Raw genomic sequence first — 72,089 nt, forward strand, 5'->3', positions numbered from 1 at the left:
CTGCTATTCCCATGGTGACTCATAGCATTTCATAGTATCTTAGAAGCAGATAAATCTAAACTAGTGAAATTGGATTTATTTCTTTTTTATCTGTATATACTGGAAGCTACATTCATCAGAATGTGTCAATAGTGTTGGGTGATACTGAAAGCAAGCACTGTATACATTGTTAACTATGGGCCCGGTTCTCATATTATTTGCTGTATACTTCATTGGAGCCACTTCTGATTTTTTCACTTGTCAGTGGCATCCTAACTAGTACAATACTCCCCCACAATCCATCTGTATCATCTGTAAAACTGTGAGTCTTTCCCAGAGGTCACGGAAGTCACAGATTCTATAACTTTTTCAGAATCCTGCAACTACGGCTGCTGGTACTGCTGATCCCAGTAGCTAGGGCAACTCCAGGGCCAACCACACTGGCGGCTGCTTGGGTGAACCTAGGCAGCTATGGTCTGGGAGCAGAAATGGCAAGGCCTAAGGCCACCCCCTTTCTAAGAAGCGGTGGTAACAGGTCCCCAGGGTGCTCCATGCTGGGAGGAGCAAATATGTCTGCAGAGACTCTGGGCTGTTCACTGTCCCCTGGAGCAGTGGTGGCAGTGGGGCCATGGGTTGCCCCCTCCTTCTACCTGGGAGCAGAGATGGGGCCCTGGCCTGCCCCCTCTGGAGAACAGCCTACCAGGAACAGCAGCAACTGATGGAGCACACAAACATACCTCCTCAGTACATAAAGGGCCTCAGTACATAAAGTTTAGTTAGGGTTATTTTTAACAAGCCATTGTCTCTTTTTTTTATAGCCCATGATCTGTCTATGACTTTTACTAAAAATACACATGACTAAATTGTAGCCTTAATCATCTATAATTCTGTTGGTTTAAATGGTAATATCTTTTCTTAAGTTCCATAATTTATTTTAACTTACATTTTTCATAATTTCTTCTTTTTATTATGTCTCTTTACCTATTTCACCTACCTGTCTGTATATATATTGTACCACATTTTGCCTCTCCATTGCATTCTACCTCTACAATATCTTTATCTTTTTTCTTTTTTTCAAGTACTTCATTAGCTTTCTACTCCTGTTAGTGCCACACATTTGAGAAACTCCTTGGCCCTGGTGATAAGAATAGACCAATATGCTTCTAAACTGTACAAGTGCAGAGGCAACTCTGCAAGTCTTGGGCCCAGTGGCAGTAGAATTTTCACAATATGCTTAGTCAAGGTCCTGTTGCTTTCTTTTTTGCTGGAGCAATACTTTATATTTGGTCAGAATATGAAGATCAGAAAAGTTTTCCGTCCTAAAATATTGTACAGTTTCCCCCAGAATCTTTTGTATTCAAATATGAATTACATTAAGGGTTAAGAAAAAGCCAATGTTTAGTAATCTGTATAATGCCTGGTCTGATGAACCACACTGATCTCCTTGACCAGGGCTAGAAGACATCTTGTTATGTATGGATTTACAGCTACTACCACAGGTGTCTCGTGCTTTACAAGGGAGATGGTCTATCACTCCAGGCTGTGTGTGTGTGAATGTATATGTTACATTCATTTCACATGACAAGGTTTCTTAGAAAGTTGATTTAGAGGTTTGACTCCTACTGATGTGTGTGTGTAAGCCTCACACATTCTGGGGTGTTAGTCCACTATATCTTGGTATTCTCCTTGGCTCCAACTCTGGAGCTGCTTCATCAGTTGATAAGTCTGTGTATAAATCCCAAGTGAGGTAGATGCCAATTACAACATAAGTTTTTAGCCATGAAATGGATGGTATGAGTTTACCCTGGAGGAATGTAATTTTTATTTGTGTATACTATGTATCCAACTTTGGGATTGGATGTTAGGATATGAATATTGGCCCCTTCTGTCCAAGATCATCCCTTGACTCAAATACACAGGTCCTCTTGCGAAATGCTATTTGTCCTTACAGTTCTTGCAAGCCAGGTATGTTCAGAATTGGAGTATGGCCCTGATCCAACAAGGAACGTAAACACATGTCTAACTTTAAGCACACGACTAGCATATTAGGTCCACTGAAGCCAAAGGAACTTTTCATGTGGTTAAGGTTTTGTCAGTATATGTGTATTTCTGCTACCATCAAAGTTTGAGATATTCTCTGTCCTGCTGACTTCCTCACAGCTAGAGAGCTCCTAAAATATGCAGGAAATGGGGCTATCTCTTACAGAAACCCCCTTTATGTTCTGTAGAAGGGCAACTTCCTAGAATGCCCTCAAGGACTTCCAGCCCCATCAATTCCCATTAAAATCCATTCAGTTTCATGATTTCCAGTGACTGAAATGGTGGCAACCATCAATATATGTAAAATGTACGTATAAATATTCTAATGTACATAAAATAAAATAGTGGGAACATTTATTTAAATTATGAAAAATGCAGCAGACCAAATTTCCTATATTTGTTTTCTTTGAGGACTTATTTGCAAGTCCAAACTCTGACAGACCCTGAGACTGTTTACTTCTGCACACTAGAAAAGTAGATTTCTCCATGATTTTGATGATAATTTACTCCTCTTTCTATCCCCAAGCTTTTATCACTCAGATTCAGACAAACTGCTGAGAACATCATAAATTCTTAGTGAGAGACTCATATTTCAAAAACATGGTTGTTTATACATAAAAAGTGGGTAAATCTTAAGCACCAAGCACCACATAATTCAGTTGTGCAATAAATGACAATGCTATGGTTTAGAATAGATGGAGATCAAGTGTAAAACAGTCCTTCAGATAGATTTTTGCATCTGGTTAGCTCTTTCTTCCCCTTTTCTGTCTTCTATGCCCTTCTTTATGCTTCCTGGTTGTTTGATTTCATCCTATACCTCATGGCTCCATCTCATACCACATGGGTCTTCTATCCCTTTTCTGTCATTGTGCTTATTGATGTTTACAAAATCATAAAAGATAAATATGGAAAAGACATTAGACCCTTCTTCCTTCCATTACAGTATGTTTCCCTTTTGTACATTTTCTACTACTTTGTCCAGTTTAGTTTTAAATGTCACAAATGGTGGGTATTTCACAGCTTCCTCCACAATAATTATTCCACAGTATAATAGGTTATGCTGTCAGGAAGTGTCTTTGATGATTCTTTGCTTCAGCTAGTGGCTTCTAATGATTACCCTCATAAATAATCCCCCAGCATCTTGCCTGTGTGCGGCCTTCAAATATTTGTAGATTGTTACCACATCCCTGTTGTCACTCTGTCCTGGTGTGGTTCTTTTGGAGGCTCACTGCTACTATCTCTTGGCAGCCCCTTTGTTTGCCCCTGATCAGGGAAGTTCTCTGAGTCTAGAAGCATGCCCCAGTAACTTAACTGTGCTCAAGGAGTCAGCCTGGAACAAGGGTGCTGTCCCTTTATTGTCCCAAGACTTTCTACCTCAACCTCCTTGTCTGCACTCTTTCCTTTATAGCCTGTATTGTTTCCTCCAATGGGCACAGCTGAGTGTCTGTCTGCATGTCTGGCAGCTGAGGCTGAGCATGATTGGTCTGCTTGCCTGAAGACAGGAGAGGCTCTCCCACCCTCCTATTTAAGCTTAGTGTGGGGTACCTGGATTCCATTACAGTCCCCCTTTAGGTCATTGCTTTCCAGAACAACAGCATACATAGTGAGCTCTTTAACATGTTCCTTACATGAAGTATTCTAGACCCCAAACCACTTTCCCATTCTCTAACCTCTCTGCACTTTATCAGTATTCTTCTGGTATTGTGGTGCATAGGAGCCATAATATATTACAGAGAGTATAAGAAAGTTTAATATTTCCTTAGTCTGCTGCTCTGACACATCTTTCCATATGCAGCCCAAAACTGCATGTATGTGTATGTATTTTGTGCGACATTACAAAGTCATGGCCAGTTCATTTTGTGCTAGCACTCCCTCAATATAAATACTTCCCAGATATATGGAGTTTAATGCTGTCTCCGTAAAGTCAATGGTAAAATTTGCATTGACTTAGAGAGACCAAGATTTTATTTTTAGTATAGATTATACACAGCAATTTATTCCATTCCTCCACTCAAAGGTGTATTAAGTAAAATTTTTTCAAATCGTTTCTAATTTTATTGTTTGCCCAAGTCCTTAATCTCTCAAGATCCCTTTCTTGCTCTCTTTTGACTTAGTGATCCTTCCAATTTAGTATAATCTACACTTTCTGTTAATACACAATTTACTCCATTCCAAGATCATTAAGTTCAGTGTTGCTTTTATTTACTCAATTAAACACTACAGAACAGAGTCACTTTTCAAACATGTTGTTCTGAAATGAAGTAGCAAATGCAACCAAAATTCAAAAGTCAGATTTCCACTGCATTTTCTTCAGCCATTAGTTTTGTTTTTCTATTAATTATACATTTTTTGTCTAGAAAGATTTACTCTTTATGAAGCTATGCAGCTTATTGCTCTTGGTTCCATTACACTCCATATGGTTGATTTTTAACCCATCTTTCATATTTGTTTCATTTTTCCTAAGGATACACGTTAGACTTGTAAGTGCAAGAGTTATTTTTCTTTCATAATTTGAGCATTTGATACTCCATTTACTTTTCTACCCTTCTTGGGTCCCTTTTCTTTTGTCTTTGTCAAAAGATGAATCAGCTGATTTGCACGTGTACTACGTTTCTAAGGATTCCCTTTTTTTTAATTAAAATTCATTTTACAGAATGCTCCTTTCTTATAATTCAAGCTGCTTCTCTATAGTTTGTTTTTTGAAGATGTGGAGATGGATTTGTAAAAGGAATTCAGTATCTTGGATGCTTTAAAGTCATTTCATTATTGATTTCATTCTTCTCATTTACTACCCAACATACTGTTATTTTAGTGCTTCTTTTTCCTTTGATATATTTATAAAAACATGTCTTATTCCCTATTCAGTGTACTTTTGCTGTCCTTATGATTTCTTAATGACTCTTGTGTGGTCTTGTTGTTTCCCTTCCATTTTCCATGTGAGCAGTCCTTTGACTGTAACTCCATCTGCATTGACACAGGCTGTGTCTTTGCTGAATCATTACGTATGGCTTGCAGGGGAAAGGGGAAGAACCTGTCCTCTTCTATCACTGCATAACCTACTAGACCAGGCATGTCCAAAGTCCAGCCCGCGGGCCAATTGCGGCCCGTGTTCCAGTTTAATACGGCCCCCGCTTCCTCCCCCTCTCCTGGCTCCCCGGCGCTCTTTTGAACTGGCGCGCCCAGCGCACCGCTTCCGGCCACGCCGCCGCCGCCGCCGCCACCGCCGCCGCCGCCCATGGCCTCCGCGGTCCTAGAGCCTGCCCTGTAGGGCACGTCTGCAGCCCTGCTCCCCCGCTCGGCTGCGGGTTCGCCCTGCCCCCGGGCTGCCGTGAGGCCGGCATGCCCTGCGCTCTCCGCCCGCCTCCGACCCCGCGGGCCCTCCGCCTTGGGGCTGAGAGTGCGGGGACGGCCCTCATGCATGTTCACTTCTTCAAATCTGGCCCTCTTTGAAAAAAGTTTGGACACCCCTGTACTAGACTATCCCATGTTTACTCATGGCCTGATAGTATAAGTGAGTGGGAATTGCTTCTAAAAGCATTAGTAATTATGGGCTGTGATTTTACATATCAAGTTTGATCTATAGATATTTCTGCATTGTGTCCTCCATGTGCTTTATGGATCTCTGAGCCTCCCTCATGATTCTCTTTTTTTAAACCTACTATTTACTAGTGTTGTGGGAATCTCAGCATTTTAATTTGGAAGGGCTCATATACAATAGGGAGTTGCACACCAGAGGTTTTCCTCTGAGTTTTAGAATTTAAATAAGTCTTGAAACTTCAAGCAAATGGAGTAAAATTATCAGATTTGGCTGGTTTCATGCAGAAGTCAATATGCATAGCTCTGAGTCTTCACTTGCCTTATTGAAATGAGTAAATTTCCTGTTTCCTTAGCTATAATCTATTTTTTAATTTACACAGATGTTAGCATGGGAAACTTAATGGATCTTCCAGCATGGGAAGCTGGAGCCAGATAAATTTCATAGTTAACATTTTTATATTCTGAAAATAGATTATTAGAAGTGGAAGTGCAGACACAAATTGTACCAAACTGTATGTCACTGCAGTCAGAATAGATTCTGAGACAAACTCTGGCTCTAGAAAATGGTATCTTAGTCTCATGCAGCCAGACTTCTAAAATTGTTTGGTTCTGTTGAACTTTGTATCTTTGAATTTTATAGTCAGAGGAAATAGAAGAGGCAATGTGCAAGGGTAAACAGTTTGTTCAAACATACATTTTTCAGAAACCATTTACTCAGTCAACTCCAGTAAATTTTACTCAGCTCATTGAAGCAGTAAATACATTTCACCTCTTCAGCAGGCCTGACCTTTGCTGTAACATGTGAATGTTGTTCCTTGGTTTAGACTATGAGCCCCTTTTCCAGTTCACTGATCTCGTACTGTAGCAACGTGTCTGAGGCAGATCTCTGGATCTTTGCAATGATGTGAATACGGCAGTGTCAATTTTGACACTGAAGTTCTGCCACCATCATGTCTTCAACATCAGCAATCAAAACAGGGTAAGTAGACGGAAAACAAGTTAAATGAACTTCTAGGTCTCATTTTAAATACTTTCTGTGCAATGTACAGCATAAAGCCAGAGGGCCAGCATATTTGCTCTTTAAGTACTCTGATACCGAATAGAAAAATTAATACATCTTTTGTTTCAATCTGTGATAATCAATGTTCCCAATGTCTATTGACTTTGATACAGAATGGGTGAATTTCTTGTTTTCTTAGCTGTGACCTATCTTTAATTAAACTTTAATGTTACTTTTTATATTTATTAATAATTGAAATACAATATTAAAATCATAGTTAGTAATCCTTATTCAGTGCTAAAATGATTGTTATGTTAACCATTACCATAGTGACCTTTAATAGCTGAAAAATATGTTTACTATATGCAGTATAACCATATGTAAGCAATTCACCTCTTTTCCATCTTCAATACATGAAAAAATAATTGGCTTTCCCCCCTCTATTTGTACATTCATGAACAATAACGGTATTGATCTCCAGTTCAACTAGGAAATATTTGTTAATTATGATTTGGTTTAAGGGCCCTTAATTTTTCTTAAACCCTTCAGCACTTTCAACAGATCATAGACTACCAAGAAATCCTTGCCAGTCAGAAATTATTCTTGACTTTGTGTCAAGCTGATGCCGTTGTCTTCAGTACAATTCCAACTTCTGTAGTCGATTATAAGATGTAAACAGAATTGTGAATCAGATTTTGAGTGCTTCAGAAATAATCATAGTTCGTTCAACTATAAATGAACACAAAATTATAAAAATAAGTTACAGAATTTTCAGTTAACCCAGGATATTCCAAGCCTTAAAATTCCAACCCATACTCTTATTTTTTTCCAGGAGAGCGATGAATTACATTTAAAAATGATACCAATAAGCATCTTTAAACTTATATTGTAGTTCTGACACTTTTATTTTCTAGTTTACTAGATTATTCCACAGAAGAAATCTTATTTTATAGAGGCCTCGTCTGAAGGCCTTGGAAATCAATTCAAGTTCTCGCATGAACAATGTAAATTGGGAAGAGGTGGTAAAAGTAGAGTCCACTTTATAACTTTAATTTCAGTATTACAACACTCATTTGAGAGGCAGGAGACCCAGGTTTAATTCCTGCCTCTGGCTGACAGGGAGAAAGGATTTGAACAGAATTCCCCCAGCTCTCAGGAGAGCACTGTAACCATTGTGATATCAGACAGTCAAATGTCAGGTTCTATGATGGGGCATACCCACTCTGCACTGGTCAGGAGGGGATTAACTCAGCCCTGAGGGTGAAAGAGGTCATACAGCCCCTTTAGCTTACTGGTCATGCTCAGGCTGCTCTAATATAAAAGAGAACAGCTCAGCTTATTTGGGGCTGGTGGCTGGAGGGAGAGGACGTGCCAAGCCTCCTAGCCCCAGTGCTTACCTAGAGGCCAGGATGCTACTGCACAAACTGAGGCTGGGATGTCTCTTGAGACCTCACTGGGTTCGGGAGAAAGGAGTAGTACTCAAAGCACAGAGGGGTGTGGTGAAACTGAGGCCTACCAGTGAGGCAGGAAGCAGCCCCAGAGCGGCAATGGCAACTGGGGTGAATCAGCCGCTGGAAGGGTGTGCATGGTGTGGTCTGGAGTCCCCATGGACATAGGGGCGTGAGCAGGCCACCAGGGTCAGCGTGTTGCGGTCTGGATTCCCCACTGATTCCGTGGTGTGAGCAAGCCACTAACGGGCCCCGGGCTGGGGTCCAGTTGTATGGGAGGGCCTAGACCCCTTTGCTGGGGGCAGGGCCGGACTGAGGCATGGTCTACCTGGGCAGCTGCCTGGGGCGCAAACCTATGGGGGGCTCCTGATGGCAGCTGCAAGGGACGCTGTGCACCCGGCTCCTGCAGCACCAGCCCCGTGGCACCAACATCAGCGCCCTTTCCCCCATGGCCGTGGGGCCCTGTATGGCCTGGCGCGTGTGCCAGCAGCATTGGCTGAGCCGGGCTGGGCAGTGCAAATGGTGTGTGCCCCGGGGGCGGGCCCTGGGCTACGCACCAGCAGCTGTGGCCGGCCTGTGCATGTGCCGTGCGCCCCGGGGCCAGGCCCGCACATGTGCCGTGTGCCGGGGGCGGTGCGCATGCCCCGGCCCGGGGTGCCAAAAGGGCTTGGGCTGGCCCTGATTGGGGAGATATGTACTTCGTGCTTACCGACTAACTCTTTAAGGGTATGTCTACACTAGCTCGTTAATTTGAGCTAGGTAGGCAAATAAAGCAACTGGAGTTGCAAATAAAGCCCGGGATTTAAATATCCTGGGCTTTATTTGCATGTTCCCGTCCGGCCACCATTTTTAAATCCCCTTAGTTCGAATGAACTGCCCGCGGCTACACACAGCAGTTTAAAGTTAATCCGAACTAAGAATTTAGTTTGGATTAACTTTAAACTGCCATGTGTAGCTGCGGCCAGTCAGTTCGAACTAAGGGGATTTAAAAATGGCGGCCGGGCAGGAACATGCAAATAAAGCCCAGGATATTTAAATCCCGGGCTTCATTTGCAACTCCGCTTGCCTGATTTGCCTACCGAGCTTGAATTAATGAGCTAGTGTAGACATACCCTAGCAGACTACTAACTTTGGGTTACGCCGGAACTAGTGAACTGGGTTGTCCTAACCTCAGAGGGCAAACTATAGACTTCGACTTGTGGGACACGGGGAGGAACGTTGGACTGAACGGCCAGAAAAGGGGGGGTAAACATTGGATCTCATCCCTTGGGTTGCTTCGGGAGAGGCTATTGGACGGGGCCCTCCTATAAAAAAAAGGTGGGTCGACAAGCTAAATCCCAGGATTACTGGCTGGAGGCACCCTGGTGATGTGGCCGCCCCATGACAGGCTCCCTCAGTTTCTGCTGCTGAAACTGTTCCACTGTGTATAATTAAAGTGTCACTTGAATAAAGGGAGAGAGAGTGAGAAGGCCAATAGACTGTTGGGAGTCAAGCAACCCTGGAGTCCAGTCCTCTTGCTCCAGTAACTCTTTAATTATGGAGCCTAAAAATGGGATTTAGATGGGTAATTACCTTGGAAAGTTAATAAAATCAACAAACAAAGGTCAGTTTGCTCCCATTGACTTCTATGGGAGCAAGACTGCGTCCAGAACATAATACAAATGATAGCCTATAACGTTCAGAAAAGTATAATCTTGACCAAAGGTGTGATGCTTTGAATGTACCAACATTAAAGATTAATAAATGAGCAATAAGTATTTGGATTAGTGAACTGGGGAACGTACCTTGGTTAAACTGTACAAATATAAAGGCACCAAAGACATAACAATTATACAATAATACCAAAAGTACTGTTTCAACTGTCTAAGCCCTGTGGCAGCAGCAGCAGCAGATTCATATGGCTATGAAGTATCTCTGGTGGCGTGTAGAAGGGACTTTTGTCTTGTTTGGCCCTTTACACATCTCCAGCCTCCAGTAATAGTCAGTATGGGAGGATTTAGGTTTCTTAGGTTTCCATCTATGCTCATTTGTGGTTGGTCTTGTGGTCTACTTCCTTTTATGTCAGTTTGATAAACCTTATGTAAAAGTTTACCTTCTTTTGTTTGTTGGACATGATCCCACCATTGTGATGCTCTTGTTCTCAACTGGTGCAAGGCTACAATGTGCCAGACCTTCTAAGAATCTCGTTTATGACAAAAACAACCATTGGATGTTAAGGATATACCTTAACTTGTGAGACTGAAAACTGTTTAGATTCCTCTCCTCAGCTGTTTATAATAACCACATTTCTGCTCCACATAAGAGTTATCACTACTTTAGTGAATGCTCGTGTAATGCCAACATGCAGAACTGAACCTGGGACTTCTGGGCTATGTCTACACTCGCAGCTTCTTGCGCAAGTACGGCAGTTCTTGCACAAGAATCCGCAGAGCGTCCACACTGCCCGCTTGCTCTTGCGCAAAGAAATTTACAGTACGACGTGGTAAGAGAGGGCTTCTTGCAAAAGTGCTACGATCTTTTTTAACAGGTGTGTAGCACCCCCTCTCGACCTGGTTACCTTCTTTAAAGCCAATCTCCTTATAGGTTTTGATGGATAGGTCTGGGTTCTTCTGGATCCCGCCACCCACTCAACTTTATTTTTTCTGATGGATTTATTTGGTGGTGCCTCCACCCCTCTCACTCCTTCCTGGCAGGGTCACCAGGGCAGCTTGGGAGGAAAATTCTAGCCCAGGGTAATCCCCACGTATTTGCCAGATAGTTGGAGACTCCCAGAAAATAGCACAAACACATACACTATAATAAACACAATTATATTAAACAGGAGACAAATAGAACATGGTAAAACACTATTTTTAGGGTCACCGGTGCCCAGCAACCATAAGATCACTGTCCCGTTGGTACGCGTACTTTGTTGGGGCCCTTGATGACTGTTGACCACAAAATACTTCTCTGCAGTGGTTTAGCAGTGGGGCTGACTATGTCCAGCACAGCCCAAAGGACTCACAAATGGGAGAAGGCAGCAAATCCCTCCACAGGTTTAATATGCTTCAGGTAATAAAATCCCCAAACAAATTCCCTGACTGACTAACTAAAAATTGGTGCTCTCGCACACTCCATGAATGAGCCTCAGGTTGAGAGATGACTCAGTCACTGCAAAGGGGCTGCTCTCTTCTCGCAGGGATCCTCTTCAGGCAGGAACCAGGCTGCCTTGGTCCCAGAATTTCCCTTCACCGTGAAGGGGTACAGGGCTCAAGGTGCAGGCCACACAACTGCACCAAAATTCAAACTATAACCTCCTAGCCCAGCATTCAGACCCACACAGCAGGCAGCAGCCCTAAACTCGCTGCTAGAGCAGAGCTGACCATGCGGTGACTGGTCTCACCCAGAGAGCTGGAGAGCCAACTCAGCCTGGCTGGGGAAGACTCCCAGGAAACTCCACAAACTGGGAATCAACAGTGGAGACATAAAACCCAGCTGACGGATCCTGCCTTCAGGTCCCTAGAGGCTAGTTCTCAGGGAATACCCTGCATGCAGGCCTGGGGCTTACTAGCTCTCACACAGCCAGCCCTCCCCTTGCCCTGGCTGGCTCCAGACTCCGCTCAACCATGGTCTCTCCTTCCCCCTGGAAGGGGCATCTCACTCCCTATGGGTTGCCGGGCAGACTCTGGCCCTGGTAGGGAGGGGGAGCCAAGGCAAACTCAGAGTGCCTCTCCCTGAGCTGCCAGCAGACAAGGCCCTGGGAATCTAAGTAATCTCCTTGGGGGTTACAGGTGTAAGCCTCTTGTGCAGGAGCTCTTGCGCAAGAGGGCAGTGTGGATGCTCAGCATGGATTTCTTGCGCAAGAAACCACTAAGGCTAAAATGGCCATCAGATGCCATGGATGCTCTTGCGCAAAAGCACAGCTTGCACATGGCAGTGTGGACATTTTCTTGCGCAAGACTTCTTGCACCAGAACCCTTGCACAAGATGTTCTTGCGCAAGAAGCCGCCAGTGTAGACATAGTCCTGGAATTTAGTGGATGAGCCTCTACTGCCTGAACTAAAAGCCAGCTGGCTGTCAGCTTAGGCTGTAGAGCAAGCTCATTCTCTCTCTATGTAAGTGGTCTAAGTGCCACTACTGTCCATGTGCAGCATTGGCAGGTTCATTTCCGTTATATCATAGGCATGCATAGCTTTGGTTTCATCAACACTGAACTCAAGTTTCATAAATTCTGCAGTTTTTCACAGCTCTTCCAGCATTAGCTATAGTTGGTCAGTAGTATCTCTAGGTAAGGCAATGCTTTACAGATGGACCTGTACAGAGACCACAGTGGTTGTCTCCCCTTTTTTGGGATGAGACAGCATTTCTCTCTGTAGTATGACTGTAAATACTCTTCTTGGGACTGACACCAGTGCAATTTCTCTTATAATTTGAGAGAAAGCTAATCAGTATGGGTACATCTACACAGCAGGGCTAAAGCTGAAGTAAGCTACGCAACTTCAGCTACATCAATTGCATAGCTGAAGTCAAAATAGCTTAATTCGACTTTTGCTGCAGTTTATACAGCAGGAAGTCAAAGGAAGAACACTCTTCCTTTGACTTCTCTTACTCCTTGTGAAATAAGGATTACCATGAGTCAGAGTAAGAAGTCCTCCAGCTCACCATTATTTTGAAATAACTGCTTGCAGTGTAGACATGCATTATGTTATTTTGGAAATAAAGTCCGTTATTTTGAAGTAACACTGCTGTGTAGATGTACCCTATCTTTTTTGAAAAAAAATTGTATAATGCATCCCCTTTATACATATTCTGGGATTTGATCAGTTTCTTGAACTTTTAAATCTATTAAGCCAGTGAATTTAATCCAAGCCTTCACTTTTTAGCATTTCTGATGAGTTATTATCAAGATAAGGTGTTTTATCATTTCATAACTGTTTGACCCCCCAAACATCTCATCCTCTAATATCACTGATCTTTTTTTCTGCTAATTTCATTTTTGGACTCAGTTGCAGTTTACATCTTGGTGGGAATCTGTTGATTATTTCATAAAATCCAAGCAGCAGTGAGTAAGTAATGGAGTTACATGATAATATTGAGAATACAATAGAATTTTAAATGTCCCCTAGAGTTAACAAAACCAGCATAAAATTGGTCTCATTAGAGCATCCCTAATTTGGTGTGAAGACTGATAGCAAGTGTTCTCAGATCCTTCAGGGGAAGGGAGGGAGGAAGTATTTGTGGTGCATTTTAATGAATGTTATACAGCATAGCCAGAAGCAGGGCAGTGTATCAGTTCAATTTACTTGGGTTGATAATATCTTTGGTTACACTGAAAGGGAATTTTATGCTTTCTCATCCCAATCTGAACTCATGCTTCCTCTAATTTTTTTCCATCCATGGGCAGAATAAATTTTGTTATATGCACCAAGGCATGTGCAGATGTGCACCACATGTACTGTGTGTGCTCTGGGCGGTTGGCTAATCATCTGTGTGGAACCTGAAACTCTCCTGGGCAGCCATTCAAGCACTCAACTTACAGGGATCACTGATGTCAACCTTGTTTGTTGTAAAGATTTTATTAATATGTTCTGAAGTAAAGTAATAAAGTATCATGCAATGTACATCTTTACCCAGGTACAACTGGATTCAATCCATTTGAAAGATTCTAGTTTCATTTACCCTAGCAAAAGTATAGAATAATTTATTAAAGTCTGGGATGAGAGCAGGCTTAGGCACAATGTGTTTGACTTGCTATAATTTGTTATAATTCTTTTTTTTAAATGGGATTGTGTACCATAGAGAAATCAAGTGAACACAAAGTGAGCAGACAATGGCAGGTCTAAATATCATTCTTTCTTCTGTTATTAAACAGTAAAGTTGTTTGTTCAAAAAATCCCTTTTGAGTTTAATCTGGAACAAGCTTTTAAAATGATTCCTACAGACAAGCCTCTCAGAATGTTTACTGCCTCTTAAAAATTAATATGACAGTATCACTAAATGAGATTCTCTAAAGCCCATAGGTCCTTAGAAGCTGTCTGATAAAGAATATTAAGCATTTTAAGTTGTTTAATTCAACTCTGTTTGGCATGATTGCCCGTGTTTTTGTAAGATAAGAACCCGATCTAAATGGCATAAAACAGCATTTGAAGACATAACAGCAATGGAGGTTTATTGCTGATTTTCAGTACTGAAGAAACCAGTGTGTTATCGTTGGAGAAGCCATTAATAAAATGCCATGTGTGGATAACTGCTGCTATTCTTTATTCACCTTGAAATCTGATGAAATTGGAAAAAAATATGAATGTGTACTTCTAAGAGTGAATATCAATTCATGTTTTATTAAATCTGAAGTCACCGGTTACCTTAGATAATACCATACAGACACATGAAAAAGTACTGGAAAAATTAGCTTTGATATATTTGAAGCATCTGGCATCTGATACATTAAAATGTTACTGTTTACAGGGAAGTCTGTGTCTGTGAAAATACTGATATAAAAAGTAATGGAGGTTTCATAGGTTGCAAGTCTAGATATACAGACATTGCTGTGGGAATACAAGATGTGCCAGAAGTGAAATACATACTGACTGTATAAAACATTTGAAGGTTCTTGGAGGTTACCCGATTAAAAAAAAAATCTATTCATGTTCAATTTATTAGTGTAAGCCAGGTTTTGTAGTGCATGACTCATTCAAACTACAGCTGTACATTGAATTATTACAGGCAGTCCCCGACTTACGCGGATCCGACTTATGTCGGATCCGCACTTACGAACGGGGCTTTCTCGCCCCGGAGGTCGAGGTAGCGGATTACTACCTGCGAGCTCCGGGGTGAGAAAGCCCCGTTCGTAAGCTGCTCCGGTGCCCCTAGTCTGTTGGAGACCGTCTCCAGCAGACCAGGGGCACTGGGCGGGTTCCCGCGCCTCTGAGGCTTTGCCAGAGCAAAGCCTCAGAAGCGCGGGAACCCGCCGCTGCTGCCGCTTCAGTCGCGGTGCCTGTGGTCTGCTGGGGACGGTCCCCAGCAGACCACAGGCACCCGGACTGAAGCCGCAGCCGCGGCGGGGTCCCGCGCCTCTGAGGCTTTGCCAAAGCAAAGTCTCAGAAGCGCGGGGAACCGCTGCTGCTGCCGCTTCAGTCCCCTGCCACTGCGGCTCTGCTCCCGTATCCCTGGTCTGCTGGGGGGGTCAGTTTCAGCAGTGGTTGAATCAGGACGCCTGGGGCGGAGCAGATGGGGTGCTGCTGGGTTGGTCCAGTAGTGCCGAGGAGCGGTGCTACTGGAGCAACCCAGCAGCACCCCAGCTGCTCTGCCCCAGGCGTCCCCAAGTCAGCCGCTGCTGAAACTGACCAGCGCTGACTACAGGAAGCCCGAGGCAGAGTTGCTCTGCCCCAGGCTTCCTGGAATCAGCTGCTGATCAGTTTCAGCAGCAGCTGACTTGGGGAAGCTTGGGGTTCTTAAATTGAATCTGTATGTAAGTCAGAACTGGCGGTCAGTTTCAGCAGCGGCTGAATCTGGACGACGCCAGTTCCAACTTACATACAGATTCAACTTAAGAACAAACCTACAGTCCCTATCTTGTACGTAACCCGGGGACTGCCTGTATATGCAATGTAACTTTTGGAATTAAATCAGATGATAAGAATCCATAGCTTTATTCTTCCACCTACCAAGAATCAATATTCTTTTTGACCTCTGCCCTCTGATCCTTCTAGCCATTGTCAATTTACATTTCTTATGCATTGTATTTTTTCAGTTTCTTCAGATAGGGAATTGTGAGGGAATTGTTGATTGTCCAAATAGTGTTTTGTTGTTAAATCTTGACAGAGCTGATGTTAGCGCTCCAAGAGGGCTACTTCTATTTTTCTTTTCAGTTTAATTACGCACTCAACAGACTAAATTAATCGTATAAATCATTATTTTCAGTATCCTAGAAGTAGGCAGCTCTGTTCAGTGATCAGTTCCAGGCAGCACAGGTATGATGCTCTTGGATCCATCAATCAGATTTTTCTTAATTTTTTCAATACACTGATGACAGGTAGCCTATGTTAAAAAAAAGTGATTGGGTATGCAGCTAGTTTAGCTAAGCCAGGGACTTAGCTCACAAAAATCAAAGGATAATTAATATTAATCGGCAAGGAAGCTGAGTTAATTTCTCACTTTCAGTAGTGGTTCTTCATTGGTGGGATAGTGCAGGGGAGAGAAAGCAGCAGCTGCTGTAGCATACCTGATGCGTCAGTCCAACATTTTGATGAGTACTAAGGATGTTAAAATGTGGTTAAGTGACTAGTCTACTAGTCAATGGAATTTCAATAGGCACATCTGCATTCCTCTTTTGACATGTACAAGAGTCCCCAGCTGATCCTGGGTTCTGGGAAAACGCAGAAGCGGCATTTTAAAGGGGCAGCCACCGCACAGCTGATCCATGGATCAGCTGTGCAGTGCCTGTGCCTTTGAAATGCTGCCTTGAGGTTTCAAAGTGGCAGATGTGCAGCGCTGCCACTTTGAAGTACTTCTTCCCCTCCTCTTTGCTGCCTCTATTTCATGCAGGCAGAAAAGGGAAGGGGTATCGACTAGTCGACTACTCAAAAGACTATCTGATAAGCAAATACTTATCGGATAGTCGACTAGTTTTTTACATCCCTAATGAGTACTAAATTCAAGTTACAATAATTTCATAAAAGCTTTATAAAAAATCTATTCTGCTGTGGGATGAAAGTCTTCTTTTATTATATTTGAATGACTCTGTTTCTACTCTTAATATATTTATATAATTTACCTAAAACTTATAATTCAAAGACTTTATTTATTTGGTAAAGTAAATGGTGAAAATGGAATTACTCAGATTGCTGTATTGATAGAAAAGTCTTGGTCAAAGTTGCCAGGAAATGAATTGGGCATGAAAACTGGATACAAACGTTTAGTTTTATCCTCAATTTACATGCACTCTGCAGGTGGAAGAAGCATGAGCTATGGGTCAGGATTTAGGGGAAGGTGCTTGTCATCAGTTCTTTCTGCTTACATAGCAGCTGGACTCTGGTTATACTGTGTGTTGCTATTGGTTTGATGATGAGCAGTTTGAAAAGACTGAGTTATTTCTCTGTCTTGCTTATTTGCATTGATTATGGTTTGAAAGTGTGAGGGAACCATTAATGGCAATGGATGCAGTAATAGCGCTAATATTACCAGCAATTTCATATTTTCCATTGTCGATCTAAGTGATATTACAAACTATTTTGCTTAGTGGAAGAACCAGTATTTGGATATTTATTTTCTTTCATATGCATTTTCAATTTGTTGCATACTGTTGTATTCATCTTTTATTTTGGTGCTCTCTGAAAGTGAGGAAACAGCAGGTATACTATAATTTACTGGACAAGTTTTCTCTCTCAGTTCTGCCTGCAGCCTCAGGATTGCTTCGGCCCTAGTTTAGAAATATCACTGATGTTTTCCAGTTTGGGCTTTTGATAAGAAGAATTTATTTTATGCTGAATAATTCAAAGTTATTATTATGTAGACAGAATTTTTCTTGGCTCTCATATGGGGTCAACAAACTCATTTCTTCAACTATCTACCCAGAATTTGAATTTTAAAGCTAAAAACTTAAATATACTTAAGATCTACATCTCCCACCGCACTCAGGAAATTCCAATATACTGGGCTTGATTCTAGTTGCATGGGCGGGGAGGGAGGAGGGCAGAGGGAGGAACTGAGGGAAGAACTGATAGGCTATGTCTACAGTACCAGGTTATTTCAAAATAACTATTTTAAAATAAGCTTATTCCTCTTTATAAGCAGGAGTTATTATTTCAAAATACAGGTTGAACCTCAAAATCCAGGACTCTCTGGTCTGGCAGGTCCTGGGATATTGCTGAACCAGAGAGCCCTGACTGGTAGGGTTGCCAGATAGTTTCACAAAAAATACCAAACAAAAAAAGGGTGAACAAAGTTGTCGAGAAAAAAAAAAGTACCAAAAAAAAAAAAAAAAGTCACAGCTCCTTTAAATCTCCACACTCCACTTGCCCCTTCCAGACATTTTACATGTATTTTTTTGTATCAGACAAAAGCTGCAAATACCGGTCTGTCCGAGCCAATACCAGACATCTGGCAACCCTACCGACTAGCCAGGTTCAGAAGCACAGCCCAGGCTGGGCTGGCAGCTGAGAGGTGAGCACAGCGCTGGCCAGGGCTGATGGCAAGGAGTGCAATCCCAGCTGAGGCTGAAGGCAATGGGGCCAGAGGCCAGGAGCAGTGTGGTGGGTGTGGGGGGAGCGGTGCAGCCCTGATCATTGCTGGTGGTGGGGAGTGCAGCCCCAGTGGGGGTTGGAGGCAGCAGCCAGGAGTACAGCCCCAGCTGGGAGCAGAGCCTGACTTCCCCTTGATTGTCAAACTCCATGGTTTGGGACCACTCAGGTCCCAAGGTGCCAGACAAGGGAAGTACGACCTGTAACAAGCCCATTATTTTGAAATAACAGGCTTGGTAGTGTGGACGCTCACCTTGTTATTTCAAAATAAGGGGAGTTATTTTGAAATAACTCCCCAGTGTTGACATGCCCATACAGTCCAACTCTCTAATACTCAGGACAAGAATATTGAAGAGTTCATCTCTTCATAGCAACTCTGACTTATGCCACTGCTAGAGTCCTCTAACAGATAATGCAGCAGTTGATAATTGTCATAGCAAAGCCACATGTCTCCAAACCTTCTACTCTCAGAATCCTTTACTCCACGCCTTTTACTGAAGGGAAAATAAAAATCCATGTCCCTTAAAGAAGGGGATTTGAGATTGTCAACAATAGCTTTAGAAGTCAACCGAGATGGAATGCCCCCTTTGACTCATCCATCATACACAGAAGATTAATTTCAGTCAGTTATCTAATTGGTATCAATTTATGTTCCATGTTGTATGCAGCGATTGTTGAGGATGGGGGCAGTGTGTCAAAATAAAAGTCATGTCATGTCAGCTTTTGTTATTTTGCTATGGGTCTGATAGCAAATCTGGTACTGGATTTTAAATTTCAGTACCAGGTCTATTAAAAGGGTGAGGCCTGTGGACTTCACAGACATTTATTCTGCAAGTATCCTGAAACAAAGGGCAGTTCCAGTGTCTATCTTTAATAATGCGTCATCTGCAGTCATTCATAGGGAGGAAAGGGACACAAAAATGTATGGTATGCACCAACAGTCTGAGCTCCATTTAAGAAATTCGGTGTCATAAGGATGGATATGGAAAGACTGTTATTCAAATTTAGTTTCATACCTGTACCCCTTTCATGAAGACTCAGAAAAGACTTGATAATTTTTCAATTGTTGTATCTAGGTAGGTGTAGATAACTGCCCCAATTTGTATTTGTGTTCTTTTGTTTATTTTGTTTTGTTTTGTTTCTAGGTGGCTCCTGTAGTGTTGTGTCTAGAAACTATAATTTCCATGATGGACCGGGGAGGAGGAAAAAGTGAGAGGAATAAACCTTACCTTTGTTGTTATCAAGTCTTTTCTGAGTCTTCATGAAAGGGGTACAGGTATGAAACTAATATATTTTCCTGCAGATAATATCTAAAGCTGACCTGCAGAGAGATCTGTTTGCAAGTAAAGTTATCAATATTGCCAGTTCTGAAAATATGACTTACAGTGGCTGCTGTTTACCAAAGATGTTTTGATTCATCTGAAAAACTGTGCCTAAGGGAATATTTCACCCATGTCAAACTGTCTCAAAATTAAACAGTAATCTGTATCTTTGAAATGTAATAGAAGGTTGTGCAATAACATAACATTGCCCGTAGTGGTTTAATAAATCAGTCCTGTTTACATCAATTGGTATTCTATGTGCTCTCTGTTTTGTACTCCACATATATTGCTTCAAAGATATATATTGTTGCCTCTTTTGATCCCAGCAGGGTGTTTTCATTAGAACGTGAAAATGATGTGCAATTAGGTATCTTTAATGAAACCCTGTTTTATTTTCAAAAAATGTACAGAGTCCTATTTCTCTGAATATAAGAAGAATCAAACAGGAGATAGTTTCTTTGTTCAGAACTGCAAGTCCCTGTCAGCCAACACTTAGCCTTAGAAGCATACTCTCTAAGCTTTTTTCAGGGCCACTGTACTAGTCAGGGCCACTGTACTAGTTCCTCAACTGCTGTGTCTGATATTTCCTTGTTGCCTTCTTTTCCCACAGCTTCTTTGATCTTTCTGGTCTTTCACTAGACACACAACAATAGCCAGAGATTTCCCTCTACCCACCTGAGCCTTTGTTTTGGGCATGTGTGTGTAGGGGCTGCTATTGTTTCAACTACCTGCTTCCATAAAGAAGTGTAATGGCTTCATACAACAAGGGCAGTGGTGACACACCCCAATTTCATATAGGTTAACTCTACCCATGCCATATGCAGTAGAGTTCCAGGTGTATTTTTTATACAGCTGTTTGTAAAGGTGTATCTTTAAAGACAGCCTTAGTTACTGCCAAAATAAATGGTTTTGCAACTTTATTCCTTGTAGCAAGAATGATACCTAATGGCTTCTTCAGATAAGGTAGACTATCTCCTTTATCACTGTTCTATAATCTGAATCTGACTTGCAGAACCCAACTTGTGTGTTTTTTTTTCTCTGCATCATAACTGGTAACAGATGCTGCAGTTAGGTTTCAATTAATAATTGTACTGATGATACATGAGCAGGAATAGACCCTAGCTGAGGGGTGGGCAATAATACAAAGGCAGTTCACCAGGCTAAGCCCCTAGTGGGCTGCTGCAACTATATTTACACACAGCTCTGCAGGTACGGACAATCACAACTCTCATTGGCTGGGAATGGTAATTCACAGACAACCGGAGCTGTGATCCCCAGTACCTTTGGAGGTTCAGGTAAATACGGTGGTGTGGGGGCCTGCCAGGGGCTAACCCTGTCAGACCAGATCTGGCCTGTGGGCTGGTATTTGTTCTCCCCTGCTCTAGGTCTATCTCCCATAGCTGCATCGATTTGTAATTCTAACAGAAGTTAAAATTATAAAAATAAACAGATGTGTCCAGAAATGAAAGTGAATAGGGTCATTGTAACTTTTCCAATGATAACTGCACTTTAAATGTGGCAGTCAAAATAAACTTGAGCCCTTTAAGCCTAAATCTCTAATATATTTTTGAGATAAGAAGCCGAAGGAAGAATAAAAATAGCGAGTTACATCGTTTTTTTGTTTTTGTTTTCCCACTTGCTTTGTTTCTGATTGGTTTGTTCTCGTTTACTTTAATAAATCAAACAACATAAGATAATTATTGCTAAATAACTGCAATTTTCTGCCTTCCTGATTTGGATAGCTTTCACTGCAGCTCCATCTGCATTTTGTATATAATCCACTAACAAAAGTGATCTCCCCTGAGCACACACTATGCAAGAAAGTGGAGACAAAGCTCATTAAAATCTTTACAAAAAAGATCAGAAGCAGGGCTAGTTGAAAAAACCACTGGGAGATTAGAAAGAAACAAACAATACATGTAGATTAAAAACATTTTAAAGAAACAACAAACATTTTAGAATGTGTCATTTTATTGAATTGGAATCTTGAAAAATAGAAGAAAATTGGAGGGATTTATGGATATGCCACCATGATACTGTGGGAAGTGTTGGGCTCAAGCCAGACATTAGATCTGAACATCCCTTACTTTTGGACAGCTGGTTTTGAAATCTGACCATGGGACCAGCTGTGAATTAAACAGCTGACCTGTCTGTCTGATGGGTTGAACCCAAGCTTTGGATTTTAATATTACAGAGTTTTGGAGGAATTTGAAAGCTGGATTTGGTAGCTCAAGTCTGTAACTCTGTCACTAACTGCTTTTCCTGTTCTGTGCTGCTCTAAAAAATAAAACCAGAAAAAAATTTAGAACAGACAAACCTTGTTGATTTCAGTAATTCCTGACACTGTTTTGCCCAGTTTAGAATACAGTTTCACTGCTTAATGAACAAAAGCAGAAATAAACATGATGAAAAGAGAGAAAATAAACACACGAAATCATTATGCGATTTCCTAAATAGCTTCCTCTCTGTTCGTGCTTTGTGCTTCCTACAATATTCATGGCAAATTATCTGTTTGTGGTAAAAGGCACATTTTGGCTATTTATTACATGGATACACACACACACATGCATACTTCCTCACCTTTTATCTGCACAGATTGATAAAGATAATCTTTAATTTATTTCCTATAGTTGTCCTACTGCATGCCTTTGCCATTGACATTAATTTTCTGACCAATTTACATGCAGCATAACTTGATTGTTTTGTATCATTGAGTTTAGCCCTATCTCTGTAAACTTTTGAGACAGGGACTGTTGGCATAGATATTGCTCAGAATACTTGGAATCCCCTCCTCCACTTGTCTGTTATTTAAAGGCTCTTCTTCCTTGCCTTGTCTGCTTAGATATCTCCCTGCTCATTATTGCACATCTTAGAGATGGAGCCATATGTATAAAGCACAATCCTTCCCTGCAAGGTACTGAAATATTTAAAGAATGATCTTGGACATAGGAAAACCTCAGACCAGGCCTGTTGATGAGTGGGGGTGGGGGGAGTAGGGGAGGGCAAAAAGCGTCAATTGCCCCGGGGCCAAGTGATTCAAAGGTGGCTGGGACTCCAGCTACTACTGCAGTCACAGCTGGAACCCCAGTCCCTTTATATCACTATTGGAGCCCCATGCTGTGGGACGCAGGTGATGCTGTCTGTATGGCTATGTCTAGACTGCAAGCCTCTTTCGAAAGAGGCTCTTTCGAAAGATACTTTCAAAAGAGCCTCTTTTGAAAGAGAGCGTCTAGACTGCACGTTGAACTTTCGAAAAAGCGGCTTGCTTTTTCGAAAGAAAGCATCCAGTGAGTCTGGATGCTCTCTTTCGAAGAAGCCCTATTTACATTGAAGAACGCCTTCTTTCGAAAGAGGAACTTTTGAAAGAAGGCGTTCTTCCTCGAGAAATGAGGTTTACCGCCATCGAAAGAAAAGCCGCGTTCTTTCGATTTAATTTCGAAAGAACGCGGCTTGAGTCTGGACGCAGGGGAAGTTTTTTCGGAAAAAGGCTACTTTTCCCCCAAAAACCCCTGAGTCTGGACACAGCCTATGACACTGGGAAGGGGAAGGTGTGATCTGGGTGGCACTGAAGGCTGACTGCCCTGGCCCCACCCCTTATGCCCAAGGCCCTGCTCCTTTCAGGAGTGCAGATCTGCCCCTTCCATGCCCAGAGGCCCAGTGAGTCTGTTGGCTTGCCTGCCTCAGAGAAACATATTATTTGAGTCTCCTCACCTTACAGTTTCTGAAACTTTTGTTCTGTTGATTTTTACATGGCAATTTTTTGGTACATCCTCTTCTAGAAAATTCTCCCATGGAAGCCACAGTTGTATATGCGAGCCTGATGCCCATCCTAATACTGGCTCAGCTACCATCACTGAAAATGGATTGGATTTTTTCAGGCGAGAAATTTTACAAAAATGTCCTCACTGTTCTAACATTAGTTCACTTGTAATAGTGTTAAGGAGGTTTACTGAAAAATTGATAACTCCTTTCATTTTACCATAAAATTATAAAATAAATCATATGGAATATAAGTATTGTAAAGTACTTACATTTCAGGGTATAGTATATTGACCAGTATAAAAAAGTCATGGTCTGTATGAAACGTTACTGCTTTTTTTGTATCTTGCTTTAAAACCTTAATGCTAATAAACTTCTGCCTACCAACTATATTTTAAGTGTAAGCAGAGTCTGAACCACTGCAGCCAGCAAAAGGGGAGGGCAGCCCTGCATGTGGTTATGTTCACTCAAAGGATCCGACCAGGTGCCGTTCGCACCTTGACCTTCTGCTCACAAACAGGGAGGAACTAATAGGAGAAGTAGAGGTGAGTGACAACCTGGGAAGCAGTGATCATGAGATGGTAGATTTCAGAATCCTGACCAAACGAAGAAAAGAGAGTAGTAAAATACACACCGTGGACTTCAAAAAAGCAAATTTTGACTCCCTCAGCGACTGGATGGGCAGAATCCCCTGGGATGCTAACATGAAGGGGAAAGGGGTCCAAGACAACTGGCAGTATTTTAAAGAAGCCTTATTGAAGGCACAAAAAGAAACCATCCTGACACCTAGCAAGAGAGGCAAACATGGTAGGAGACCGGAATGGCTTACAGGGGAAATCCTTGGTGAACTGAAGCACAAAAAGGAAGCTTACAAAAAGTGGAAACTTAGACAAATGACCAGGGAAGGGTTTAAATGTATAGCTCGAGAATGCCGGGGGGTTATCAGGAAGGCGAAAACGCAAATGGAATTGCAACTGGCTAAGGATGTGAAGGATAACAAGAAAGGTTTCTACAGGCATGTTAACAAGAAGAAGGTGATCAGAGAGGGTGTGTGTCCCCTACTGGATGAAGGAGGTAACCTAGTGACAGATGATGTGGGGAAAGCTGAAGTACTCAATGCTTTCTTTGCCTCTGTATTCACGGACAAGGTGGGCTCCCAGACTAATGCGCTAAGTGACGCAAGATGGGATGAAAATGGACAGCCCTTGGTGGGTAAAGAACAGATCCAGCGATGTCATTATTCCCCTTTATTCGGCTCTGGTGAGGCCACATCTGGAGTATTGTATCCAGTTCTGGGCCTCCCACTACAAAAAGGATGTGGACGCATTGGAGAGGGTCCAGAGGAGGGCAACCAAAATGATTAGGGGGCTGGAGCATGTGACTTATGAGGAGAGGCTGAGGGACTTGGGTCTGTTTAGTCTGCAGAAGCAAAGAGTGAGGGGGGATTTAATAGCAGCCTTCAACTTCCTGAAGGGAGGTTCAATGAGGATGGAGAGAGGCTGTTCTCAGTAGTGACAGATGGTAGAACAAGGAGCAACGGTCTCAAGCTGTGGTGGGAGAGGTCCAGGTTGGATATTAGGAAAAATTATTTCACTAGGAGGGTAGTGAAGCACTGGAATGGGTTACCTAGGGAAGTAGTGGAGTCTCCATCCCTAGAGGTGTTTAAATCTCAGCTTGACAAAGCCCTGGCCGGGTTTATTTAGTTGGGATTGGTCCTGCCTAGAGCAGGGGGCTGGACTTGATGGCCTTCTGAGGTCTCTTCCAGCTGTATGGTTCTATGATTCTATGATTCTATGATTTAGCCCTGCAAGATAACTAACTGTTGATATGCAAATGTAGGTCATTCTGGAATGGGGAAGGAATCCGGCGTGTGAGCAATTCAGCCAGACCTAATGAATGGTCAATTGTTGGAATGGAATATGATGTATTGTAACTAATTTGGCTGTTGTGGAGTCACAAACCATGCTACCCCTAAATGTAGGAACTGTAAAATATGACACCAATGCTTGCAGGAGAGACACCATTATTGTAAAAGGTCTCCGATGAACAAACCTCCCCCTTCCAGATTTGAGTGGACTGAGTTGGGGGGAAGGGACTTGAGCCAGCCAGCTACATGTCCTCCAGGTGTGAGCTGTAAGACTGGTTCAGCCTGTTTCCTTTCCCCTCTGTTCTAAAGATAGACCTAAAGCAGATTCCATAAGGAGTCTTTACTTCAGTAGAAGCTGGAATCTTTTGGCCAGCCTAGGTGGTGGCTAAGAGCTGAAATCACGAAGGGTACGTCTACATTTGCTCCCTAGTTTGGACTAGGGTTGCAAATGCAGACGAGCGAAGTAGCTAATGAAGCCAGGATTTAAATATCCCGTGCTCCATTAGCATGATCTCACCGGCGCGCTAGTTCGAATCACAGCTGATTCAAAGCCCTTGGTTTGAACTAACGTTACTCCTCAAAAAATGGTTTTGGTTTGAGCTAACGCATTCCAGCGCGCGCTTCCTGGTTCGAATCAGCTGTGATTCGAACTAGTGTGCCGGCAAGATCATGCTAATGGAGCGCAGGATATTTAAATCCTGGCTTCATTAGCTACTTCGCTCGTCTGCATTTGCATCCCTAGTTCGAACTAGGAGCAAATGTAGATGGACTCTAAGAGCCCTAGTTTGGCCTGGAGCTAGACCCATAGCAACTGGCGGGTGGCTGGTAGGAGAAGCGGCAGGCAGCCAGCAGGGCAGCTGGCAGGAGCTTGTTGAAGGAACCCCACTAGACATTGAACCCAGCCCTTCTGGTTGCCGACTGGTACCAGCAGAAGGGTTACATAAGTATTGTGTCACCTAACCAGGTCTAATCCTCACAATGGATTAAAATGCTGACAGGACTTGATGGCCCAGGTACACTAGAGCTCTCAATGTTGCTATCACTGGCATAGCTGAACAAGGGTTAGCAAAAATGAGAGTTTTATATAATTTTTTTAGGGTGGTATGCAATGCTTTAGTGTGAATAGTTTTTTAAATGGTCTCAGGTACCACACACAAAGTCCTATGCTTACGTTAGCCTTTTGCATCAAGCAATGCTGCCCTACATGCCTTGCAATGAAAATCTCGAGTTGAGGTCTATATCATACGCTTGGATACTGATACCTCGAGTCATTACAATTAGGAATTATCCTGTCTTCAGCACACTGAAAAATTTTCTGTTTGAAGGAAACTGACTTATTACCCATGCCTTTGTCATCTGCTCTAGAGAGTGTCTGGCAGTGTTGTAAATATGAAAAAATAAAATTAGAAAAGTGGTGTTTTGCATCTGTGATCCATTCAACTTACAAATGAAGAACATTTTTTTCCAACTTTCTGATGGCATGAATAATTGGGCTCATGTCAAAATCTCCTGTCATAGTCAAACATCTTTCAAGATGCTGTACTTATAGATTGACAATATAGATGTTCATGATCCCAAAATGTTCTCATTAATGCTTGGATTCTATTCAGCTTATTAAAGTATGCAAAGCCACTTTTTCAGAAGAGTGTATTTTGCAAAAATGTAAAATTGGAGTGTGAAAGTACGGTTTTGTTTAATTCAAAGGTCAAATGGAAAAAAATCATTTCGGGTAGAACCAAAATTATTTTTTTTGCATTTTTTGGCAATTCATAAAAGTAAAATCATTTTGGGATAAACAAAACATTTAATTTTAGTCTGAATTTTTTAATTAAAATTTTTAAAATTGAAGCAGCATCTAAAATGAAATCATTTCAAGTTTGAATGCAAAATATCAAAATATCAAACCAAACTTTTAAAAATATCTTTTGGCTTTATTCATTAAAACATAATTTGTGATTTTGACAAATTCACAAATTGTTTTGGTTAACCCACTTGTGCATTTTTGGGAAGCTATTCAGAGACTTGACATGACTGACATCAGCACTGGCACCTCCCTTTCCCTGGCCATTGTGTGAAAGCAGCAGCAGTACTTTCCTCTGTCCCTTCTCTCTCCCACCCCCACTTTTATTCTGGGTATGCGTCTGGGATGTGAGACACCTAGGTTTGAATCCCTGCTCTGGAAGAGCTCTGAAATCGAATATTTATTGATGAATAAGACATTCTGACATTTCAAATTTGATTGGACCAACTGATTTTTTTAAAAAACTTTTTTGAAACTATTGCCAAACAAACAAACAAAAATCAGTTATTTTCCCACCTATGCTTTTGGATGCATTCATGGAGTTTCCAGAATATGTTCATTTGAGTAAACAGATTCATTGTCATGTAAGGACAAAAGCAAGGAGAGTTCGCTATCTGTGTCATCTTCCGTCCTCATTTGTCTTCAGAGAGCTCTTCAGGGAATCAATGATTGTTACTGCTACAGGCTGATTCAGTTCCAGTGCTTTTTAAGGTCAGAATAAATCCTTCTATACCCAATATGCTCTCAAAAATCATGTTGTACCGGTAAAAATAGCAGTACTAGAGTTTTCTCTTTCATTAGTGATCCTAGCCACAAATCGTGTCTTGAATCTACAAAAGATCCTCCTCAACCACCTGTCATGGAGGTAATGTTACCATTATTTTCTCTTTGAAATAGTGACAAGATTGAATATACATTACTGCTCTGCATCTTTTGAACATATAGCGTCAACCACAGAATGAGTAGAATGACAGATACCAGATAGTTTACATTCATGTCCTGCAAGAACACACTTTGGGAAGAATCAGATACTGTAGCCAGACAGGAACCCCCTTGTAACATCCATTTTTGCTTGCCTGGAGCATACAGGGCACACAGAGCAGAAGGCCCAGGCTGTGTGACCGTGAATGGCTGTAAACAGAGATACGCCAATTGCTGACCAAGAGGCTGCCAAGGAGTGCCCTTGACTCAAACCCATATTGATACGAACACACATCCATCCGCGGGGGGAGGAATCTCTCGCCCAGTAAAAAAATGTCTAGTGCTCACAATTTAGTTATCTCTCTTGCAAGTGTAAATTAACTTGAAACTTGCTTGTAAGAACTGGCGCCACAAAACGGACCAGTAGAATTCGGCATCTTAGATAAGAAAGAGAATACGGGCCCCCAGGGGTATAAAGATAGGTCCAGCAGCGCATTTTCTCTGAGTGTCAATCTACCATCTATCTGCTGGTCGGGTTTGGTGTTTGATCTCCCGAGGTTCCAAGGGGACGCCCACCTCGTATTCGTCTTTCCTAGGAATTGAGAGACCGGCCCTGGCCTGACACGCTGGAGTCGAGAGGCACAGAAAGGGGTAAAAATTGTACCTGGATGTGGTCCTTTGTTTAAGTATATATATACATAGACTTAGAGCTCTTTAAAGATTAAGCTGTCACTTGGTACCATTATTTCTATTTTCTATCTTTATTTTCTTTGTAACCATTTTTTAAAATCTGTATTTGTTAGCATTTAAGAAATAGAGCAATAGCCATTGTAACCATATGCTTTTATAAGTCTTTTAATAAACCTGTAACTGTTTAAGCTTTAACCTGACTCCTTCAGTTGCTGTAACAGAACCAAGCACAATTTAAAAGAACTTCAGCCGGTCATAAAAGGGACAGACATAGGGAGAGCTTGGGCGTTTGGATCTGTGTCACTCCCAGGTGACAAGATCCGTTGGGGCACCTTTCCAGCCTTTCCCAGGCTGCCCGCTGCGAAGGAACCCCTGTGTTCTAGCAGTTAAAATCTAAGGTGTAATAAGCTCTTTCTATATAACGGGGCGTCTGTTGGCCTGCTGGCCACCCTCTGCGACGGGACCCCGGTCCTAGCAGTAAAGACACGGACGTTAAACCTTTTCTCGGAAGCATACACACACACACTGCCCTGACCGTCGGCTGACAGAATTGGCGTAGTCGGCAGGATTGTGCTATTGGTTCAAATACAGCAGCATGAAGCCAGTCACGATTGACATGGATTTTAACTGTATAGAAAAGGAGTTTGCCCGAGAGGGATGGGGCAACCCTAAGTGGGATAAAGAGATGTTAAGGAAAGGCGCTTGCATCTGGCTGTTAAAGGGTGTGTGGCAAGCAGCCTGCTCTAGCTACTGGAACTTAGAAACAGAGCTGATAAAGGTGCAGAGAGAGAGATACAAACTCTGGGAGCAATGCCAGAACCTGGATACCCAGGTGTGAACCCTAAATAAGGACATGGAGCACCTTCAGGAACGGCTCCTCCTGAGGCTAGAGAGGGGAAGGAGAAAGTAATTAATGGAGAAAAATGAGCTTTTGGAGCTGGCTTTAAAACTTTGCTGGCTCAAACCCCCGCTCTCCCGCCTTCCACTGTAACCAAGATAATACAGTACCGCATTCCAGCCAAAGCTATGGCTCCGGTCTGTGAACTAATTAAAGATCTGGAAAAACGGGGAATCTTAATTTGTACCTACTCCCCGTATAATTTGCTCAGGAAGCATGCTCGCTGGAAATGAGTCCCCCCCCCCATGAGGAAGCTCTGAGAGACAGCTGATAATGAGATACGCACTTATCAGTCTATGGGTCCGATTCACCTGAATGCCCCATTTCATTTGTACCTTACTGTGGGAAACACAGAGATGTCCTATGCCTTATGGCAAGAAGGAGAAACTGTACCCCGCCGCCCCATACAGTTTGGCTCGAAGTTATGGCAGAGGTCACAGTTAAATTACACGCTTTATGAAAAGTGCTTTTGACAGCCTACACAGCACTAAGGGAAACAGAGGAGCTAACCCAAGCTCAAGCCATAACACTTCACACTCCTCTCCCAATCATTAAGCCCATATTGGAAGGAAAGGAGTTGCCACCGGGAATAGCCCAAAGGAAAATGACTGTCCAAAGAATGAGCTCTATATACTGTCACTTTATTTTGTAGGTTTCAAATGAACTAGTTTTATTTTGTTTTGGATTATGTCCTCTTGCTTAAAATTGCAAACAGACAATGCACAAATTGGTTAGTGCTTCTGTTAGGCATTCAACTTTTAAGGTTAAATTTGCTCTCTAAGAAAACCAAGTTATTGTTTTAAGAAATTCAAACTCTGAAACTTCATTGTGTCTATGTTCAAGGCTGAGTTGATAACACTTTTAGCTTGCTCTCAGATCCAAGGTTGTAAGTGGGTGCAGACTGCCTGTCTGTTCTGAAGAGGTTTGAAACCAACTGTCCCTCATAAGTAAGCCTGTAACATTGTACATATGATTCTTTTCAGGAAAATAAAAGCTTTTTGCTTGCAGGAACAGTAACTGGCCAACCAACACCTTGTGCTAAGGAAAAGCACTATAGCTTTACACATTAAGCCTGATCTGTGGTACAAGAGGGAAACTGAGGCATGCCACTGTTGGGGAAGGCTAGCAACTCTAGAGGTAATTCGAGGGAGTGGAAGGTCACGAGTACCGATGAAGTGCCCTTGTTCTCGTAAAGTTATAGCTCACTCGCCCATGGAAGTGGTAAGGAACTAGCTGTAACCGATTCCCCTAGCAGATCTTAGGCAGTATTTTAAGTTATAATAGACCACCCCGACGGGGGTAGAAATGTTTTCTTGTCTTTCAGATCATCAGAAAGCGCTGGTGCCAGCTGAAGAAAAACAACAAACAACAACGACAAAAAAACCATGGTTCTGTGTCATGACACAATAAGTTTGTGTTCTATCCAAGTTTGTCTTGTGTGTCTTAATTGTAACACGAATTAAAAATATTGTTGTGTGTAAGATATTGTTTTAATGAAAGGATACTCTGAGTAAAGCAGAAGCATGAATTTAAACCAACAAAATTAATAATTGGGCCCAATCAATTGGCAACTGTAAACTTAGTCAATTGGCAACTTTAAACTTTAGTGAAAGGATGATAGTTTAGTAATTGTTTAGGCTAGGAGAATGTTAACAATGTCTCCACAGGTGAATAAAGAAGAAACTGGAAAGAAGCAAGGAGTGCATCACGTGAACAAAAAAACTGGGAGTGAGGTACCAGCCCTCTCCCCCACCAGATTAGTTTTGCTTTAATAGCTCTAGAGCGCCAGAGATAATAAAAAATCTATAAGAAACAACACAGGCAAGTGGGACATCAGCATATTTAAGTAAAGATGCCCACAACAATGAGGAAACTAGTAACCTCACCATTGCAATAACAGCTACTTGCCCTGCTACTCACTGGTGCCTGATGCCTTAAAAGGCCTCAAGAATTATAGAATTGCATGAGTTATCAGTTAAACATCTGTGAACCATGCTTGGTCCTATAAGAAGAAACAGTGACTCTAGTCAACGTAACCTCCTTCAAGTCACATATATAGAACAAATACACGCTAATGGCAATGAGAATACACGGCCTTGGGCCGCCCCTCATTCACACAGAATCATTTTGTTTATTGTAACAACATGAACACTACGAGGACAAAGAATACACAGTCCTCTGAGTTAAAGTTTGTGTAGAATTTTGTGGGAAAGAAGCTAAACACTGACATCAGGCCACTGAAGTTGGACCTACTGACTCCCACTGGGGCTTACCACTTAAAGCCCAGACAAGGTAACCCCTGAGGCATGGCTGTCATTTGTTAAACAATGGCCATTGCTAACTTGCTTTTATTTAGATATTATTAACCAAGACCTTGAGGACAAAATAAAAGCCTCCTAATTGTGAATTGTGCCCTGAACAGACCCCTGTCCCAGAACCAGGACAACTGTCACTAGTCCTTACCTTAGTGATGTTCCACACTGGTATAGACCAGCTGTGTGCTAGACTGGCTAATCAAATTGGCAAGTGCCTAATTAGGCAACGACGGGGCTTAACAGATACAATCGCAGATTAGTTTGAGCCTGGAAACTCTGTCAGCAACACTTATGCCATAGCCCAGAAATTGTATAGAATACAGGCTGGTAGATGCAGTAATATCCAGTGCCTGTAAAGGCCTACACACCAGCCAAGCCAACCAAGTGATCCTAGATAGTTTGAAGGATCTGTCCAGCTCTGTGTCCACTTCACTAGATCTAACCAGATATTTGGACCAGAGACTGATTAGATTGTTAATTAATGGAATTAAATTAAATTAGGAAGCCAGTATTGAAGAATAGAATAGCTTTGACCACCCAGCCCTTATGGTGGTGAGTCCCCATCTCCCCCGTGCCTACCCATGGGAGTGGGGAAGTAAAGAATCCATGAGGACCCAAAGGCCCATAGATGGCAAATAAAAAAACAGATTAGATACTGTGGTGCAAAGATTAAACAATCGGCAGACCCCTACGGGCAGTCCGATCAGTAAGAGATTTCTTCCCTACAGGGAGAACCTCTCCTAGCCACACTGTGCCACTCAAAGATTCTAAATATGCACCTGAAGACACTGTAGTAATCAAACACCCCAGTTTAAGAATGCAAACCTACGTACTGCACTCCTACAAGGGAAAAGGAGTCTGGACCACTGCAGATGCTGGGCTAACACCAATAACCACTACTGAGGCTTGGATTGTATCCAAGACCGGCGAACTTTTTTGTTTTATTACAGGAAACTGAGGCAATGGCCCTGAACAGTGCTCCAGTGGGATGTATCCCTCCCAGCGCTGGTGTGGATCCAGGAAACCATCATGAACTTTTTGTATATATACGGCTTGCTGTTGCAGTGCTTGCAATCGCTGTTGTTATAGACTGAACTATAGAAAAAGAAACCTAAGCTGAAGCAAGACATGGTACTCCAACTCGCCATGGTCTTCTTCCTCATCCCAACTGCTACTGCTGTACCAGAACACCTTACTTAACTCCTCTACTGGACTGAGAATCGAGTTTGTCCCTCTCAGCCCAAAACAACTGATGGAACAAGAGTGACATCTTCCAATGGAGACCGGTATGGTTCGATAACAGCGACCACCGCAATCCTCAAAATAACTTTGGGGGGAGGCAAAGGAAGTGGCAATGGATGGTATAGGGTAAGACATGCTGTAACTAAGAATGTAAACATCTCATGGCTAAATTGTTTAGCCCAAGAGCTAGAATTTTCCCTAACTCCATTTTTTTTACACTCTGTTATAACCACTGCTCTAACCACTGTAATTTTTGTAATCATTTTCTGCATAGCTCTATGTATTGTGCAATGCCTAGTTAAAGCAGCTACCTTTTTTGTGCACATTCGATATACAGCACTAGGAAAGGACCCTAGCCAATTCCTAGATCCTGAACCTTCTATTCCGGCCATCGGGCACTTCTAGATTCCCCCAAGGTGGGCAAGAGGTGCTGGTATCACCGCCATCTTGTATCCTGGGATGTGGTGTGTCGTATCAGGGGGTGGAATGTAGCCAGACAGGAACCCCCTTGTAACATCCATTTTTGCTTGCCTGGAGCATACAGGGCACACAGAGCAGAAGGCCCAGGCTGTGTGACCGTGAATGGCTGTAAACAGAGATACGCCAATTGCTGACCAAGAGGCTGCCAAGGAGTGCCCTTGACTCAAACCCATATTGATACGAACACACATCCATCCGCGGGGGGAGGAATCTCTCGCCCAGTAAAAAAATGTCTAGTGCTCACAATTTAGTTATCTCTCTTGCAAGTGTAAATTAACTTGAAACTTGCTTGTAAGAACTGGCGCCACAAAACGGACCAGTAGAATTCGGCATCTTAGATAAGAAAGAGAATACGGGCCCCCAGGGGTATAAAGATAGGTCCAGCAGCGCATTTTCTCTGAGTGTCAATCTACCATCTATCTGCTGGTCGGGTTTGGTGTTTGATCTCCCGAGGTTCCAAGGGGACGCCCACCTCGTATTCGTCTTTCCTAGGAATTGAGAGACCGGCCCTGGCCTGACACGCTGGAGTCGAGAGGCACAGAAAGGGGTAAAAATTGTACCTGGATGTGGTCCTTTGTTTAAGTATATATATACATAGACTTAGAGCTCTTTAAAGATTAAGCTGTCACTTGGTACCATTATTTCTATTTTCTATCTTTATTTTCTTTGTAACCATTTTTTAAAATCTGTATTTGTTAGCATTTAAGAAATAGAGCAATAGCCATTGTAACCATATGCTTTTATAAGTCTTTTAATAAACCTGTAACTGTTTAAGCTTTAACCTGACTCCTTCAGTTGCTGTAACAGAACCAAGCACAATTTAAAAGAACTTCAGCCGGTCATAAAAGGGACAGACATAGGGAGAGCTTGGGCGTTTGGATCTGTGTCACTCCCAGGTGACAAGATCCGTTGGGGCACCTTTCCAGCCTTTCCCAGGCTGCCCGCTGCGAAGGAACCCCTGTGTTCTAGCAGTTAAAATCTAAGGTGTAATAAGCTCTTTCTATATAACGGGGCGTCTGTTGGCCTGCTGGCCACCCTCTGCGACGGGACCCCGGTCCTAGCAGTAAAGACACGGACGTTAAACCTTTTCTCGGAAGCATACACACACACACTGCCCTGACCGTCGGCTGACAGATACTCTTTACCACTGCTCATTATAAGCCCACACTGCATGTGACAGCTACAGGCCTGCCAACACAGAGCCAGCAGTCACTGACCCTGACACTGACCCTGACCCAGTGGCCCCAATATGAGCCGGGCAGTCAGATCCAGCCAGAACCTCCACCGCCCAGTCCCCCAGCTCCCAAGAGCCAGCCAGGGGCCGGAGAAGGTGGGTGCCTTCCTGTACTAGTGCGGCGATCATGGTCCTCATTGAGGTTTGGGGGGAGGCCTCCAACGTCCATGATCTCCGCACTAGAAGGAGGAATGTGTCCGTCTATAGCTGCATAGCTGCCACCATGGCCACAAAAGGCCACATGTGCACCCAAGAACAGGTGCGCATGAAAATTAAAGAATTGCGGCAGGGATATGCCAGGGCCACATGGGGCAGCTCCCCAACAGGGGCACACACCTGTCCCTATTTTGAGGCCCTGGACCGCATCTTGGAGGGTGGGACAGTCCATGGCAGCCCAGGGGGCAGCGAGCCGGGAGCAGAGGGCCCTGACCAGGGCATAGAGGAGGAGCCTTCACGGTGCTTGCCAAGTCCCAGCAGCCGACTCACCAGGGTCATCCAGGGAGGCCACAACATGTGAGTGCCATCACTGTCCCCTTACGGGGGAGAGAAGGCAGAGAGGGAGACCAGGGACTGCAAGCGTGGGCCTTGCTTACCACGGATGACGCAGCAATCTGTGAACATGCGAGCATGTGCCGTGCCACCCCTGGGAAGGTGGCTCCAGCAGGCTGCAACACAGGGGCCTTTGCCTGTTAGCCACACGTGTGTGTGAAGAGATATGACATGCTCCTGACCCCAGGGTGGGACACAGCAGGATGTCTTCCCTTCACAAGCCCCCTCTACACAGAGGCAGGGGACATCTCCCCCCCACCTCAGCAACACTATAGACAGCACAGTGGCATAGGTGCGGTCTTGGAGCAGCTCCCACTCCAGGGGATAGCTGGACAATCTGACCATTGCCTCTGTGCTAGCACATCGGCTCTTATGGTGCAGGGAACTGTCATCCTCACCTTGCACAGGGGGGCTGGGCTTCACCCACTGTGTCCCCAGGGAGAACTGACCACTTCTCTTGTTTCTCCACAGCCGCACCAGCTGCACGTGCAGGGGGCACCACCCCACCCGGGACATGCTCCCGCACATGAAGGCTCTGCAGAAGGACCAGCTGAACACTGGAGGGGTACCGATAGCAGCACCTGGGAGCACTGCAAGCCCCTGCACCGCACCCTAGACCGCTGGGTGGAACTAGATTTGGAGCTCCGGCGGCAGCAGCTTGCATAGGGTCACGCCATCTGTGCCCATCTGCAGACTCTGGTGCAGAGCGTGCTGCCTCCTGCTGCTCCAGCACCTGCTGCCTCCCCAGCTACCGCTCTTCCTCCCACTACTTCTCCCCTCCTACTTCTCCCTCCTCAACCTCCTCCTCAATCTCCACACCCCCCACCTCACCCTCCACACCCTCCTCCCCATCCCCCCAGGGACGCTGAGGCCCCCAGATCCACAGTGCTGGGAGAAAGTTGGCCCGGTAAGTTCCCCACCCCTGAGCTTCCCCTCCCCCTTCTTCCCCTAGCTTCCCCCTTCCAGCTCCCTCCTCCCAGGTTTCTCCCTCCCCTCTCCTGCCTCCTTTCCCCAGTCTCCCCAAAGTTTCATCTGCCCCCCAGTTTTGTTAAATAAAGACTGCTTAAGAAAAAAACATGTTTTTTATTTTACATTAGGAAGTACAGTGGGGGGAAGAGAGGTTAGTGGAAGGTCATGAGGGTGGAATGAGGCACAAGCCTCCAGTGGGGCAGACCAGGGAGGTTCTTAGTGCTCCGCAGGGTGGAAGCTCTCCAGCAAGGCCTCCCGTATCCTGACAGCCCCCCAATGGGCCTCCCGGCTGGCAGCCATGTGGGGCTACATGTACAGGCCAGCCAAGGCCTCCCCCTTTTGCTCACACAAGTTGTGCAGCACACAGCACACTGCCATCACGTGCAGAATATTCCGCTCGGAGAGGTTGAGGCGGGTGGGGATGCATCTAAAATGGGCCTTCAGCCGGCTGAATGCACCCTCCACCACGATGTGGGCCCTGCTGAGCCTAGCGTTAAAGGCTTGTCGGGAGGGGTTGAAGTGTCCCATGTAGGGCTTCATGAACCAGGCTTGTAGGGGTAGGCCGCATCCCCCACCAGGCAGACAGGCATGTCCACATCCCTGACCCTGATGTGGCAGTTGGGGAAGAAGGTCCCGGCGTGCAGCCTCTGGCACATGGAGGAGTTGCGGTACACCCGTGCGTCATGTGCTTTGCCGGACCAGCCCACATGAATGTCCACGAACTGCTCCCAGTGGTCAGACACAGCCTGCAGGATGACTGAGAAGTATCCCTTCTGGTTTATGTAGAGGGAGGCCTGGTGTTCTGGGGCACGGATGGGGATGTGCATCCCGTCGATTGCCCCCCACAGTTGGGGAAGCCCAGGGTGCCAAACTCCTCGATGACCTCATCCACATCAGTGAGGCAGATAACTCTGTGGAACAGCACTCTATTGATGGCCTTGACCACCTGCAGAGGGACACAGAAAACTACCGAGAGTCACTGGGGTTCCCCACCACTGCCTCGCGCCCCCACTCCCTAGGAGCAATCCCCTCTCCCTGCAATCCTGGCCACCGCGTTCTGGGACAGAACAAACCCTCCCATGAAGGGGACTTGCACCCCTTCCGCCCCTTTTCCCTGGTGCAGCCCATCCACTCCTTGCTCCCCTGGCACAATGGCGGGAGACTGCCATACCTGGATGAGCACTGCTCTGACTGTGGATTTCTCCATGCCGAACTGGTTGCTGACGGATCAGTAGCTATCCGGTGTGGAGAGCTTCCGTAGGGCGATGGCCACACGCTTGTGGAGGGGAATGGCCATCATGTGCATGTCCCGTCACTGCAGAACAGGGGTGAGCCTCTCACACAGCTCGAGGAAGGCGTCCTTCTTCATCATGAAGTTCTGGGTCCACTGTTGATCTCCCCAGTGCTCCAGGATGATGCGGTCCCACCAGTTGCTGCTGGTGTCCAGGTGCTAGATACGGCGGGGCATGCTGGCATCCGGCCGCTGCTCCTCCACAGCCCCCAGGGGGGGTCCAGAAGAGGACCTGGGGGTTGAGCTGCTGCAGCTGGTGCCAGGCAGTGACCAGGACTTGCTGCCAGGCTTGCAGCAAAACATCCAAAAAAAGCACCAGAGTGCCCAGGGGCAGCTCTGGCTCCATGGTGCTGAGTGCTATGGTGTCCTGAGTGAGGGCAACCTATCAGCCAGAGAGAAAAACACTTTTCTGTTTTTCAGCGAGGTAGGCAAGCAATCAGGGAAAACTGAGAACTGGATGATGCCCTGCCGGAACTGGTTTCAGCTGGCCTTAAATGCGATTCAGTGTCCAATCAGTGTGGACACGCTATTTCAATTTAGCAAAAAGCTATTTTGAATCGCATTTTGTGTATAGAAGTGTTATTTCAAAATAACTTTTTTTGAATTAACTATTTTGAATTAAGATATTTTGAAATAACGCTGTAGTGTACACATACCCAAAGGCTTCCTATGGATGAGGCTGGGACAGAGCTAGTTACCTTTGGAAAATTTGTTAAATCAATTTTTGAATTAATTATATTGTATAACAGCTGAGGGCATGATTTCCCCCTCCCCCAAGTTAGTATATTTTTGTACTTTGTTTGGAGTAAGATGAAAATCAGGCATTATCTTGTATCAGATCATGTCAGTTCTTCCTACATTCCAGCCTCCCAGACTTCACTTCCACTGACTAGCAAACTTATTTTGCTGCAATACACATCAGTTCAGTCTTTGAAACAGTAAGTTCTTTCCCTAAAGGAGCTTGCAATGTTAATATTTCAATATTATCAGCTATAGACAAGTGCTGATTGAAATTTTACTTTTTACAGTAAAGATTATCTTGTAGTGTATTCTTGTGACAGAAATGACTCTCAGGAATTTGACTCTCTGCAGATCAATGCAGATTAAAATCCCTGAATCTTTCCCTCAAGCCAGATTCAAGGCTGAGATATCAGAGTCTTGAGTCCATTTTGATTTATAACATACTGAATGGTAAAGCAGATCAATTCCTCTCTGACGGGTAATAATTATAGTTAAACAGACATTTCCTAAAATGCAAATGAATGTTTTTGCCTGAAATAATGAATTTTCTTTTTTTTTAATTTAAAATTGTTCAAATCTTCATCCCTCCATTAACAGTTGTTACAGTTTTAACTGTTTACTTGAATCTTTCATTTTCTATATTTCCTCCAGGGCTAGTCATAAAACCAAGTTAATGTCATTGCAAAAGATTTTCCTCTTATCCCACTTTAATATCATGTAACTCCTAGTCCATCCTGTTGAGAAAAGTAACCACCTATAGCCACAACAAATTGAGTATCATTTTCAAATAGGGCAGCTATTTAAGTGATAATCCCATGGTAGAAGAGGATGTATGAGGCAATAAACTTCTCCACATTTCGTAAAGATAGAACCTTGTAGCCCAACAGTTTGTGCCTGCAGGAGATACTTCTCAGTGAATGGCAGAACCAACTTCTTTCGGAATATTTTTATTCTATGACAAAGAAAATAATCAGAGATTTTTTTTTAACTTTTATTGTTTACTCAATTCTGTGGGTTGATGAAACAGAGAAAATGGCAGGCATCATAGCACAGCATAGCAAAAGGATTTGAACTGTACTTAAATTCCAGTGATCAGAGAACAGCATTTGGAAGCCATTTGGTTTTGGGTAGGGGTGACAACTGTTTAATCACGCACACCCAAACACCTTTGTCCTGCCCCCTGCCCTGCCCTGCTGACTCCATTCCCCCAACCCTCCTTTGCTCGCTCTCCCTCATCTTCACTCATTATCACCAGGCTGGGGCAGGGAATTGGGGTGTAGGAAAGGGCACAGGTTGCAAGCTCAGGAAAGGAGTTGGGGTGTGGGAGGGAGCTTTGGGATGGGGCAGGAGGTTGGTGTAGGGGCGGCGGTGAGGGGTGCAGACTCTGGCCAGCCGGTGATTATCTTGGGAGGCTTCCATTTGGCAGCACTCTGAGGCTAAAGTAGGCTCCCTGCCTGACCTGCCATGCATAGCCATGCACAGCTCCCAGAAGTGGATAGCACATCCGTATGGTGGTGGTGGGTGGAACGTGACTGTCTGTGCTGCCCCTCTCTACAGACACCAACCCTGTATTGCCCTATTCCTGGCCAGTGGAAGCTGTGGATTCAGCACTTGGGGTGGAGGCAGCATGTGGAGTACTTTGGGCCCTCTGCCTAGGGGCTGGAGGGATGTGCCAGCTGTTTCTGAAGTGGCATGGGGTCATGGCAGGCCTAGCCCTGCTGCACCCCTAGACTTCAGTATGCCCTGTGTCCTGTAGAGAGCTGAAGGTAGAAGCACAAGTTTAAAAGAGGTGAGCAGGATGGGGAATGTTGCAGTATTCATCCTCAGATGAGCACTCTGCTCCTCAGAGGAAGAAAGCCTAAGAGAAGGACAATGTAGCATCCCTTGTGCTCCCTCTTATTGAGAAGTATGTGTTTGAAGAATTGAGAGTAGTAAGAGTAGAATGAACTTGTTAATTTACATAAATAACAAGTAAATATATATGTAGATAAATATTTGACTTAATTTTTTTGAATATGTATGATATATTTAGTCCTTCCCTCCCATTAGCCTTTGGCCCCTCATAACCTTAAACCAACCCTGCCTCTACGTACACCAGTGCAGCCCCAATGATGAGAACTGTGAAGTTGAAGAAAGGGCAGAAACTGGCATGCTCTGATGACACATAAACCAGAAAGAACAGAGTCTGATTTAACGATTACAACATTTGCTGAGCAGGCACTTAGGAAAAAACTTCTTGTAAACTGAGCAAAGTGTGAGTAGGAAGTAACTGTAGCACAGCAAACATGAAATCCCAGTCACTTTTCAGAGTAAATCTACATTCTAATTACTTGGAAAACATTGTTTACATATCCCAACAAGTGATACTTTGAGAATTAATAGGGATCTGGGAAGGCAATACAATAGTGTAGGGGGTCTGGCCTGTGCAGGCATTGTCCTTTGAACATGTTTTTCCCCCTTCGTTCTTGCAGCCTAGAAAGATAGAGAAGCATGTAGTTGTACTTTTGTCTCTTGGGCTATGTCTAGACTGCCGAGAAAAGTTGGAAAAAGATTGTGAACCACAATTTGTGTATCTTTTCCCACTTTTTTTCTGAAAGAGGCTTTTCCAAAATGTGGCCAGTCTACATGGGGCCAAATTTTGGAAAAAGGTCCTCTTTCGGAACATCCTTTATTCCTTGGACATGGCAGAGCTTTCTCCGTTATCCCAGAAAAGCTCTGTAGTCTAGACATAGCCTTGCTTATTCTCACTTGTTCTGTAAAAATACTTTCAGGGTCACATCCTTTGTTATCTCTGTAACCTGCTGATTTGGGAAGTATATAATGTAGAAAAGTGCTCATCTAACTGAAATAGTAAACGGGGCAGGTATAATAATATGTATTACTGCCTATTAATATTCATTGTATAGGAGTTAACATTACTAAATAAGGATTTAGGGAAAGTAGTGATGGACGTGTGAATTAACATACTAAAATGGATAAAGGAGTGTAACTGTTGCCATATTATTGCTCACTCGGAATGTTGTGTTTGGGGTCTGAGGTAGAATGAGTATCTGCAATAAAGAGGTCCATATTCTCCATCCACTCCTGGGTATCCTGTTTCTTGTTTCTTCTCTAACATCGCTGAGAGGATGGGGGGGAGGGACCTAATATATTAGTATCTGCAGCCAAATCTACATTCAAAATACCACAAGAGGATGGAGGTAATGCCAAATTTCTCCTCTAAGCACACTACCCTGTAGTTTCACAGGGTAGCCTGAGATGAGGAAGTGGTCTGTGAAAGTAGAAAGAATTATACTGTAAGAAAAAGATGAATTGTGCTGTAATAATGGAATAAGTTGAAGGAATTCTGTTTGTCTTTTTAAGAGGAAGAAGAAAAGTATGTTAATGTTGATTGTAGGTATGCAGATCAAGGTGCTAGCCAATTTGGGCCTGAGTTTAACAGGAAAAGAAACATTAAGTGTTAGGAAACAATTCCAGATAATCAGGGAGATATAGCCAGGAGATTGCTGTGTGCTTAATATTGAAATGAAGAGTACTTGAGTAGCCTCACACTAATTATGTGAAGTTTTGCCCCCCTTTTAATCCTGTTAATTTTGGCTTCCTTTTGACTGTATAAAATCAAGGGGTTTGAACCTTGTAGGGTACTCACATTTTCTCCATGCATTTTAGCAAAGCTTTGCTGAAATAAACAGAGCAGTCTGCCAAATCTGTGAGTCCTGTCTGACTTTGACAGGTCCAATAGACTTGCTTCTGACATCTTTCCCCATCCCTTTGGTGTATCTAGAATTCATTCCAGCACAGGGGAGCCTGTGTAGAGGAGAGGAAAAGGAAGCTTACAATTAAGATAGCCTCATCTCCGTAAAGAACTTCTGGAATCTAATCATTGCTTTTGCAAGTTGTGGCACTGTGAGCACAAGCTAAAACTGATGGGAGCCATCTTATTCCCAAACCAGTGGTTTTCAAACTTTTTTTCTCATGACCCAGTTGAAGAAAATCACTGATGCCTGTGACCCAACATAATGTAACTAGAGTGTGGGCTTCAGGACGGGGCTCAAGACGAGAGCTTTGAGGTACAGGAGGGGGCTCTGGCTTTGGGGGTGGGCGTCATGGCTGGAACAGGGGCTTACCCTTGAGTGTCTCCCAGTCAACAAAGCAGTGGGGGTGCTAAGGCAACCTTTCTGCCTCTCCTGGCACTGCAGACCATGCTGCACTCTAGAAGCAGCCAGCAGCAGGTTCCCAGCCAATGGGAGTGCAGAGCCAGTGCTCAGGGCAGGGGCAGGAATAGTGCATGGAGCCCTTGTTCTCTTTTTCCCACACCCTAACCTAGGAACTGGGCCTGCTGCTGACTACTTCTGGGACTCATCACAGTTTGCAGTGCTAGGACAGGCAGGTATCCTGCCTTAGCACCTCCCACTAGTCACCTGATCACCCTGAGCAATGAAACCCAGTGCCTGACATTCCACGACTCAGTACTGGATCATGACTTGTAGTTTGGCCTAACCTCTACTCCCATTGAAGCCAGGAGTAAAATTCCTATTGATTTCAATGAGATGAGAGTTAGTGTAGTGCTGAGCACTTTAAAAAATCCTATCCTATCTCACTATATATTTATATAACACAATATGAACACACACAGGTACATTCTCAGCTAGACCTTTCTCTTTTCTCTCCATATGTGTGCATGTACAATTAGAATCTGATACTTTTGCTTTCACTTTCAAAGTTAGCATCTGTTGCAAATGCAAGTGAGCACTGTACTGTCAAATTTGCATACAATATAGTTAGCATTTGTACTGCATTGCCTACTCTTCCACTGAGTTTTAAAGTTGCAGACATTTACACTTGTGCACACAACATAGACCCATGGTCACCAACCAGTAGATCGCGAGCTACCGATAGATCTCAGGGGCTCTAAGAGTAGCTCTTGAACCCTCTCTGAACTGCGTGCCTGCGCAGTACATTTACATTAGATTTCCTCATTTGAGGAGCAGCTACTCACCGAGCAACAACACAGGTGAGGAGCTGTGAGGAATGGTGGGAGCTGGGAGGTCGGGAGGGCTGAAACACCCCAGCAAGCTGACTGTGGCTTTCAGCTGAAAGAGGCTGCCCTGCGCTCCAGCTGATCGGCGGCTTCTCCTCTGCGCCTGCCCACGTGGAGCGTGGTGCACCCTGGCTGAGCGCCATGGCCAGCTGGCCGGGCAGCCACTTTTCTTCTCTCCAGCCCGGCTGCTCTGTGCTCCGCCCAGGGAGGCTGCATCTAGCTCCAGCTGTGCTGGAGCAAGCTTCCCGGGCTGAGTGCAGGGCAGCCGGGTGGGAGCAAAGAGAAGCAGCTGTATGGCCAGCTGGCCGTGGTGCTCAGCACGGGTGCACCACGCTCCACGTGGGCAGGCGCAGAGGGGAAGCCGTCCGATCAGCTGGAGTGTGGTTCAGCCTCCTCCGGGTCGAAGGCCACAGCCAGCTGGCCAGCCAGCTTCTCCTCTGCACCAGCCCACGTGGAGCTTGGTGTACCCTGGTTGAGCACCATGGCCAGCTGGCCAGGAAGCCGCTTCTCTTCGCTCCCGCCTGGCTGCCCTGCGCTCAGCCCGGGAAGCTTGCTGTTAGTGTGAGTATCCCAACACTGTCCAGCCTGGAGCCCCCTCCCCAAGCCAGTGTCCCCTTCTCCACCTCCTCCTGCATCCAGATTTCCTCCCAGAGCTTGCACCTCTCACCCCTTCCCACACCCAAATCCCTCATTCCCACCCCAGAGACTACACATCCTGTCTCAATACAGCAAGGGTCCAGCTAGACTGCAGGAGTTTTTCAGGATTCTGGAGATATCCCAGAAAAACTCTTCTGCATCCAGGGTTGCATTTGTTCTTCCACCTTTTTAGTGGAAGAGCAAATAGGCTCTTTTGGTCACCCCTATATTCCTCTTTCCATGAGGAATAAGGTGGCTTCCAAAAGAAGGGGTTTTTTTTCTGACATTTGGTCCAGTCTAGACAGGCCAAATGTTGGAAAAACCTCTTCCTACAGAATTTTTTTTAAAGCAGCAGTATAAGGATTGGGGATAGCAAGTGATGGAGAGGAGGAGAATAGAGAGGGTGGGGCTTCAAGGAAGGGGCGGGGCTTCAAGGAAGGGGCGAGGCGGTAGATCTTGGCTTGGTCTGTCATTTAAAAAGTGATCTTGGGTGTAAAAAGGTTGGAGACCACTGACATAGACTGTTTAAAAAGAGTTTGTAAGTGCTAACATGGACATGTTTTCACCATGAAAGGGCACACCCACTGGCTGTGAATGTGAATTATAATACAGGTTTGACACTCTTGGGACCTGTCTGGTATTGAATGAAGGAGTTTGCTGGACTGGCAGGAGTGGTCAATTCAAGCCCTCCAGCCAGATCTTCACTCCCAGCCCCAGCTGCTGGCCCCTCCGTACCAATCTTTTCCAGTGGTCCCTGAGACAGGCCCTGCTTCCAGCCCTGGCAGGAATCCTGGCCCTGCTGCCAACCCTCCTCCCCAACTTGGGCTGCTGGCCCAAGGGTCAGCTCCCAGCTGTTTGCCTCACTTGGGCTGCTTGCTGCCGGCTCCGGCAAGGCTCCTAGACACAGGACCTCAGATGTTGCCAGACTAGAGAGTCCCAATTTTTGGAAGTTCAGTCCATAACTCAATTTAAAAATTCCTTGAAGCATTGAAAAAATAGCAATAGAGCTATATGTTTGTTGTACTTTTATGCTTTTTTGACTGCAATCAGAAAAATGTAAAACAATACATGAATGTTTGGCCCAGAAAAAAAAAAATCAATCCAGACAACAGCAGTTTGTGTCGCTGAAAAGTTGCAATTCGCCAAAATGAAATGTAACAGCAGTAATTACGAGCGCTAACAGGCAAATGGTGCATGAATCAATAATGATGTGGCTTGTACACCATTTGTCTCTTGTCATGATCCACAGGAAATACAATTGCATAATTATATTATTCAGTCTGTCAAGAGTGAAGAATCACTGGATTTTATTAGCATATGTACATATACTTGCCTATTTGGCACCATATAGATACATACATAGGGATTAATCTTGCTGTCCATTATCAGGCAAAGCTCCCACTCTGATGGTATCATACCCTATGAACACACATTCTGAAACCATTTGGGCTGTCAGAGGCGGCTTCCTTTCAGCGATCAGTGAAGTGATGCCTTTAGGTAAAGTTTTTAATTCCTAAAGTTTGTTGAAAGTGTTGGAGTCTTTAGACACTGTACAGCTGTTGTGACCATGGGCCTGTACACCCAGAAATTCAGTTCAAGGCAAGCCAGAGTGTGAATGCACAGTGTATTAGTCTGCCATATACTAAACTGTCATGTGGATGCTGCTACTGAGCACTAGAAATTCTGTAGCATCAGTATGTCAAAGCATACAGTGGAACTTTTCATGCAGTGTACATTCACACCCTGCCTTGCCACACAAAGTCTCCATATTGACAAGCACTATTACCTTCAAGTATACTGCCATCAGAAGTTGATATTTCTAGAAGTGAAGTCTGAAACTTAAATTTCCAAGACATAGGCTATTCAATAGGCCTACTTTCCATATTTAGAGGCTCAAACTAGACTGTGGGTGCAGAAACCTAAATTCTAATATGAACATTTTAAGCTGCTGATAGGCATAGTCTATCCCAGGGGTGTGCAACCTTTTTTGATCTGTGACCCTGGTGCTATGGAGGCTGCCAACTGTCGGGCCCAGCCCCCGGCCGGCCGGATCTAAGTGCTGTGACCTCCCAGGGGGTTGCGACCTACGGGTTGCACACCACTGGTCTATCCAACACACAGTTTATTCCGGCACTGAGTGTGTGGTGTGGATGTCCAATTTGTAAACCAGGCCTATAGTGTTTCTTTTGCTATACTTCTAAGATTACAGATTTAACCCATTTAGGGGGACAGTAGTACTACTTTTGGTCACAATATCCAAGATACCAGCAATTATTTTTGTTTGAAAGGGGATCGTAGGCAGTTTCTCTCATCACCACAATACTCCTGGTGTTGAATCACAGTATTGCGGTGACCTCTATTTTGTCCCTGTGATGGTCTATCTGCATTTACATACTCCATGGTACAGCCCACCACCCTAAGGTCAGTCCTCTTCCAGGGTAATTATCCAAACAACCAACCCTGTTGTTCCTTTTGGACTACATTGAAAGTTCTGGGCTCTACACTTGTATTCCTGGCACCTGCAGAATCCTTCTATGCTCAGCTTTGGGTTGCCAACCCTCTTAGTTTCATTGGGAGTCTCCCGTAATTGAGCTCAATCTTCTGGAGCCTATTGTAGCCAGTCTGGGAGATTTTCAGATGCTAAGGGGACATAGGCTGCTGCTTTTGTGGCACAGCTCACTAAAACAACTGCATTATATGGGTCTGATCCTGCAGTTCTTACTTAGGGTATGTCTAAACAGCAAAGTTGTTTCGAAATAACAGCCATTATTTTGAAATAACTTTACTAGCATCTACACAGACAAACCGTTATTTCAAAATTAATTCAAAATAGTGGAGTGCTTATTTCAAATTTGGTAAACCTCATTCCACGAGGAATAACGTCAAATTCAAAATAGCTATTTTGAAATTAGTGCTGTATAGACACTCATATCGAAATAGGGGGCCTCCAGCCTTCCTAGGGTGCCCTGGTGGCCACTCCAGCCCCAATCAAGAACACTCTTCTCCCTGTCTCTCTCCCTAGAGCTCTTAAAGGGGTTGATGCTGGCCACAGTGCCTGTGCCAGCTCCAAGCCTGCCAGCCCAAAGCCAGCAGTCACTGCCCCTGACTCAGGTCCCCAAAACATGAGCCAGCAAGCCACTGGCAGCCAGCCCTCCACCGCTCCCCAAGAGCAGTCTGACAGCTCCCAGGAGTCTTCCAGGGCCCGGAGAAAGTGGGAGCCTTCCTGGTCCAGGGCAGAGATCATGGAACTTATTCAGGTTTGGGGTGGATGCCCCCAATGTCTGTGATCTCTGCAGTAGATGGAGGAACATGGCTGTCTATGGCAGGATAGCTGCCAGCCTGGCCACCAAAGGCCACATGTGAACCCAGGAGCAGGTTTGCATGAAAATCAAGATGGTCTGGCGAGACCCTCAACCCTGAGCCCTGAGCTTTCCCTCACCCTTCTTCCCCTTGCTTCCTCCTTCCAGCTCCCTCCTCCCAGGTTTCCCTCTCCCCTCTCTCACCCCTTCTTCTCCCCTGTCCCACCTCCTTTCCCCAGTCTCACCAGAGTTTCATTCCTCTCCCCCCCGTTATGTTAAATAAAGAGAGTTTGAGTACATGAAAATACGTGTATTTTATTTGACATCAGGAAGGGGGGTTAGGGAGAGATAAGTGGAAGGACGTGAGGGATGAATGAGTCACAAGCCCCCAGACTAGGGAGGCAGACTAGGGAAACTAGGAAGGCTCTTAGTGCTCCTAAGGGTGGAAACTCTCCTGCAGGGCCTCCTGGATACTGACAGCCCCCTGATGGACCTCCCGGATGACAGCCTGCAGAAAGTGCAGCCAGGCGCGTAGCAATGCATCCACAAGAAGCACCAGAGTGCCCAGGGACAGCTCTGGCTCCATGTTGCAGAGTGTTGTGGTGTCCCGAGTGAGGGCAATCAGAGCACGCAGAGACAAAATGCTTTGCTGTCCCTCATCAAGGTAGGCAAACAAGCAGGGAAAGCTGAGAACTGGTTGTCCGGGGGGGAGGGTCCCTTTAAGCACAGGCCTCACATAGCCTCAGGCAGTAGCCACACAATGTAACTCCTGACCTGATGTCCTGCCGGACCTGGTTCCGGCCAGCCTTAAATGTGATTCAGCGTCCACTCAGTGTGGACGTGCTATTTCGAAATAGCAAAATGCTAGTTTGAAATTCATTTTGTCCGTAGACATGTTATTTCAAAATAACTTATTTCGAATTAGCTATTTTGAAATAAGATATTTCGAAATAATGCTGTAGTGGAGATATACCCTTAGATAAATCTCCCATTGACATCAGGGAAAATTATGCCTGAATAAGGAATGGGCTACATTAAGAAGGCGGAGAACATAGCAGTGTGTAAAGATAAGATATTTACTTGAGTAAAAGTAGCTTTGGTCAAAATTTGGAGTTTCCATTTGATGGGAAATTTTTAAATCTGTTTTTGTTCTGAATCAAAATAGAAACGTTTCCAATAAAACAAAAACAATAACCTCATTTTAGGAAGATTGGAATGCTTTGTTCTAATTTTTATTTTAAATATATTTTAAATAAAAAAACAGTTTGAAACAAAATTGAACTTTTTTCCTTGGAAATGTGAAAGAAAATTCATTTTGATATTTTTTTCTAAAAACACCTTCAGAATCAAACTTCCGTGAAAGCATTCTGATTTTGACAAGAGTATTTTTGATGGAAAAATATTCCATCAGAACATTTTTTAATCAGCTGTACAACACTCCCAATGATTATGCAGTTTAGCCATGTGAAGTAATATGAAATTTCTTGTCTTTATTATTATTTGTATTTTCTCTCATTTTGGGGCTTTGAGTCATATTAACTGACTCAAGTGTCATTGTATAAAAGTGGTGATATGTGTTGTTCAGCTGAATGGACTAGAAAAATAAAGATAGGCAGAAGTGGGTTGACTAATTAATTTGTACAAGAGATTTTCCTCCTTCTGAAATTTCTGATTTTAATTCCCCCCGACATATGCTGAAAGATATTAGAATAAAATCCTGCTTTGCCTTTATTAGAAGGCTGTTTCCGTAAGTGACTGATTGTTATTGGTTCTCTGACTGATTTCTTGAGAGTCTGCAGAGAGTAGTTGGGACCAGTACTTCCAAAGCCAAGTGAAGATATTTTAGTTATACCTGTTCTGGGAATTTCCACAGGATTTAGGAGTTCATATAACAGTTTAAGATGAATTGTAAAAATTGAACTTTTCCATTTTTATATTCCAAAATTTGCAATATGCACAGTAATTGTGACCAAGCAGGCATAAGAATTGTAATACAAATGAACAGATGGTAATATTTTATAGTGAAGACAGTTTCACCTGAGCTATTCAAGGAGTAAATTGCACTTCATTTTTTCAGTCAATCAATACACCTTAGAAATCCCCAAGTAATCACAAAATCTCTCTACCAGAATTGTTAATATTCATATTAATGGGTACTGCTGCAAAGATCACTTCTTTTTCATAGAATGCATAACTGCCTTAAGTAAATGGTGTTCATTATAATTAATGTGTTCAGAGATCAATCAGCTGTGATTACCATTAGGCTCAAAATAAATACTTGCCATCGGGTTCAAATGAACAAAATATTCCCCTCTTACGCTAGTCACTCTTCAGACACAAATTTATCTGAATGGGTTAGCTCTGTATTTTGTGCTACCTGAGAATCACCCTATACTTCCTGTGCCAGTCTGCACTGGCTTTAGGACTGCTCTGCAAAGTGGCCACATTGCAGTATGGACCCTTGAACATATAGTCCTAATGAAAAGTCCTTTGGAATGTAACAGAAGATACTAAGCTTTGTTGATTTTTATACTCTCCTACAGAACTTTCTACAGAATTATGTTAGTTACAGAATTCTACAGGATGGCTCAAAAGTAGCTATGGACAGAGTAACATTTTTATTAAAGTCTGTAGGCTTATAATTTCTAAAGAGCCCTTTTAACATCATTCCTCTGCATGGTTCTTTCTGCTTGTGTGCTATATTTCTTTCCACTATCCTGCAAACAACTTGTTCATTTAGATAGTGTCTTCCCTGAAAAGTTTACAGTCAGCTACTGTGAAGGGCTGGTGACAGACTTCACTGGGCCTGGGCAATGTGTATGTGGGGACTTGGCTCTGGGCCACCTAGAACAGGGCAGGACTTCAGGCGGAAGTCACAGAGCTAAGGGCAGCCAGCCTGCCAGTGTGATTTCCCCAGCCAGGCCTCAGCACCACCTGGACTGTGCTCTGTAGGGCTCTAGAAGAGATTTAAAGAGCCTTTAAGGGGGATGCGGCTGTGGTGGTCAGAGTGCTAGCTTGGCATTTTTAAATTGAAGGGTCCTGGGGCAGCTACTCCCTTTGACCTCCCTTCCTGTCCTCCATATCGGTGGCCCTGCTACTCTGCATACAGTGTTTAACATAATGGGGCCCCATTCCTCATTGGTTCCCAGGTACTGTTGTAATACGCATGAAAAATTGTTAAGTTTCCGATAGATATGAAACATTGTATTTGTTTACGACCTGTGAAACAATGGCTAATTTATGGGCTTTTCTGAAATTAGTAGCAAAAATTTCCTCCGTATGCAGAGAGCAGTGTACTTAACTTTTCTTGAAGTTGTGAAAACCATCATGTGTCCCCAACAAGACAGTTACTCCCAGCACTCTGGGAGTTAAAAATGCCACTGTTGTTGCTTAGTCAATAACAGAAAAACCTGCAAACCTTTCTGTACCAGAGAAACTTTCCTTATATCTCAAAAGCAATGGGAATGAGGGACATAGCTCCAGTGAATAACTGTTTGCAGGTTGGGGCCTAAATTCCTTTCTTGGGAGCAAATGGAACACATGCAATATTCTGGCCAAAAATAGCTTTTGCCTATTATTAGTTTGTCTTTCAAGTAAATGAACCTGAATGAGTAAATAAGTGACGAATGAAGAAAAGCACTGTCAATGTCTGCTGTGTTTATACAGGATCTTATTTGTTGAAATCAACACAAATTAATGTGGGATAAATGGTTCATTAAAAATTGCAAACCCAATCAAGCAGGGTGTTCAGTTAATGCAAAATTAATAAGAATCCAGATTTATGCAGACACTATTAGTTCTTCATCAAGTGGCGGGTATCCCTGTCAATGCTCCTCTCAGGTCTTGGTGCTTTATTGCACCACTGAGCTAAGATTTTTGGTGAGCAGTGCCCCTTGCACTGCACCTGCACACCCAATGGCTTGCACTTCTGCCACTTGTTGAGTGCACGCACGGCGCAAGCCCTGTCAGTTCCTTTTCTACCATCCTCAGCTGAAGACGGAGTCAGAACAGTGCTCTTCTTCCTGACAGGAAAAACAAAATTCCTATAGTTAGTTTAAATTTTTCCTCATAGTTTAGTCATTTAACAGTAGTTTTCAACGTTCGTGGAAGAAAAAAAAAGAGAGAGAAGAGCCATGGCGGTAGCTTTTTTTCTTCAACATTCTGTGTTATCTACAACATTCTGTGTTTAAAAGATGCGACTCATGTCGAGACTCTATGCCTATTTCTGATGGCCATATCTCCTGCCTTTAAATGTCTGGGAGAGACTCATGCAGCACATAAGTGCCTGCACTGTCAGAACATGACAGCCAGAGCCAGAAAACACAGCAAAATTGGGCTCAAAAACCTCCTCTGGGAGAAGTCCCTACAACCATCATGGGACAAACCTGAGGACACATGGGGACAGCAAAAGCCCATTGACAGGGTGGCTTAACAAGCTTTGCAGGCTTCCCCAGCATGCTCATTACCAGCACCGCCCAGAGCCTCTCATTCCCTGGTTTCATCAGTTTCTGACACCACAGAGAAGTGCAAGTCTGCACCAGCCAGAAGGGATGAGTCAGAACCCAAGTGCACTGCTCAGTGATGCTGAGGTAGCGGCACCCACAAAGCCTCATGTGCCATCACCACCAGCTCCCACAGGCACCTCTACTGGGCCTGAACAGACTGGTCAGACTGAACTTGACTGCGCTCTGGCACCACAGCATAAGAAAGCGCTGAGCAAGATGTGGGACTTACAAAAATCTCCTCAGCCAGGCACACTGCTCAGATCAGGAGCTTGCTCACCACACTCCTCAGTGGTGTCTTATATCTTAGGGCATTCTCGTATGTCAGAAAGGGCTCCCCACTCTCCTATGCTGCTATCACCAAGAACTGAGTATGGCAGTGGGCATAGGAACAGACTTTCATCATGCCATTCATCTCCCTTGGGATCAATTGCTTCCTGGCATTCATACTGGGATCATTCCCTACAATATCCCATGTGGCTCAATCAGCTGTGGATGTATCCTTCAGAGCAGTTCCAGCCTCAATGGCCCACCTGGGAACCATGTCAAGGGTATCGGCCACGTTCCTCCCATGCCTACCACTCAAGAAATACAGTTTCTACATTACAACAGCACATGTCTATGTGCTCCCTGACCAAATCTACGCATTCCTCACCTTCTCATCCACCCTCCGTAATAACACAAGTGGGCTCCAATGATAATGATAACTTACCTCATTTGGACTCAGACTGCTCTTCACAGCCCCAGATTCACTAGACCAGATGAGGCAGTCTTCCAGATATCGCCTTCTCCACCAACAGACTATCGAAAACAATTTCAAGAATTATTTAAGCGAGTAGCTCAATTACAAGACATTATACTCCAGGAGGTACAAGATAAGCAATAAAAATTACTGATGATACTACAATCCACGGCATCCTCAAAGATAGCTCTACCCATCAACAAAGCTATCCTGGAGCCATCAGACGTGCTGTGGCAAAATCCAGCCTCTATCCCACCATCAAACTGCAGGGCGGATAGAAAATACTTTGTCTCTACAAAAGATATGGACTTCCTCTTCGCATATCCCCAGCCGAACTCACTGGTTATAGACTCGATTAATCACAAGGCTAAGAACCCACAATTTAAGTCTACACCCTGTGACAAAGAGCATAAGTGGCTGCAAGGTGTACTCTTCTGCCACCCTCCAATTCAGAATATCAATTATACAACCCTTTTGGCTAACTACGATCATGCCAACTTTGTTAAACTACATGACCTTCCTGATGTTAAGAGACTACACCTCCAGTCCATCATTAAGGAGCATTTATCTGTAACAAAAATGGCCCTCCAGGCTGCAATGGATGTCACTGACACGGCAGCTAGGGCTACAGCTACAGCAATCGTAATGCATAGGGCCTCATGGCTGCAGTCATCAGGGTCCCAAAAGAATTGCAATCAAAGGTGGAGGACCTCCCCTTTGATAGAAAACAGCTATTTGCCACTAAGAAAGATGAAGTCCTACACTCAATGAAGGCCTCTTGTACCAGACTCCACACACTGGAGATGTACACCCCACCTAATAGGAAATGCAAGTTTACCCCCTACTAAAGGCCAAGGGACTATAATTATAACTATTACAGACAACAGCAGAGGGCATATGACAACAGGCCTAAGCAATGCCCTAACAGGAGGAGGCCGCAGCAAAATCAGTTCTCCCCCACTTAATCGATCTCACACAAACAACAAATTTGAAGTCTTGGTCGGGGGTCTGAATGACCACTCCACAGATCTGGTGCATTCCAATGCCACCGTCCATCATCACCAGAGACCCTTCTACCAACAGTGGGCCCAAATCACTACAGACAAATGGGTCCTGGAAATTATCAAATCCCCTTCATATCCATGCCCTGTACCCAACCCCCGACCCTGTCCCTGTCCCTGTCCCTGTTCAGGGACCCATCTCATGAGTCTTTATTATGAACAAAAGTGCAAAAGTTACTCACCTTAGGAGCAATAGAACCTAATCCCACAGAATATTGAGGAAGAGGGTTCTACTCCAACTATTTCCTAACAGGAAAAAACAAACAAACAGGGGATGGAGACCAATTTTGGATCTCAGGAAACTTAACAAGTTCATGGGTGGGGTTGCAACTTCTTTGGAGGATAGGGACATAATTCAAAATGACTTTAGCAAGTTAGAGAAATGGTGAGAGGTAAACAGGATGAAGTTTAATAAAGAGAAATGCAAAGTGCTCCACTTAGGAAGGAACAATCAGTTCCATACGTACAAGATGGGAAGCGACTGTCTAGGAAGGAGCATGGCGGAAAGGGATCTAGGGGTCATAGTGGACCACAAGTTGAATATGAGTCAACAGTGTGATGCTGCTGCAAAAAAAGCAAATATGATTCTAGGTTGTATCAGAATGTGAAGTCATTCTGCCGCTCTACTCTGCACTAGTTAGGCCTCAGCTGGAGTACTGTGTCCAGTTCTGGGCGCCACATTTCAAGAAAGATGTGGAGAAATTGGAAAGGGTACAGAGAAGAGCGACAAGAATGATTAAAGGTTTAGAGAACATGACCTATGAAGCCAGGCTTCACGAACTGGGCTTGTTTAGTTTGGAAAAAAGAAGATTAAGGGGGGACAAGATAGCGGTTTTCAAATATCTAAAAGGGTGTCACAGGGAGGAAGGAGAAAATTTGTTCCTCTTGGTTTCTGAGGACAGGACAAGGAGTAATGGGCTTAAAGTGCAGCAGGGGAGGTTTAGATTGGACATTAGGAAAAAATTCCTAACTGTCAGGGTGGTCAAATATTGGAATAAATTGCCAAGGGAGGTGGTGGAATCTCCCTCTCTGGAGATATTTAAGAACAGGTTAGATAGACATCTGTCAGGGATGGTGTAGACAGAGCTTGGTCCTGCCTTGAGGGCGGGGGGCTGGACTCGATGACCTCCCGAGGTTCCTTCCAGTTCTATGATTCTATGATCCTCAACACAAAATTCAGGATGGTGACCCTGGAAACTATCATACCTGCACTGGACAAAAGGGACTGGTTCTCAGCTCTTGATCTTCAAGACTCATATTTTCATGTAACCATCCACCTGGCCCATAGGTGATTTCTCAGATTCATCATAGGTCAAGACCATTACCTGTATAGGTTCTTCCCCTTTGGTCTTTCTACCACCCCTTGAGTTTTCTCGAAGAAGCTAGCCATAATCACAGCCTTCCTCAGAAGACGGAATGTTATCATCTTCCCTTACCTCGACGATTGCTTTTTCAAGGGCTCTACTTGTGAACAAACTATAGTGATGACAGCCGCTACCAGGGAATGTTTTCCTGACTTGGAAGCAAGAATAGGTTTTTCTCCCAAAGCCTCTAAGAGTGAGGGATCATTTTCCAGGATAGGTAGTAGATTGTGTATGATGTGTTGGAGGGGTCTGAGTTGTGGACTGTAAGTAACAACAAGAGGAGTTCTGTTATTTTCTCTTTTGGGTCTGTCTTGAAGTAGTTCATGTCTGGGTACTTTTTTGGCTCTGTCAATTTGTTTTTTCACTTCCCCAGGTGGGTATCTCAGTTTTATGAATGCTCTGTAAAGATCCTGTAGGTGATTGTGAGGGGATGGGGATTGTGCTTTGTGGCTGCCTGTTATTAAAACAAGCAGCTCCCATTGATCAGTTTCTGATCATAAACCAGCCAGTGGGATTGTGCTGGGGGCAGGAGCAGCATCTAAATCTTTCCCCCTCCCCTCCAGACTCACAGGCTGTGTCTACATTGGTGTGATCTTGCGCAAAAGCTTGTACACTGGCCACAAGTTCTTGCACAAGAACACTGACATTCTAATGTATCAAATCAGTGCTTCTTGCGCAAGAACTATGATGCTCCTGCTCAGGAATTTCTTGCGCAAGAAAGTCCGATGGTTAAAATGGCCATCAGAGCTTTCTTGCGCAAGAGAGCGTCTATACTGGCATGGATGCTCTTGTACAAAAGCACATCTCTTGTGCAAAGGCACATGCTTCTGGAAGAGTTTTTGCACAAGAACTCTTCCGCAAAACAGTTATTGCGCAAAATCAAGCCAGTGTAGATGTAGCCACAGTGTTTAAAGAGAAGTGCCCCAACAGCTGTGTTTCTGAGCTGTGTGTGGGTCTCCCGACTGTCCTGCAGGCCGGATCCGGTGGTTTGGTGGGCCAGATGTGACTTGTGGGCTGTATTTTGCCTAGGCCTGGTCTAAACAGAACTGTATAACTAAAGGCCTTAAAAATGTATTGTCAGAATAATTGCTATTGAAAATGTATGCTTCATTTTGGATTTGGAAGTATAGATTTAGATTACACACTACACAATAAGTTATGCATGCATTAAAATACTAAGTTTGTTCACAGGCATTTACAACTGGGTAGAAATGCAGAGCTTCTAAAATAATTCATTAATACAAGGGTGGGCAATAATTTTTAAGGGGGGGGAAGCAGTTCAAGATGTGGTAAGTGGTCAAAGGCTGCACTTTTATGGGTGGGGGCGTGGGTTCTGGGATGGTGTATGGGTTGTGGAAGGGAGCTTAGGATAGAGGACTAGGGTGCAGGAGGGGTGTAGGGTCTGGGAGGAAGTTTGGGTGAAGAAGGGAGTTATGATCTGGGGCAGGAGCTTGGGGTGCAGGGTCCAGGAGGGGGTATGGGCCCAGGAGAGGATTTTGGCCTGGGGAAAGGGTGTAGGAGAGGGTGCAGGGTCTGGGAGGCCATTGTGACCTGGAGGAGGTGGGTAGGGGGCACACAGAAGATTTGGGTGGTGGCCTTGGGCAGGTTCTTGGGAGGACAGAGGAGATGGGGAGCCAGAGGCAAGCTCTGGCTGGGAGTGCTTACTTAGGTGACTCCCAGCCAGCAGCCCTGCAGGAACCTGAGACTGGCTCCATGCTTGCCTGCTGCATTGACTGCCCCACATGGCTCTGCTCCAGAATGGGGAGAGGGGAGTGAGGAGGCAGGAGTCTTCCCTTTGTGCCCCTGCCTCCAGCAAAATTTCTCAGGTCCTATTGGCCGGAAAATGGTCAATGGGAGCTGGGGTATTTTGCTAGGGAGTGGGGACAGCAAACGAAGCCACCCCATGCCTCCCCAGAGTCAACAGCAATGAGCAGCCAGCCTTTAAAGAGGCATTTGCTGCTGTGTAGTGAGGGAGCAGGCAATGTGGCTGCAGGCTGGATCCAGCAGTTTTTGTGGGCCGGATCCAGCCCACTAGCTGCCTCTTGCCCACCCCTGCATTAACACATGTAAATTGAAATACAGTTAGCATCCAGTATGCAGAATGTGTCTTTTATTGTATTAAATGCTTTTAATTCATTTTAAATAGCAGTTTTTACTTGCATGCCATCCTGCTGTTAAAGACCTGTGATTATTTATTTGAACATTATAAAACATATAGAAAAGTGCCTTTGTGTCCATTACAGGTTTAAACAGTAGCATTTATCAACTATACGCCAGGGAGATAAAAGCTCTGCACTCCAGCAATATATCCAACATACATCAACCCCAGCCTTAGGGCTCCATTCTGTGCCCCAAAGACTGTGGAAAGCAGCATGCCTTGAAAATCAACATATCTGGGCTACCTCTGAGGAGGAGGTGTTAACTGCTCATGGAAAAGTCTCTGCCAGCCAGCCTGGGGGAATGCTGTTACATCCACTGACTGCTGCTGTGGGAAGGGAGGCTGTTTCTCAAAGAGGCAGGTCCAAGCTAATTGAAGCTTAATAGCTCAACAGTAACACATTAGACTCCCTCCTAAATCCACAGCCAGCCCTTGCAAAGAAGGGAGTGCGATGTCATGTTTGTAGGATCTGACTGAAAGCATGGTGGAATCAAGGGAAGAGCTCTCACTTACTTCAGTGGACCAAGAATCAGGTCCATTTAATAAACAGGTGACTGAGGCGCCTCTTTGTACTGGTATCATTTTTAAAGTAGATACAAGGTGTAGTTCATGCGATCTCAGAGATGTGAGTTATGATTGGGAGGTAGGGAAGAAAGTCAATCTTTCTGGCTAAATGCAGATAGAAAAATGTTACTCTGGTCACTGCTCTAGTGGGATTAACTAGCAGCCGCTGGAAATCCTACTCTAATTGCATCAAGGTGCACGTTCTAATAATAAAAGGCAATGCTTTTCATTCATTTTAAAGAGCAGTTTTTACTTACATGACATCCTGCTGTTAGTGACCTGTACTACACAAGACTAGGTTTGCTTTTCTATTCAGTATGATATCTCTATTGTATTCCTGGGATCAAGCATGCTGCTTGTTATATGGTTCATTAAACATATACTTTCCTGGCTCCATTCTTTTTCACTCCCAGGCTGGGATAGCAATAGTTCACCTCCATCAAGTGCAAAAGCTTCTGAGTTCCTGGTGGACAGTAACTTCATTAATGTTGCTTTCAGATTCTGCACGTAGGAAATGTGCTTTTAGAAACAGATTTCCGGTGGCCTCCACAAATAAGTTAGTAACATTTATGTGTAAAAACTTCTATACTAAATCATACAAGTATTTTTTGTACTGAAAAGAAGCATGAAAGAGCTTATGAGTTCCTTAAGCCCGGACAAACAAATTAAAAGGTAAAAATAAGGTCAAATTATCTGCTAGTTTAAATGGGAGAAACTCATTGAAATTTATTTTGTTCTATTCAGGTTGGCTACGTCTACATTGGCATGGTCTTGTGCAAATACTCTTAAACACAAGAATTCTTGCGTTAAAGTATTTGCGCATGAGAGCGTTGTTAGGCCCTAGAGAATTGGGCCCAGTGCAGTTATGTTAAGACAGATCACGGAAAGAGGTTAACAAAGGTTTCTGGGTAGTCCCTGAGCAGAACTAGAGACATGGTTCAAGCAAGGGGGCGCTCCCTACATACTTGCTTGAGTTGCAGAAGTAAAATAAGTGAAAGGCTGCATTCCTATACCGGTTGTGATGGGAACAGCTAGTTTGAGAACTGACAAGGTAACTCCTTGTTTCTGTTCTCACCCTGATCTTAAGGAACTGTCTCTGCCCTCTGTTTGTTTTAACTCCCTGTCTCCTTGTTGTTTGGTACTTGCCTTCTAGGCTGATAAGAAAGCTGTTGACGCATTATGAATTGCTTAAGGCCATGAAGTATATGCATTAACACTAGAAGCTTCTAACTAATGAAGGGGGGGCTGAGATGCTTGGGCAAATGTTTTATGACACGACGGAACTGTCTATATAATCTTACTTGTTACTGAAATCGTGGCTGGTTCACTTGGGAGATGGGCTGCTCTCTATTGTAGTGCGCACTATTCAATAAAGAGCTTGTGATTGGATCTTGCTGGTGTTGCCTGTCTCTTTGTGGTCAGACAATGAACGGAGGCTGTCCGGGTTAAAGTCCCTGACAGCGTCTACACTGGCACGTGCCTTTGTGCAAGAGCATCTGTGCCAGTGTAGATGCTCTCTTGCACAAGAAAGCTCCGATGGCCATTTTAGCCATCGGGCTTTCTTGTGCAAGAAATTCATGTTGCCTGTCTACACTGGCCTCTTGAGCAAGAACAGTTGCACAAGAGGGCTTATTCCTGAGCAGGAGCATCATAGTTCTTGTGCAAGAAGCACTGATTTCACACATTAGAACGTCAGTGATCTTGTGCAAGAACTCCCCACCAGTGTAGACAGGCAGCATGTTTTTGTGCAAAAGCGTCCGCTTTGGCGCAAGATCGCAGCAATGTAGACACCGCTGTTGTGCATCCTCTTGTGCAAATCCTCCCACTCAAGCTACCAGGGAATTTGACACTTGGTTTTGGTTTGGCATGTACCAAGCAGATAGGGCTGAGTGGGTAGAAGGAAATGGACATTTATTAGTTAACTGATCAGTGCACACAAATCTCTACTATTGTGCATATATAGATCATCAATATATCTTACACCTCAACCACTGGTTAGTAGCTGGACTAGTATTTGCAGATGCCTTTGATGCTTGCTGCATATTTGAAATTCTCAAATCTTGGAGGGTCAACTTGAGAAAAAAAATCAAAATGAAATAACTGCAGTTAAAAGAATGTTATGTGTCCTGCTAGACATTTCATCATGTACATCTCCAGACTGACTCCTCCAGCTAAGAGAGATCAGTGGGATGACTATAGCATCGCTGATAAATAGATGGAAGACTGAGATGGGCAGATGGAAAGGGAGTCAAGAGGATTAAGGAAGGAACATGACAATGAAGGAAAAGAGATAAGCAGAAAGGTGATGAAAAAATGGATCAGATTGTCAGAAAGTGTTTCAATGACAAACAACTGCTCCCATTTTGCTGAGGTTGTTCTTTTGGTGACCTGAAAGCTAAAATTTGAACACAAATAAGGGAGATGATTGTGCTCTTACTAGACTTATGGTTATGGGATACTTCTTTGTAGTGCCTAGAGACCCCCACTGAGACCAGGATCCATTGTGCTAGTGCTGTACATACCCACAGGGAGTTTCCCTGTCCTGAGAGCTTGCAATGTAAATAGCCAAGCAGATGAAAGTGTGGGAAAAAGGAACTATGATGATCCTTTTTACAAACAGGGAACTGGAACAAAGCTTAAGGAGTACACCTTACTCCGCAAGTGGTCTCATTACCTCAGTGTGTTCACCTATGGAATAAGGTAATAGTCAGTAATGGCCCAAAACAATTTGTGTGGGCTGACACACAGACTGTGCACAAGCAGAAAATTGAGATGTCTGCTTGTGAATTGTAATTCAGAGCCTTAATCACAAGACACTGCCCTCTCCCCATTTAAAATGTTATATATGTAATTTTCAAAGGCCACAGAAGATGAGCTGTAGAATCTCAGGTGGGAAAATATGGGCAACACCTAGCAAAGTCCAAAAAATGATCTTATGTTAAATGAAGTGCAGGTAAATAAACTCCCATGGCATCAAGTGCTATTATGGTGTTGACACTAGTACTCTATATTAAAAATATAAATATAAAGATTTCCTTTAATTTAAATGACCAGAGAGACTCTTACTCTTAGCACTGGCATGCATAGGAATAATGGTAAATACATAAATTGAGTTTGCTGAGTTCACTTTAAGGAAGATACTTGCAATTAACCATCAACACAGCAGTTGTGGATGCAAAAGATGGGATTTACTTTTCAGATATAAGTTCTCTCAGGGAAAACAAACAGACCCAACCCTGAACCTGTTCAATGAGACCTAGTGGCATTATTACCCATGGTTCAGCTTTTAAAATCCTTTCTCCATTGTCCTTCTGAATGGTGCTTAGTTACTAGCAGCCTTCTATTTACTCAGCTGCAACATAATCTGCTCTAGTGCTAATTCCCCCACTATTCACCTCTAGTGCACTTCTAATTTATGCAGGGAAACCACTTCTAGCACTGAGAGTGTAGCCAAGTCTCCATGCTCATCCTGTGTTTAGTTTTTCTGAGGAAACTAATAAGCATGTTAGTTTGCCAATCACAGTGATTCCCCCCCCCCCCCCCCCCCGCATCCCCCTCCTGTTCTGAAATGTGATTTGTCCTTTTCATATGTGTTCATTTTTTTAAATTGTATCCTTTGGTATATATGGTTGTGACTATTTTCTTCCACTATTTGATCTGAGGAAGTGGGTCTGGCCCACGAAAGCTCATCATCTAATAAACCATCTTGTTAGTCTTTAAAGTGCTACATTGTCCTGCATTTTGCTTCAGCTACTCCAGACTAACATGGCTACATTTCTATCACTGATTTTTGTTTGTTTGTTTTGTGAACTTCTGGCCATCAGGAGTTAGATGATCAGTGATTTCATGCAGGAGACCTCACATATATACCAATCAGATGGTAAATGACATTTTAGCTTCATCAGAAAGGAAAAGTGATTGTACCTTATTTCACAGAACAGGTAGATCAAAGGTGGTTTGGATGTCAAAAACAGCAATAGGAATAAGGAATTTAAGAATAAATGATTATTCTCTTTGTTTTAGGGAATTAGAAATATTTCTCAGGCACCCCTGAGGCAGTGGGCAAGCGACCAAGGAGCTTGCGAACAGGTGAGTGCTAACGGAGTTTTGAGAGGGAGTTCTCCAGGTGAAGGAGAAGCAGATACAGGAGTCTTGAGGGAAGTGTGTGTTGTGTTTGGGGCTTTCTTGCTGTGTGCTGAGCTTGTGTTTGTGAGTGAGGGTTGGTGTGTGTTCTTTTTTGTTTTTTGTTAATTTATTTATTTATTTTTCCCCTGTGTTTGAGAGTGAGGCTTTTTTTTCCCCCTCCCCCCAACCTCCCCTTTACCCTCCCCCTCCCCTTATGGAGTTTGTGCTGTGATTGGTAGGTGGAAACTGTTGGCTTCTAATTAAAGTTAGAATTGTAGACGTCTCTGCTGATTGGCTGAGCCTTGGTAGGGGGAGGGGCTTTATAAGGCAGTGGGCAAGCGACCAAGGAGCTTGCGAACAGGTGAGTGCTAACAGGGAGTTTTGAGAGGGAGTTGGGAAGGGCGGGAGGTTCTCTTGCCTTTCTTTTTAAATCCCTTTTCCAGGACAGCAGCGATGGTTGATGATGGGTCTGCTGTTGTTACCTGCACGGCGTGTGCCATGTTTGTCTTCCTCCCGGAAGAAAGAACGGATTTCATCTGCATGAAGTGCAAGCTGGTCGAGATTTTGGAAGAAAAAATTAGAGGACTGGAGGCCCAAGTGTTGACCTTATGCTTGATCAGAGAGGATGAAGACTTCCTCGATAGAAGGCAGCAATTAATCCTTCAAGCACGGCAGGCAGAAGAGCCACAGAGGGCAGTAAGTGACCAAGAAGAGAAATGGCAGCATGTAACTTCTAGAAGGGGAAAAAGGCCAGCACAGGAATCCCCCGATGCTATAGAGGTAAGGAATCGCTTTCAAGCTCTCTCCACAGGCTCTGCAGTGCTGAAAGCTCTGGAAGGGACCTCACAAGGAAGAAACCAGAAGGGAACACCATCTACTGCAAGACATAGGATGCGTAGTCCTAGGGATGGGGGTTCCACGGCCACCACCCCCAAAAGGAAATGACGGGTAGTGGTGGTCAGGGACTCCCTCCTAAGAGGGACTGAGCCATCCCTCTGCTGTCCGGACCTGGAATCTCGAGAGGTGTGCTGCTTACCGGGAGCTCGCATTCGGGATGTCACTGAGAGGCTTAGCAAGCTGATCAAACCTTCGGATCGCTACCCCTTCCTGCTTCTCCATGTAGGAACTAATGATACAGCCAAGAATGACCTTGAGCGTGTTACTGTGGATTATATAGTGCTGGGAAGAAGGATCCAAGAATTCAGAGCGCAAGTGGTGTTCTCGTCCATCCTCCCTGTTGAAGGGAAAGGACTGGGCAGAGATCGTCGAATTGAGGACGTAAATGCGTGGTTGCGCAGGTGGTGCCGCAGAGAGGGCTTTGGTTTCTTCGACCATGGGACTCTGTTCTGGGCAAAAGGATTGTTAGGAAGAGATGGGATCCACCTAACAAAGAGAGGAAGGAGCATCTTCGCGGGAAGGCTTGCAAACCTAGTGAGGAGGGCTTTAAACTAGGTTCGTCGGGGGACGGTGACCAAAACCCTGAGGGGAGAGGGAAAGTCAGATACTGGGAAGAAATGCAGAGAGGAGGGAGCAAGAAAGGAGGATCCCTGTTTCAAATGGAGAAGATAGGGCGATCAACTGGTTACCTGAAGTGTTTGTACACTAATGCAAGAAGCCTGGGCAACAAACAGGAAGAACTGGAGACCCTGGCCCAGTCCAAGAAATATGACTTAATTGGGATAACAGAGACTTGGTGGGATGACTCGCATGACTGGAGCGCTGTCATGGAAGGGTATAGACTGTTCAGGAAGAACAGGCAGGGGAGAAAAGGAGGAGGAGTTGCACTATATGTAAGAGTACTACAATTGCTCTGAACTCCAGTATAAAGAGGGAGAAAAACCTGTTGAGAGTCTATGGGTTAAGTTTAAAGGAGCAAACAACAGCAGTGATGTTGTGGTTGGTGTCTGCTACAGGCCACTGGATCAGGTGGATGAGGTAGATGAGGCTTTCTTTGGACAACTGAGCAAAGCTGCCAGATCACAGGCCCTGGTTCTCGTTGGGGACTTTAATCACCCTGACATCTGTTGGGAAACTAATACAGCAGTACACAGGCAATCCAGGAAGTTTTTGGAGAATGTTGGGGATAACTTCTTGACACAAGTGCTGAAGGATCCGACCAGGTGCCGTGCACAGCTTGACCTTCTGCTCACAAACAGGGAGGAACTAATAGGGGAAGTGGAGCTGGGTGACAACCTGGGAAGCAGTGATCATGAGATGGTAGATTTCAGGATCCTGACCAAAGGAAGGAAAGAGAGTAGTATGATACACACCTTGAACTTCGAAAAAGCAGATTTTGACTCCCTCAGAGATCTGATGGGCAGAATCCCCTGGGATGCTAACATGAAGGGGAAAGGAGTCCAGGACAGATGGCAGTATTTTAAAGAAGCCTTATTGAAGGCACAGAAAGAAACCATCCCGACGCGTAGCAAGAGAGGCAAACATTGTAAGAGACCGGATTGGCTTACAGGGGAAATCCTTGGTGAACTTAAGCACAAAAAGGAAGCATACAAAAAGTGGAAACTTAGACAAATAACCAGGGAGGAGTTTAAATGTACAGCTCAGGAATGCCAGGGGATTATCAGGAAGGCGAAAGCGCAAATGGAATTGCGACTGGCTAAGGATGTGAAGGATAACAAGAAAGGTTTCTACAGGCATGTTAACAAGAAGAAGGTGATCAGAGAGGGTGTGCAGCCCCTAATAGATAAAGGAGGTAACCTAGTGACAGATGATGTAGGGAAAGCTGAAGTACTCAATGCTTTCTTTGCCTCTGTATTCACGGACAAGGTCGGCTCCTGGACTTCTGAGCTAAGTGACACAAGATGGGATGAAGATGGACAGCCCGTGGTGGGTAAAGAACAGGTTAGGAACTATTTAGAAAAGCTAACCGTACACAAATCCATGGGTCCGGACTTAATGCATCCTAGGGTGCTGAGGGAGTTGGCAACTGTCATTGAGGAGCCTTTGGCTATTATTTTTGAAAAGTCGTGGAGATTGGGAGAAATCCCGGATGATTGGAAAAAGGCAAATGTAGTGCCCATCTTCAAAAAAGGGAAGAAGGATGATCCAGGGAACTATAGGCCGGTCAGTCTTACCTCGGTTCCTGGAAAAATCATGGAAGGGATCCTTAAGGAATCCATTTTGAGACACTTGGATGAGAGGAAAGTGATTAGGAATAGTCAGCATGGATTCACAAAGGGTAAGTCGTGCCTGACCAATCTGATTAGCTTCTATGATGAGGTAACTGGCTTGGTGGACATGGGAAAGTCAGTGGATGTTATATACCTTGACTTTAGCAAGGCTTTTGATACAGTCTCCCACAATATACTTGCCAGAAAGTTAAGGGAATGTGGATTGGATAAATGGACAGTAAGATGGATAGAAAGATGGCTAGAAGGCTGGGCCCAGCGGGTAGTGATCAACGGCTCGATGTCAGGATGGCGGTCAGTTTCTAGCGGAGTACCCCAAGGTTCGGTTCTAGGACCGGTTTTGTTCAATATCTTTATTAATGACCTGGATGAGGGGATGGAGTGCACCCTCAGCAAGTTTGCGGATGACACTAAGCTAGGGGGAGAGGTAGATATGCTTGAGTGCAGAGATAGGGTCCAGAGTGACTTAGACAAATTGGAGGATTGGGCCGCAAGAAATCTGATGATGTTCAACAAGGACAAGTGTAGAGTCCTGCACTTGGGACGGAAGAATCCCAAGCATAGTTACAAGCTGGGGACCAACCAGTTAAGTAGTAGTTCTGCAGAAAAGGACCTGGGGGTTACAGTGGATGAGAAGCTGGATATGAGTCAACAGTGTGCCCTTGTAGCCAAGAAGGCTAATGGCATATTAGGTTGCATTAAGAGGAGCATTGCCAGCAGATCAAGAGATATCATTATTCCCCTTTATTCGGCGTTGGTAAGGCCACATCTGGAGTATTGTGTCCAGTTCTGGACCCCCCACTACAAAAAAGATGCAGACTCATTGGAGAGGGTCCAGTGGAGGGCAACCAAAATGATTAGGGGGCTGGAGCATATGACTTATGAGGAGAGGCTGAGGGACTTGGGTTTGTTTAGTCTGCAGAAGCGAAGAGTGAGGGGGGATTTGATAGCAGCCTTCAACTTCTTGAAGGGAGGTTCCAAAGAGGATGGAGAAAGGCTGTTCTCAGTAGTGACAGACGGCAGAACAAGGAGCAATGGTCTCAAGTTGTGGTGGGAGAGGTCCAGGTTGGATATTAGGAAAAACTATTTCACTAGGAGGGTGGTGAAGCACTGGAATGGGTTACCTAGGGAAGTAGTGGAGTCTCCATCTCTAGAGGTGTTTAAGTCTCGGCTTGACAAAGCCCTGGCCGGGTTGATTTAGATGGGATTGGTCCTGCCTAGAGCAGGGGGCTGGACTTGATGACCTTCTGAGATCTCTTCCAGTTCTATGATTCTATGATAAGGGGATGGGTTGATGAGAGAATATGATCTGGGAACTAATTGACCATTCATTTTCAGTGGGAAATATGTCAATGGAGGGATGATAGGAGTTACTATAGAGAATTTCTGGGTGTCTGGCTGGTGGGTCTTGCCCACATGCTCAGGGTTTAGCTGATCGCCATATTTGGGGTCGGGAAGGAATTTTCCTCCAGGGTAGATTGGCAGAGACGCTGGAGGTTTTTTGCCTTCCTCTGTAGCATGGGGTGCAGATCACAGCTGGAGGACTCTCTGCATCTTGGGACCTTCAAAGTATTTGAAGGCTTCAATATCAGAGATATAGGTGAGAGGATTATTCTAAGAGGGGTGGGTGAGATTCTGTGGCCTGCACTGTGCAGGGGGTCAGACTAGATGATCATAATGGTCCCTTCTGACCTTAAAGTCTATGAGTATCTATTGGCAATATCTGCTGTTGAAAATACCAAAAATGTACAACATGGATTTGATCTTACTGAGGACAAAATTGGCTTACTTATTAATATTTGTATTACAATAGCATCTAGAAAGGGACTAGGGGTATGTCTACACTGCATCCCTAGTTCGAACTAGGGATGCAAATGGAGACAATCGAACTAGTTAATGAAGCGGGGATTTAAATATCCCGCGCTCCATTAACATGATCTCGCCGGCGCGCTAGTTCGAATCACAGCTGATTCGAACCAGGAAGTGCGCGCCGGGACGCGTTAGTTCGGACTAAAGCCCTTAGTCCGAACTAATGTTACTCCTCAAAAAATGAGGAGTAACATTAGTTCGGACTAAGGGCTTTAGTCCGAACTAACGCGTCCCGGCGCGCACTTCCTGGTTCGAATCAGCTGTGATTCGAACTAGCGCGCCGGCGAGATCATGTTAATGGAGCGCGGGATATTTAAATCCCCGCTTCATTAACTAGTTCGATTGTCTCCATTTGCATCCCTAGTTCGAACTAGGGATGCAGTGTAGACATACCCTAACTGAGCTCAGACCCCATTGGGCAAGAGGCTGTACATATACTTAGTAAGAGACTCCTTCCCAAACAACTTTCAGTCTAGTAAAACAAGACAAAGGGTGAGACTCTCATTTTTACAGATGGGGATTTGAGACTCAGCAAAGTTAAATGATTTGCTGAAGCTCACATAGGAAATCATTGGCAGCATCTGGGAAATGAATCCAGATCTCCTAATGCAGTGCCTTAAATACAAGGCCATTCTCCCTCCGTTTTATAAAGACAAAAAGAAAAACAAAACATTCCTTCCCCCAAAATTTGATCATTTAAAAATTCTTTTGTTCTATGTTGATCAATGAGAAATTGATTGATCTGTGTTTTGTGGATTCAACTGGGAAAGATAGTGGCAGATACCATCTATTCTAGCGAACTCAATTCTTGAATGTTCAATTTCAGGTGATCTTTGCAGCCAGCCAGCATATCACAATACATTATTGATTTTTTTTTTGTCCAAATGCCACAAATCCTCAATAAGGAGGTCAAATGATAGAATTTGTGCCTCGAGTTGAAGGAGGAAGTAGAAACATCTTTAAAAGCATTGACAAGTAAAGCTACAGATTTGTCACTGAATGTTAATTAGTGATATTTTAGAGAGACAAGGTAGTGAGGTAATCTCTCTTATTGGACCAACTTCTGTTGGTGAAAGAAACAGAGCACTTCTTCAGGTCTGGGAAAAGTACAGCTAAATACAAGATGGAACAGATGGAACAGATTGTTTAGCGTAAGTAAACACATTTCAAGGGACCATTCAAGGTGAAGTGGCCCATTAACACCCCTCCAGTCATGGAGAAAGGGGAAAAGCAGCTGGGAGCGGAGTGTTAGTGGGTTACAGATTGTTGTAATTAGTCATAAATCCTGTCTCTCTGTTCAGTCCATGATTTTTAGTGTCTAACAGATATGAAATTAAGCTCCCTGGTTCTTCTTTTGAAGATGTTGTGTAGGTCTCCTTTGAGAATGGGGACTGAGAGGGCAGACATACAGTGATTGTTTTGTGAAAAGTGTTTACTCACAGCGGATGTGTTGTCTATCGTATTTAGCTGTGCAAGGCCATTTGAGAGCATAGGGCATGTCTACATAGCAGGGCTAAAGCTGAGATAAGCTAAGCAACTTTTGCTATATCAATTGAGTAGCTTAAGTCAAAATAGCTTATTTCAGCTTTTGGCACTGTCTAAACAGCAGGAAGTCTGAGTTAGAGCACTCTTCCTCCAACTTCTCTCGCTCCTTGTAAAATGAGGGTTACAGGAGTCTGAGTAAGAAGTCCTCCAGATTGACATTATTTGACATTATGTCGAAATAACTGCTTGCTGTGTAGAGATGGACTATGTTATTTCGGACTAACTGCCATTATTCTGAAATAACACTGCTGTGTAGACATAGACATAGTGATCGCTTTCAACTGCAGTTTTGGGGCATTTTAATGTATTGGATGATGTATGCCCATGTTGTGATAAGCATATGTAGGACCAACGGAACTGGAAAGGGATGTTGTTGAAAGATTGTTGATCATTGTAACAATGAAGGTATGTCAACAGGTTTGCATTTGTTGATCTAGTGCCACTTTGAGTTCATTATCCTGACCTATGGGGAGCTGGAGGAGTCTGAGGAGTTGTCTGAAGGCCAGAAGAGGAGGTTCAGGAAAAATAGTTCATGATGTGGTCCCCATTATTTGTTTTAATTGTTTAATGATACTCTGTGTGATTCCCGTATGGGGTAGGTGACAACGAGAGTTGTGCGGTCAGAGGGAATTTTATTTCTGTATTTGAAATGGGTTTTGTCAGTACTTTTGGGTGGCCAATTCCAGGGTGTGATCTGCTCCTCTGGTGGAGTGTCCTTATTTGGTGAGGATGATTTATCAGTTAAACTAAGCACTTAGGGTTTTGCATTTTCATCTGTTACTCTGTCAGTTAAAATGGGAAGAAACACAGTAAACTTAAACAACAGCTTTCATGGTATCACTGTGAGGTCACCCTGCTCCTGATGAAACAAGGGTTAAACCCAGCCCTGGGAAAGGGCTGAGACTGTAGAGTAAGCAGTGGAGGCAGGTTGCAGCCAATTAGGGGCTGCTAAACTCAGGCTCACACTCTTGATCCAGCTGTGGAGCAGGAAGGACCTGGCTGCTTGGGTAAATTAGAGAATGAACCTGAGATAGTAGGGCTGGGGAGATCTGGCCAGGCAAACTCCTAGGCTGAGGCCTTGCTTTTAAATCCTGAGGGATACTAGGAAGGGGGGCAGGCATGGCTTGAGAAGGCAGCAGGTCCACACCCACCTTGCTAACGATGAATGGACATTTCAGACTGTAGTTTAACCCTGAGGCAGGGGCAAGATGATGACTGGTAGTGAGTCACTAAGGTAGGTATAAGGGATTGAGAGGACCCCAGAGTGCAGGGGCATGGCTATGGGTATAGTACTGTGAGGAAAGGACACCACGGGCTGGGAGAGATACGGGGCCTGAATCAGTACAGAAGAAGACAGGTAACTGAGGGAGAGACACTGTCCAACAGAAGATGCACCATGGCAGAAGAAGAGCTAATTTCTGAGGTCACTGACAGGAGGTGCTGTGCTGGTAAGTCATGAAACATTGTATGTTTGTCTGTAACAGATCAGTTGTAGCTCAAAATTATAATTAGAATATACCAAAATTTTTGTATAGATGGATCTAAATTAAAAAGCTATAGTGCTGTATTAAAAACCAGTTATAAGTGATGAACAATTGGCCTTCTGAATCCAGAAATGAGTAAGGGGAGACTTAGAATGTTTGGGTTGTGGTGGACTTGCCTACTCTCTATTACTTTTCCTCCTTGTGCTACCCCTTCCCTGAGGCCCTGGTGCTGCCTCCTAAGTCCCTCCTCGCCTTTAATCCACCCCCTCCCATATGTCCCTGTCACTCACGGCATCCCTCCTCACCTGTGAGACTCTTCCCCTCACCTGCTGTGTCCCTCCTTTCTTCCACCCTCCTCCCCTGCAAGACTCCCACTGCTCTGCACATCCCTTTTCTGCTCCCCTTGCCTCCCCCTGCGAGACCACCCACCATGTGCCTCCTCACACCCCTGTGTGAAACCGGTGAGAGGAGGGATGTGGCAAGTAGCAGAGGCGGGGACAGGGGAGGCCTGGGTTGGACATTGGGGCTACATCTAAACTACGCCCCTCTGTTGGCAGAGGCATATAAATTAGACATATTGAAAGTGCAAATTAAACCGTGATTTAAATATCCCGTACTTCATTTGCATAATGGCGGCCACCGATTTTTTTTTTCCCAAAACGGGGCTTTTCTAAAAAAAATGGCAGTTTAGACGGGGCATTTTAGACAGAAATGCCCCATTTCAAAAGATCCTAAGGAGTACAGGATCTTTAAAAATGGGGCATTTCTATTGAAAATGCCCCGTCTAAACTGCCTGTCATGGCTCCTTCACCACTCTGGCACGATAAATGCAAGAGTAAGGCCAACAAAAGTATCCCAAAACCTTATCTACCAGGCTTTGGTATAAAACTTCCCCCCCAAAATCTTAACCTAGATTTTGCGAATAAAATCTCCGCTGCCACCACCCAAATATTAATAAAGAAAATCAGGGGAGAGACTACTTGGGAAATCTCACCTCTGAAGTACAACCAGGACACAACCATTAACCAATACCAGGTTAATAAAAAGAAGAGAGAAAATTTTTATTAACACAACAATGTTCCTGTTGCAAGCATAATGACTAGATAGAAAAGTAACAAAATAATATACTTGTTGAGAAACTCCATGGGCCTAGAACTTAGTTAGAAAAGAAAGCCAAAACATCAGATCCCATTCCCCAAACCATAAAATAAATCCATTAGGTTTTATTATCTAAACCAGTGGTCCCCAACGCAGTGCCCGTGGGTGCCATGGCACCCGCCGGGCCATTTATGCGCGCCCACGGCATAATCTGGGCTGGCCCCGCCCCTGGGCGTGAGGCAGGTGCCAGCCCCAGACGCATGGGCGGCCCCTACCCCGGGGCCACGGCACATGCCGGTGCCGGCCCCAGGCATGCGGCACCTGGGTGGCCACTGCCCGGGCTCGCAGCACATGCCGGTGCCGGCCCCAGGGCATGCAGCGCATACTTGGCCCCACCCCCAGGCACATAGCTTGTGAGTGGCCCCGCCCCCGTATGCGCAGCATGTGAGCGGCCCCGCCCCCAGGTGCCCGGCAGCCTCAAAACATTGGGGACCACTGGTCTAAACTTTACCCTACTTACAGAAAGTGAAGTATTGTTTCTTGGAGAGAGAGAGACATGTCTGTCTCCTTCAGTAGCTGGAGGGAACTATCAGGACAAAAGGAGGGAAACCCCAAAATTTCTTTATCCTAGTTTGAGATTCCTACCTACAGTCCTATTGGCTATCTCCAATCTTTCTAACCACAAGATCACTTTTTTAATTTAAGTGCAATCCGAGATCTACCTCAAATCCAAATATCCTTGCCCCACCTCCTTTGTGCCCTTCTCCGAGGCCTCGCCCTGCTCACTCCATCCTCCTTCCCTCTCCCATCTTCCCTCATTTTCACCAGGCAGGGGCAGCGGGTTAGGGTGCAGGCTCTGGTCTTGGATTAAGGGATCTGGAGTGTGAGGGGGGGCTCTGAGCTGAGCTTGGGGCAGGTATTTGGGGTGCAAGAGAGGGTTCTAAGTGCAGGCTCTGAGAGGGTGTTTGGATGCCAGAGTGCTTGGGGCTAGGGTAGGGGTTTGGGGTACAGAAGGGGGTTCATGACCGGGTAGGGTTTCAGGATGTGGGCTCTGACTGGGCACTGCTTACCGCAGGTGGCTCCTGGGTAGTGGTGCAGTGGGGCTAAGGCAGGCTCACCCCTGCCCTGGCCCTGCATCACTCCCAAAAGCAGCCT

General features: G+C 44.4%; 1 long non-coding RNA gene across 1 annotated transcript; it reads left to right on the top strand.

Annotated features, from left to right (window-relative positions):
* The first annotated feature begins 6,316 nt into the window (after positions 1–6,316).
* LOC106732621 (uncharacterized) lies at positions 6,317–43,167 on the top strand. The gene is made up of 4 exons (XR_001368864.3): positions 6,317–6,535; positions 19,367–19,497; positions 35,771–41,569; positions 42,034–43,167. It is a non-coding gene; the product is annotated as an uncharacterized LOC106732621 (long non-coding RNA).
* The last annotated feature ends 28,922 nt before the right edge of the window (positions 43,168–72,089 follow it).

This window comes from Pelodiscus sinensis, chromosome 8, assembly GCF_049634645.1.
Source record: "Pelodiscus sinensis isolate JC-2024 chromosome 8, ASM4963464v1, whole genome shotgun sequence".
NCBI classification, from domain to species: Eukaryota; Metazoa; Chordata; order Testudines; family Trionychidae; genus Pelodiscus; species Pelodiscus sinensis.